The 71887-nt window shown below is 40.5% G+C and overlaps 3 protein-coding genes and 1 pseudogene across 6 annotated transcripts in view; 3 read left to right on the plus strand and 1 right to left on the minus strand.

Annotated features, from left to right (window-relative positions):
- Window positions 1-14973, minus strand: part of DNAJB11 (DnaJ heat shock protein family (Hsp40) member B11) — a 15257-nt gene extending 284 nt beyond the window's left edge. Inside the window, exons 1-9 of the mRNA XM_061193300.1 lie at window positions 14703-14973; window positions 11862-12018; window positions 7996-8093; window positions 6081-6213; window positions 3780-3922; window positions 2863-2945; window positions 2132-2189; window positions 886-997; window positions 273-432 (exon numbers count right to left, since the gene is read on the minus strand). Coding sequence (XP_061049283.1) covers window positions 273-432; window positions 886-997; window positions 2132-2189; window positions 2863-2945; window positions 3780-3922; window positions 6081-6213; window positions 7996-8093; window positions 11862-12018; window positions 14703-14770 — 1012 coding nt within the window. The 5' untranslated portion in view covers window positions 14771-14973. The remainder of the gene's footprint in view (window positions 1-272; window positions 433-885; window positions 998-2131; window positions 2190-2862; window positions 2946-3779; window positions 3923-6080; window positions 6214-7995; window positions 8094-11861; window positions 12019-14702) is intronic.
- A 6356-nt stretch (window positions 14974-21329) lies between these two features.
- On the plus strand, window positions 21330-39011 carry TBCCD1 (TBCC domain containing 1). 4 transcript variants are annotated; one of them, XM_061193301.1, is made up of 7 exons: window positions 21330-21393; window positions 23675-24053; window positions 28228-28383; window positions 31374-31740; window positions 33543-33729; window positions 33872-34369; window positions 38882-39011. In XM_061193301.1, the coding sequence occupies exons 2-7, from the start codon at window positions 23718-23720 to the stop codon at window positions 39009-39011; spliced, it is 1674 nt and encodes a 557-aa protein (XP_061049284.1). In that variant the 5' UTR covers window positions 21330-21393; window positions 23675-23717. The 4 variants fall into 4 exon arrangements, with proteins under 4 accessions (XP_061049284.1, XP_061049288.1, XP_061049286.1 ...); XM_061193305.1 differs by having other exon boundaries at window positions 21340-21393; window positions 23960-24053; XM_061193303.1 differs by lacking the exon at window positions 21330-21393 and adding an exon at window positions 21548-21626.
- A 6-nt stretch (window positions 39012-39017) lies between these two features.
- On the plus strand, window positions 39018-49277 carry CRYGS (crystallin gamma S). The gene is made up of 5 exons (XM_061193306.1): window positions 39018-39032; window positions 41411-41470; window positions 43618-43684; window positions 48289-48531; window positions 48928-49277. The coding sequence occupies exons 2-5, from the start codon at window positions 41433-41435 to the stop codon at window positions 49198-49200; spliced, it is 621 nt and encodes a 206-aa protein (XP_061049289.1). The 5' UTR covers window positions 39018-39032; window positions 41411-41432; the 3' UTR covers window positions 49201-49277.
- A 13712-nt stretch (window positions 49278-62989) lies between these two features.
- Window positions 62990-71432, plus strand: LOC133092998 (mitochondrial assembly of ribosomal large subunit protein 1-like; annotated as a pseudogene).
- Window positions 71433-71887: the final 455 nt, after the last annotated feature.

Here is a 71887-nt window from a genome sequence, read left to right on the forward strand (position 1 = left end):
CTTGTCTTTGTGTCTCAGGCACACATACCACACATACATCCCACAAAATCCGATAAGAGGCAATCGAAACGGACAGAAAGCTCTTTGGCTGTCTTCCATTCCTTCTTCTTTGTCCTCTTTCCAGTTTTGACCTCTCTCACCTTTTCCTTTTTACTTAGGACCCACTGACTGGGCCCTCTTCTCAATCAGTCATTGCAGACTTCACCCCTAAGCCTCTAATCCTTCTAATGTAGACCTCATCTTTCCTTGAACAGTAAACATTATACCCTCACCTTCTCTTGCTTCCTCTGATAACTGTTCTTTTGGAAAATCCACATCGAAAGTGATTATCAAAGAGCCCTTGATGTTGTTGTTGTCAAAGTTGGGGAGCCCTTCCCCTTTCTTCCATAGCTTGGCTCCCGGTCTGGTGATCTTATCCCGGGTAATATGTACCTGGAAAGCAAAAGGGGATGGACTGGAGCAGGACTGGTACTCTCGAAGCACAACACACAGCTTCCAGTGAGTACTGGTGCCCAGAGCTCACGTCACGGCTCAGAGCAGCAGGATGAGGGGGCAGGGGAAACATCATTAGGACAGTGCGAGCCAAAGGAAGAGATGGTTTTCGAAAAGAAAAAGAAAGACGAAACACGTAAAAAAGTAAGGCTTTTGCCAACGGAGACTGTAAAGACGAGACCGCCAAAGGCTGTGCAACCACCTCCGAGTAGCTGAGGGGTCCGTGGCGTTGTTACTGCTACACGTTCAGCAGCAGAGTTAAGAAAGATGACACAACAAAGCCTGAGCACTTAGTCCCCGTGGCTCCAAATGGCTGAAGTGGCTGAAGTAACCTCAACAGCAGCCATGTGAGGGCTTTAAAAGGACAGGAAGCGGGAGAACTGGTTTGCTTACCTTGTGACCATCCAAGTGAGCAATATCCATATCGAAGCCCACCAGAGACTCCACAAGGGAGACTGTCACGTTTGTGTATAAGTCATCTCCTCGCCTTTCAAATATTGGGTGCCTAGAACAGAACAAGGTAAAGATCATTAACTTCCAAAGTCTTTCTTCGGGAAGAGTTCAAAAAGTTTTTAGAAAAATCATGGAAAAGGATGAATGCCACTCTTTCAAGAAATAGGCATTTATTAGACACTCCTTCGTGTGTAGCATTAATCAAGACTGTAAAGTAGCCTAAGATTTATTAAACCCTAATCTTAAGGAGCTTACAATCAGCAGAAGTCAAAGCATGTAATTAAAATACAAGTAACTAGATTATGGAAAAGAGAGAAGGACAACTTCTGGCTGTGGGACTGGGGGAGAAGGGCATCAGGGACGGGTCCTGGGGGACTTCTAGAGCTGGGCTTGTAAGGCCCGATCAGCTCTGAAGCTGCAAATAAGGTGGGCGCAGGGGAGGGTGGGGATAGGGCAAGAGGGAATTCTGGCAAAGATAAGGACTTGAGAAGGTACCAGGTTTATTCAGGGAACAGCACATGTGCTAGTTTCTCTGGGAAGTGATGCAAAAGACAAGGTAGGTGAGGAATGTTGGGGAAAGATCACCGAGATTAAAGAGTGCTATGAGGGAAAAAAGTCCTTGGCACTGGGGGCCCATTTCTCCATATTTGGGTGGGAACCTCGTTTCAATGAATCCTTAGAAGCAGAAGTATCACTGGTTTCCAAAGTGGTAACAAGAGACAAGTGATAAACAAGAAAGCCTGAGTCCCAGGTAAAATTCTTATGTAAGTAGAACTGCATGTTGAAGAGAAGCCAACCAGAGAAGCTGCCCACCAGCTGCAAATTATGTCACAGAAGCTCCTTTCTATGGAAAAGTCTCCCATTCTTGGATGGGGCCGTATTTCCTCAGTTAAAATCTCTGGTCTCCTTGTCTGCCTCTCTTTCACAGCTCCTTACTCATAATATCGATGCTTTCCTCCCAACATCTTTTGGACTTGGAAGTCCTGAGTAAATAAATAAATGGACTCAATCCTAGGCTCCAACCCCAAATTTTCAGTATGGCTGTAGAGTTACACATTTAGGGTATTAAGGGCATGAAACAAAGGAAAAAGTCTGGAAGTGCCCTGGTGGCTACCCATATTTCTCTATCCTGACTCCTCTGAAAAGCAAGGGCTAAAGAGAAGGCCTCTAAACTGAGATTACTTACTTGACAACTTTGATTCGGAACCGTAAGTCTCCTGGTTCTCCATCCACATGAGGCTCACCTTGTCAGAAGAGAAGAGATTACAGCACACTGTAAGCCATGCAAGTCGAACGCTGCAAATCTATTTAGCAGTTGAGAGAATTTTCTAAAGCCACTACCTTAGGCTTTGACTGTCAAGCCTATCTGTGACAGCAGCGTGTCTACTTGGTTATATCAAGTCTCAGATTATTAGTGAGGATCACCTGGGTCTCAGACACAGCAATAAATAACTTGACCTATTTCCTAAACAAAGAATGATTCACTGGTCTCCTGAATCTGATGTTTTAAAGCTATTTTTCTTCTAGAGATTTAAATTTAACCCCAAAGTGAGGTCTGAGAGCATCATATTAATGCCAACTAGAGTTACATATCTTCTTTCATTGCTGAGTTAAAATTAATCCATTAAGTTCTGAACACTTAAACTTTGACCTAACTTAGGCTACTTGACAGTAACTTTTGGCCATGATAGTCAAAGGATAAACAGTAATACTACTGCTTAAGTGGACCAACCAGGATGCTTAAGGATGGTCATAAAAAGGCTTTCTGTGTCCTAAAACTGACTGAAGTGTGTTGGAAATGATATATGCATTTACTAGGTGGCCACGAGGTATGGGGTGAGGTGGGGGTGGGAGGTGTTCATGAGCAGGCAGAGAGCGGAAAGTTACAATAATAAAACATCAATATCAATATTTCACCTTCTCCAATAAAGGGGTACTCCATGCCATCTCTCACCCCAGGTTCAATTTCGACCTCCAGTGTTCGCTCTTCATTCACTAGTCTGAGACAAACAGCATTTAAAAGAAAAAAAAAATATATATATATATATATATATATATATAAACCAAACCCCGGATACAGATAATAAAGTTTTATCTACTCAATCAGACCTTTTTCTTGGAAGACTATCCTGTATCCCTAAATGACAAAACCACCTGATATCCATTTACACCTTCCACCTGCCAAAAGCCAGGGCAAAACTACACGTAACCATGCAACTGCTGACTCCAAAAAAGCCTGCAGGAGACTGATTGCCTTGAAGTGAGTGATCAGTAACAGAGAAAACTACTCGCACTTACATAAATGTGCACAGCATCATGTGAGGACAGCATCATGTTTATTAGAAAATCTAACAGGAGAGTTTATCCTATTTGATTTTTTTCACTGATCCCACAAATAACTGAGCTAGTTTTAATATATACAATTGAAGGTTCAACTAAATAGTTGTATTTATAACATAATCAGCAAATAGTACTTCTCTAATCTGAAATGTTAGCTGTACACATAAGATTGCTCTAAATATTCCAAGTAGGAAAAAGGAAACATTCCAAGTAGGAAAACGGAAAAATATCAACATTTTTGTTAAGTATATTCAGAAATAAAAGGCACTGCTTATTAGTTCATAACCATAAAAGGAGATATTCTGAATAGATACTTTCAGAAAAAATTAAACTGTACATTTCTTTGCTCTATCCTCTGGTAGAACATGAGGGAGAGAGAGAAGGATCGGGGAGAGGGAGGGAAAAAAATCTAGGTATGGACCACTGGCATTTTATTAGACAAATGAGATAATTAAAGTGTCCCTTAGCAGAGCAAAGAAGGTGCTTGCACTCACTTGACATTCGGGCACTCGTCGCAGACCACCTCCTGGGTCATCTGGAAGCGCCCGGGGCCCAGCTGGGTAGTCCGCATCTCCTGCCTGCAGTTGCACTTCCGTTTGCCAGGGGCCTGCCTTGCCACAGGTTTGTTTCTAACCACCTAGCAAGTACACACACAGGATCAGCTTCTCCCTTGTGTCCCACAGCCTTTGGTTTCCTCACCAGATAGGGGCTCTGCGCACCTGCCGGGGTTGGCACTTCCCCTTCTCTCCCAAGCCATCCCTCAGGGAGACCCACAGCTGAGAGAAGTCTTGGAGGAGTTACAAGTCAGCTCCCACATAGGAGCGGAGCAAATGGATCTTTAACTGACTCAAATTCTAAAGTTGGAGAAGAGAGAGGAGGGTAACAAAGAAGAGAACTGAAAGATAGTATGTATGGGATCACCTTTTCTAAGTCATGACGAAATACTACTGAGTTAAAGTAGTCCACAGAATTACTATCTCTTGAGAAATCTGAGCTGTGTAAAGCATAAGCCCTGAAGAACAACCACAGCCTTCAAAAGCTGGCATGTGGCTCCCACCCCAGGATTAGCCATGATTAACCTCATGAAAACACTTCCTTGTTTCAGGCAACTCAATCTGGCAGTGTTTTCCAGTGCTGTCTCGATTCAGATACTCTAACCCATAAGAAAAGACACAACGATCATCTCCTTGTAGCTGATTGCAATCAAACATTCTGATCCCTCTAAATCACTGGAAACTAAAATATATGAAGAAATGTACTCTTGATTTTGCCTGTTTAATTAGTCAAACACCTACTAATCACAGGGCACATGCTCATGCAGTGAGATGACATGAATGCTTGGAGAAAAATCCCTCGAAGCCTACGAACATATGCAAGCCCAGGTCAATGGAATAAATAACAATAACAGTAATTAGAGCCAACACTTTATAGCACTTAGTATGTGCCAAGCAAGGCCCTAATCACATATATTTATGAACTCATTTAATCCTCACAGCAGCTTTATGAGGTAGATGCTGCTATTATCTCCATTTTACAGAGGAAAGAATGAAAGCACAGAAAGGCTCAGTAATATGACCAAGGTCACATAACCAATGTATGGTAGAGCCAGGATTCTAAACCAGGCAGTCTAGCTCCAAACTCTGTGCTGTTAACCACTATGCTCTCTCAAGGTAATTTTTTCTTAAAAAGAACTTACCATGGGGGCATTTAAATAGCAAGGTCATATACATCCTTTACAATAATTAGATTAAAAAGGAATTTGTTTAGGAGCATGCTAACTGCAAAGAGTGATGTACATTATGTATTAGCAATGATGACAGACAACAGGTCTGCAAGGGAACATGGGAAATTAATCTTTTTACCTGGATATATGCACAAGACTTCCTAAAAGCACAGCTTGGAATTGAAAAAAACTGGAGGTAAGGGCTTCCCTGGTGGCGCAGTGGTTGAGAATCTGCCTGCTAATGCAGGGGACACGGGTTCGAGCTCTGGGCTGGGAAGATCCCACATGCCGCGGAGCAACTGGGCCCGTGAGCCACAACTACTGAGCCTGCGCGTCTGGAGCCTGTGCTCCGCAACAAGAGAGGCCGCGACAGTGAGAGGCCCGCGCACTGCGATGAAGAGTGGCCCCCGCTTGCCGCAACTAGAGAAAGCCCTCGCACAGAAACGAAGACCCAACACAATCAAAAATAAATATAAAAATAAATAAATAAGTAAAAGATTACTATTAAAAAAAAAAACAAAAAACTGGAGGTAACCTACATGCCTATTGACGCAACGTGGTCACAATGAATTTCTATTCAGCAGAATTATAGCTATAAGCAACAACATGGATGAATCCTGACAATATTAAGAGTGAGTAAAAAAGGCCAGTCTCAGAAGATAATGTATAGTATGATATCATTTTTACAAAGTCAAAAACAGTGAAAGTAAACAATATATTATTCAGGTATTCCTATATATGTAATAAAACAAACAAACACGAGTGGCAAGGGAACAATAAAGACAAAACTCAGGATATTAGACAGTTATCTGGGAAAGGAGGCAAGGGAATGGAATAGGGAAGTAGCATGTAGGTAGATGTAAGTCCTGGTATTGTTTTTTTTAGTTCTTGGGCTGAGTGATGAGTTCATGAAATAATAACAGCATATCATGAACCAAGGATTATGATTAATTCAATTCTATACACCTCCCCACCCCCGAAAAGACAGAGAAGGTACGCAGAAACCTCTTGGTTTTAGTCATAAGAACACATTCTGGAAGTCAATATGAATAGCTGTACAGTTTGGACTTACTTCTACAAAATTTCCTGCATATACTTCTTCCAAAGTGACTTCTAGATCTACAATAATATCACTTCCTCTTGGAATATTTCTGTCTTGCTGACGAGGGGTTCCTCCAAACATGAAACCAAAATCTCCAAAGAAGCTGTTGGTAAGTGTAAAATCATCAGGAAAAGAAATCAGAGTTCACCTCTTACAATTTTAGTTTTCTTCACATTGATAAAATATTGTGTCCCACCAGTGAGCAAAACTGACAGACATTTTAATACACTGGAGTCATACATCATACACAATTTTTAATTTATATAATGTCAACTATATTGCCCCTACCACAAAAAAATTTACTTTTTAATATTGTCCAGACACACAGTACAGTGTATACAGTATGCCAATGAATTCTTAATCAATGAAAAAATAATCTCTCTCAATACTGACAAATATCAGGATATAATGGAGATACTGAGAAAGGGTATGGTATATATAAATCCATGTATTGCCGAACCTAATGGTAATTTTGGACATTTGTAGTGTTCACCTTTACATGCTTTTTTAGAAACTAACTTTGGTGAAACAAGCTACTGCTTTGTACAAAAGTCTTGGATACATAATTAAACTAAAAAAGCATCAGCCTTAGTAAAACTCTGGATCTTACAGAAAAGGAAGTTCTGGTCTCATAAGACCAAAATTAATTTGTGTTAAGTAACAGAAGCGTCACTTTGAGATTACTATAAACAGTGACCTTTAATTGTATAGGAGTTCTAATCTTGATGTTAAGTTTTGGTTATTAAGAAGCCTCAGATGTTAGCATAGTGATGACAAACATACAACAACCCCAACCCCTCCAAAAAACAAAACCAAAACCCAATCTTGGTGAATGGATTCCCTGAATCTTAAATAAAAGCAGAGAGGGAGGATTTTGGTGGGGAAGGAACAAGGGCAGAGCCTTTTTTCTTTCTGGCATCCCTGGGTATCACTTCTAACTGCTAAGGGGTTCAAACAGGACACTTCCCTGGTAGGCTAAAGCAGCCAAATCAATACTGGGGAAGAGAAAGATTTCCTAATAATATTACTCGCACATCATCGTAAGTCCTGAAAATCTACTGTCACCCCCAAACACTAAATGAGGGAAGCTGTTGTAGCAACAGTGATTCTTACTTCTTTTGGGGAAGGGTTCACAAATCTGAAGAAATCTGAGAATCTGAAGAAAATTCTCTTTGAGAACCTGAAGAATCTGAAGAGAATCTGAAGAAAGCAATGCATCCTCTCCCCATAGAAATGCATATTCAAACATCTTTTTATTTATAACTTGACTTGAAACCCCAGATCAAGATCTCCTATTTCTGCATCATCAGGACATATGAAAATTCAAATGCTCAACAAAGAGGGGCTCAAAGAGCGGGAAGGAAAGATGTTTATTATTCCAGCCACTCAGCACTCCCAGAAAGCTGGGCCCAGCAAGGGATGAAGAGCCTCTAACCCAACTCCTTCCAACAATGCTGATTATCATAATCATCCCTCTCTTGTGGATAGGATGAAGAGTCAGCTTTGGGGATGAGAGTAGGAATTTCTCTCTCCGCTTACAAGAATCACTTTGCTCATTAAGTGGTTTGCAGATTCTAAGACAGCAAGGAGATCAAATGAACTGGTTTCCAACATATATCCCCCCCGACACAGTCAGGGTTGATTTAATTGATATGGTTGGCTAGATGGACATCCCTTTTAGTGCTACCTGTCTTTTCTGGACCTTTGTGAAAATAGAGGAGTATATTCCCACGGAAAGGATGATGAATGACCTCTTGGTCAAGGATCAGTTGAGTTGTACTCTTCATCGAAAGTTTCTGAACAAGGGAGCAAGGATAATTCTTTAATAATCACTAAGTGATCCATTCTCAGACACTAATACCCTGCAGATAGATAAATTACTTACTGTGAAAAAATGTCTCCATGGGAGCTCTGATGCCCATCTTTTAATCCTTCTTCACCATAAGTATCATATTGTTTCCGTTTCTCACTATCTGACAGAACCTGGGGTCAAAAGCCAGTGGAAGAAAAGATTATGAGTTGGTAATATTCAGGTAAGGTGAATTCACATTTATGTTTTTGTTTTTTTAAACTCTGATACTGTTTGTAAAATTTTAGTGGAATTCAGTTTTCATTATGTATGGTATTAAGGCATGTTTATGAAGTTATTTTCTTTATCAGACTAAATTCTTTGATCAGTGTTCATTTTGTAACTTTCCACAATGCTCAATTCATGTGTTTAATTTAAATTTATCAAAACTCACCTAGCCACATAAATATCATGTTGGAGATTAGCGACATGGCTATGAATGTGAGGGCAGTAACAGGAAAGAGGTGAGATGAATTCCTCAGGTTTACTTCCCATGCAGTTTGACTCCAGTGTTTAGGCTGTTAACCACTATGCTATATTCTCTCTCTAAACTATAAACTAGGACATGACTATGACAGATTGTCATTAGTCACAGAAGCAGTAAATTACAACAGCCATCAAGTTTGCTCAGCCCTACATGTCTATACCATAACCCCTGCACCCCACCACCACACACACATTAAGAGACTGGCAAGTCAAGGGAATCCAATGATAGGTCCAGAAAGCTCTACACTGCAATATTTTCATATTCCCTTTTCATTCTTTTGATACATGTAGAAATCCAACTGTGGAAGAATGCTGTCTGCCACATACAGCTCATAACCTCCTGAGTTTGAACTGCAAAGAGTGAAAAGGGACACTGCTCTGTGAAGGATGCTCAAGCTCAATTTCACAACTTGAAAAGACTTTCTGAAGTTTTAATGGTTTTAGAAAACTACATACTCAGTCATAGGTATATGCTTTCTCATTGGGACCATTCCATATATAGAACTAAAGACTGTAAAACAAAATAAGCTTCAATGTTCTTCAAAATTTGCCCTCCAAAAAAAAGCTTCCCATTTACTTAGAGCATTCTGAAATATATGCACACATATAACTTTGAAAATTGAATAACTTTATGTTATTTGATATTCTTAAATGTCTATTTAGATAGCAGACTGAAGGAGAAAGTTATTTCAAACCCATACTTGTGTTGGCTCAGGAAAAGTGAGGTTGGAAGTAGATGGGGCTTGTTGACTCAGCAAAAGAAAGGGAAGATCTGATTGGCATATGTAAATAGGACATACTTTTGGCTCAGGGCCTGAATGATGTGTAAGGTGCCACAGCAAAAATCTACTAACATTTAAGATACATTTAGAAGGATAAAAAGAAATTCAGTGTACAAGAGAGTGAGCATTCTTAAAAGCAAAGACACATGGGTTAGTCTAGAAGTGACCAGAGTACTCAACTAAAGCCACTGTGATAGACCAGGTGAGAAAAAAATAGTTTGGTAAATATCCTAAAAAAAAAGCCACTTTGGGGAAGTAGAAATGGGCAGAGTTAACTTTAAAAAACAGAACAAAACAAAACTCATTATTATGTGATCTGGATTTCCAACATTTTCACTTTCAAGTCTACTTCTCTGTTCCTGTCTTGGCAAAGAAATGAACCCCACATTTGGGTCCATAAGAAACACCATTTCAAAACCCCAAAACAAAGACTATTTTTTTAAGTCAGCTTCTTTTTGGACATAGGAGGCTTCTGTAATAACTACCCCCAAATTACCCTTAAAGTTACCTATTACCATTCACTTACTCCTCACTTTTCTTCTGTCTAAGGAATGCAACTTTATTCCATAGTCTTGGAAACTTTTATTATTAAAAGAAAAAAAGGAGTTTCTTAGTTGATTGGCCAACGAACCAGAGTCTCAACTAATTAAAATGCCAGTAGTAATCCCAGCTCAGTAGAGAAGACAGATTTGTATTCACAAAAGACTCTTCAACTTTACTGGGATTCTGATTTGTGAACACTAATTTATCTAAGGACCAAAGGCAGGCAATCAAGTGAATGATACAAAGAAAAAAGAAAATTTGAACTAGTGACCAGAAATGTTCTTAAGAGTTAAACTGCAATGTCATGAATGATCTATGTATAGCCTTGCCTAGGTCATAGCTAAAGAACATGGTAGAGTCTTTAAAGAGCATGGTAAATTCTTAGCAACAGTTTCCCCAGAAAATATTTTTGATTATTGGGTTCCTAGCAAGCAAGGGGAATACTCATGGGAAACACAGTGCGAAATATGGAATCCATATTATCAACAAGACAGAAAATGTTACATACAGTAATTTAGGAGGGTCCACCAACCCTCTCAAGTTTATTTGTGGGCCCGAGGTTAGGAATTTCGGTCCTACAGGTGTTGAGAGAAGAAAGGGAAACTCCATTAGTTCTAGGTTTCACCTGGGTATAAGTCACTATTTTGGTTCATTCACTTCTTTAACCTAGGAGGCCTTGGGATCCCTTCCTTCTGGGTTTTTTCCACTAAAATATTTTTCAGATTTGTTTTCAGTCTTCTCACTATACAGGGATTTAATTTGAATTCAGAAGTTGTAGCTCTCTGACTTTTGGAGTCAAATTATTTTTTTCTGTGCCCTTTTAGAAAATGTGAATAAATGGTGACTAGAATTGATAACACTGTATTGTATAACTGAAATTTGCTAAGAAAGCAGAGCTTAAATGTTCTCACCAAAACAATAAATATATGAGGTGATGGATTAACTAGATGGGCGAAATCCTTTCACAATGTATATGTGTACCAAGTAATCACAATATATACTTTAAATATCTTACAATTTTATTTGTCAATTACATCTCAATAAAGCTGAAAAGAAAAAGTATAACCACAGATCTCTTATTCTATTTCTAGGGGAAAGGTGAATTGCAACACACACAAAACAGCTAACTCCTAAATTAATACATATGAAAGATTATCAGTAACTTATTTGTAAAATTTTTTCACCATAGTGTTGAAAGGTTCTGTGTATAATGGTTTTTCAAATAGTAAAAAGATTATTAAACATTCAGTAAATGTTCCTCTGTGTTGTTAAAAATGAAAAAAAAAAAAAATGGTAATAAGAATATGCCCAGCTCTACTATATTTCATGGTGTCCTAATGAAGATTAAATGAGATGATACACATGAAAGTATTTTGACCTCTAGATTACAGGTTGCAAATTCAAACTACAGCTGTGTTTTCTTTGATCTGCACGTAAAAGAAAATTTTAAATTGAATTAGTTACCAACATTTTACAACCAGGAGAATTTACCAAAAAATCAGGATTTCCACTCCTCTTGAAAAATTAAATGATCTGGCCACACTGTTTGCAAATACAGTGTTTGCATCTGTATATGGCAAAAACTGGCTGGTGTTGAATAACAGCTGTTGCCTTGAAATGGGGCAAGAAGTCTTCAGCTTGTCACAGTCCTCTTCAATCCCTACTGATTCCTAACATGGAGGTAGAATATCCACTCTCCTGTTTTATCTTATACCTGCCCTGCATGTTATCTGCCTGGTCCACATGGGCACATGTGGATTTGCAATCCTCGTTTAGATTTTATTTCTGTTTCTGGCTCCAACTCCAAAACGGACTGATTGATCATCAATCTACTTATTAACCTACCGATCCTATTTTCTTTCATTCATCTTTTTCAACATTACTCTCCTTAATAAGACAAATACTAATATGAAAAGGGCAGGAAGTAGCACCTACTAACATTAATGTACAATATAGCATCAAGTGCTACGTTTATCTATTGTCAATTTTTTTTTTAAAAGTGACCTGAAAAATGGGAGTGTTACTCAGCGTTACATGGTTTTTTCTGTATCTGTAGGTTTTATTCATACTTTATCCTTTTTCCTGACTCACCTCATAAGCAGCACCCAGATCCTGGAATTTCTCCTGCGCTCGAGGATCATCAGGATTCCGGTCAGGATGAAGCTGCAGGGCTAGTTTCCTGTAGGCCTTTTTAATATCCTTTATAGAGGCACTGCGAGGCACCCCTAAGATCTTATAGAAATCTCGCCTGAAGTTGGGGGAGAGGGAGAAGATACTTCATTAAAGAGTTAATACATTACATTTTTAAAAGTGAAATTTTTTCCCTTTACATTTAGGTTTGTGTCTGAGCAAAGAGGTAGGAAAATGAAGGTACCCACGTGACACACGAAAAAGAATGACTAAAAAGAGAACACACCAGAATTTGTAATGAGTCTCATACTGAAGTAATCACAATGAGAGGCTATGTACTTTTTGAACAATACTAGAATTATTCAAAATACCTCTGGCATTCTTCTCTTAGAACTACTTTTAGTCAAGAATATCATTTTCTTATTTTATGGTCACACATCATTTTCAACCAAGAACTGTATAATCAAATTGACTCTCTTTTTTCTCCCCTATTACTGACTTCAAATGACTTTTGACTGCTTCCAAAGGTCAAATAATCTCAAAGGATGAATTTATTTGTGCAAAAAGATTATGTCAGAGATGTTCTTTACTCAAAAAGATTATGTCACAGAAATGTTCTAACAGTAGCACTCTTGGAATGTTAAAGATGAAGTGACTGAGGTTAACTTCAGAGGTTAACACAGGTTAAGTCAAAGCCCAAATAAGAAGCTTGAAGAGAGAGTAACACCCATTTGAATGTATGAGTTGTGAAGTTTTTTGCTGAGAGAGAAAATTTCAATTTTGCAGTCATTACTAGTAGTTACACTAGTTTGTCTAGGTCAAGTCTTAATTAGAGACAGCTGCTGGAACCCATATGCAGGCGCCTATAAGTCTCAGCAGCTGCATATATGTACATGGCATGAGCTAGGAGATAAAGTGGAGATCCACTGACCTCCTTGCCAGGAACTATGTTGGTACCAAATTAATTGTAAAGGGAATCTTTGCAGGAAGGGCCAATGGGAAGACAGAATAAGACTAACAAACTTTCAGGGCAGGGACCATAGCCAGCCCATAGAAGACACCAATAAATATTCGTTGAATGAAATGAATAAGTAAGCATGCTCACAAAAGTCTATTCCTTTTGCCAGAGTCACTTTAGCCAGCAGAAATTATTCTGAAAATGCATTCTCTCAACCAAAGGGATGGGAAAGTTGTTCACAGGGAGATGATGTAGTAATGATGGTAATTTTAAAATGCAGCGGGGAAAAATGCATTGGGGTATCAAGATCCACGTAATATATGACAGAACTTTTTAAAAAAATGTATTTCATAAGCTCTTAGTCACACTTCAGGAAAATCATTTAATCATTTTATGTATAAATTTTAAAAATTATCACTGACAAGGGGTTCCATGAGTATTATTTAGGTGCTTTATCGCCACACCCCAAAAATCTGCAAAAACTTGACATCTCTTGAGACAAGAACTAAATAAATCAAAAGGTTCACTAATGTTAATGACAAAAGAGCTAGCTATATAAAAAATGAGGCTTAGGATATACTTAATATAAAAATGGTTAAGTAACAGCTGAGAAAAATACAGGGAAAAGATGGCTGGCATAACTCAGCATCAACATGACGGTTCCCAAGAGGATCCTTTATGAAAAACTGAAGTTTATAGCTACAGTACTAACAGTATTTATCCTGACATCTTTTTTAAACAACTTAAGGTACCCATTGCTTTAAGTGCAAAAAGTACTAACAAAAACATGTTAAAAAACCCAATAAAGCATTACCTAGAAGAAGTTAATTTTTATTTTAGAAATTTAATATGTTTCACAAGAAAAAAAAAACCAACAAAGTTGAAGCATATATGCACAGGGAAAAAACTTTTAAGAGAATAACAAGTACTTAAAGTTTAAAGCTCTGCTAGGTAGTGCTTTCTCCATTCAGAGCAACCTATAAATTTGTCAAAAGCTAAGAATTTACTATTCCCCACATTCTAAAATGTGAGCCTGGCATATCATACCCTGTGGTCAGCAAGCCTATACGATAGTGGATCTTATTAAAGGCCAGAGAATCTCAAGAGTTCAGGTAGTCCTACTTCCTTCAAACAGGTGGCACATTATCATCCTCATATCATAGATGAGAATTGAAATGTTCCTTCAAGGTCACATAATTCGTAAGTGGGGTGGGTGGGGGTGGGTGGGCTAGAATCCCAGTCTACTACCTATTGGTGTAGTAGTGGAAATGTTTTTTCCCCCGCTCATAATACCATTCAGCTTCCTAAGAATGCTCCATGGAGAGACAGTGAGGCATGATGACAACTCAGGCTCAGTATCTCAAGAAGCTGAGAAGTACAAGGGCTCTCCCAAGGGTCTGCCTTGCTCCCTCAATCCAACTTCCTTCAGTCCCAGCATGGCTTCCCTAACCTGTCCTCCCCACTTCCTCACTTGGCCTGGCATCATAACCCACCCACTTTAATGTCAGCCCAATGGCTTGTTGCAGGCTCAACATTGGATCGTCCGCTTCTGCAGCTCAGCAGCCCCCTCACCCCACGTTGCTTTTGGCACTGCATCCAACCCTCACTTCTCTAGGCAAATCTAGCTCTAGGGCTTCTGGGTCTAAGCCCCTCACCCGTGTCACCCACTGCTCTCCTCTCCACCCCACAAGCCTGGCCCACGCTACCCATTCCTCCGCTCCACCGCCTCACCACAGCAACGCCCCTCTCCACTCCCCCAGTCTGAATGCCCCCTCCTCCCTCAAGCCTCCTCCCCAGCCAAGACTGACTTAAGGGCCCCGTGCCCGCGGATGCCAGTTCCTTACCCGGCGATCACGGCCCCGATGAGGTACAGCAGCAACAGGCAGAACGTGCCCAGGTTCTGCGGGGCCATGGTCTCTCTCTGCGGGCTCCTGACCCCCGCACTCTTCACAGCCTCCGCCGCCGCCGCGTCGGCTCGCCAGCCCACCCGGCCCTGAGACGCCGCCTCAGGCCGGTATCTCCGACTTAGTCAGGAGCGACAGCTAGCTCGCCCCCTCCTCTACCAGTCCACTTCCCGGGAGTCCCGAGTCCCGGCAAGAGAAGCACCCAGCGGGCCAGAGCCAATCGCTGCTCGGGACATCACACGCGGCCGGCGCCTCACAGCCAATCAGCGCAGTACACTTCACCTCCGAGGCGGTGAGGCCGGCCAGTTAGGCTTCGGAACTACAGCCGCAGCTCGCGGCCAATTAGAAGGGGAAACGTCAGAGAATCGTGCCGCCGCAGGAATCCGCTCAGCCCTGGCACCTGCGAGTCGCAGGAAATTACGTAAAGATTGGTGGTGGGGAAAGGGTTCCAAGAGCCGGCATCGCGGTACACAAAGTTTCCCTCCGCCCGCCTCCTTGGACTCTCCACCAATCACGGGGCTCCTCCTCCAGCACTGACCAATTGCGGGAGGGAGGTTTTATCTTGGTTACGAGTCTCGGAATTTCATTCATATAGAGCTAGGCGCTGTACGCCGGGGAGGAAGGACGCGGGCGAAATGGGCGGGGACAATGACTCCACGCCAACGGTACGGCTGATGCACAGCTTAGATCATATTTTATCTTCTAACAAACCCAGGAGAAAATTGTCTCGGTTTCGCAAAGAAGAGGCCTGATGAGGAGTGGCCCTGGAAGCAGACTTAGGTTTGGATTCAGCTTCCACCACTTCCTAGCGGTGAGAACATGCTCCCTCACCGCTCCCAGTCTGAGACTAAGCTGCTTTATCTACAAACCTGAGGCAAAGCATTTACTGGTAGTGTTGTGAAATTTTAGTAGGAGAAAATCTGTAAACCGTCTAGCACAGCGTCTGGCACATAGTAGGCACGCAAAGAATAATAAATATTACAGTTAAGAAGAGAGCGGATCCCCCCCCCCAATTTTTGCTCATTTCAGTAATTGAACCACCTAGTTGTTCACTACAAAACTTTAGGTGTCTTCCTTGATTCTCTCCTGTATCCCCTATCCAAATCTTTACCTTTAAACCATATCTTGAATCTGTCCACTATTCTACATCTCCACTACCTGTCCGGGCTAAGTCACATCATCTCCCACCTGGCAAGGGCTTCCTAACTGGTCTCCCTGCCTCCACTCGTAAAATCTTAGTATCTTTTTTTCACCCCGTCCCTTCCCCCTGCCATGATTTTTTACAAACATGTCAGATCATATAATTTGTCTGCTTAAAAGCCTCGAATGGCTTTTCATTGCACTTGCAATACGATCCCAAGTCTTTATACTAGCTGATAGAAACATTATTTCTCAATAAAGCTGGGGAAAAAGAACAAAAATCTTATATGATCTGTACCCTCACCTAGTATACTCCTTACCACGTTCCAATAAAAGTGGTTTCTTTTCTCTTTTTTGAATACGCCAAGCTCAAGCTGTTCTAGCTGTTCTCTGCCTGAAACGCTCTTTCCTCAGATCCTAACATGGGTGACTCCTTTTTACACTCAGATAACAGCTTAAATTCACCACCTCATAGAAGACTTCCCTGACCAACCAATCAAAATTAGCCCCTACTGAGTCTCTATTCTTACAGTGTGCTATTTTATTATTTCCATCCCTGCCCCCCCCCCCACTCACACACACTGGAATGCCACTTTCATGAAAGCATGAATCTGGACTGTTTTGTTCACAGCTGTCTAGAACAGCAACTTAGAACAGAGCTTGTGACAGAGACAAAGTCGCTTCGACTGTGATCTTCGTGTGCTGGCTTCTTATTCTTCAGGCCTCAGCTCAGATTCGGCACTCACCCCTTCCCCAAATTTCATAGCACTTACTAACATCTGAAATTATTCTATTTTATTTTCCTAATGTATTATCTATTCTCCCTATTAAAATATACACTCCAAGAAAGCAAGAACCTTATCTGTTTTGTTCACTGCTGTAATCCTAGTGCCTAGCACTGTGCCAGACACAGTACAGAGGTAAGAGGTAGATCAGGTTACTGCTTTCAGGAAGATGCCTACTAGGGGAGAGAGGCCACATAAAAGAGGAACTAAATTGCATTTTATAGTCTTATTTACCTTTGTATCTCCCACACCTAGAGAGGCCAAAAACGAACTAAGAAAGCAGGAAATGACCTTTCCTCTAAGATCAGGAACAAGACAAGGATGTCCACTCTCACCATTATTATTCAACATAGTTTTGGAAGTCCTAGCCATGGCAATCAGAGAAGAAAAATAAATAAAAGGAATACAAATTGGAAAAGAAGAAGTAAAACTGTCACTGTTTGCAGATGACATGATACTATACATAGAGAATCCTAAAGATGCTACCAGAAAACTACTAGAGCTAATCAATGAATTTGGTAAAGTTGCAGGATACAAAATTAATGCACAGAAATCTCTTGCATTCCTATACACTAAAGATGAAAAATCTGAAAGAGAAATTAAGGAAACACTCCCATTTACCATTGCAACAAAAAGAATAAAATACCTAGGAATAACCCTACCTAGGGAGACAAAAGACCTGTATGCAGAAAACTATAAGACACTGATGAAAGAAATTAAAGATGATACCAACAGATGGAGAGATATACCATGTTCTTGGATTGGAAGAATCAATATTGTGAAAATGACTATACTACCCAAAGCAATCTACAGATTCAATGCAATCCCTATCAAATTACCAATGGCATTTTTTATGGAACTAGAACAAAAAATCTTAAAATTTGTATGGAGACACAAAAGACCCCGAATAGCCAAAGCAGTCTTGAGGGAAAAAAACGGAGCTGGAGGAATCAGACTCCCTGATTTCAGACTATACTACAAAGCTACAGTAATCAAGACACTATGGTACTGGCACAAAAACAGAAACATAGATCAATGGAACAAGATAGAAAGCCCAGAGATAAACCCACGCACCTATGGTCAACTAATCTATGACAAAGGAGGCAAGGATATACAATGGAGAAAAGACAGTCTCTTCAATAAGTGGTGCTGGGAAAACTGGACAGCTACATGTAAAAGAATGAAATTAGAACACTTCCTAACACCATACACAAAAATAAACTCAAAATGGTTTAGAGACCTAAATGTAAGACCGGACACTATAAAACTCTTAGAGGAAAACATAGGAAGAACACTCTTTGACATAAATCACAGCAAGATCTTTTTTGATCCACCTCCTAGAGTAATGGAAATAAAAACAAAAATAAACAAATGGAACTTAATGAAACTTAAAAGCTTTTGCACAGCAAAGGAAACCATAAACAGGACGAAAAGACAACCCTCAGAATGGGAGAAAATATTTGCAAACGAATCAACGGACAAAGGATTAATCTCCAAAATATATAAACAGCTCATTCAGCTCAATATTAAAGAAACAAACACCCCAATCCAAAAATGGGCAGAAGACCTAAATAGACATTTCTCCAAAGAAGACATACAGACGGCCAAGAAGCACATGAAAAGATGCTCAACATCACTAATTATTAGAGAAATGCAAATCAAAACTACAATGAGGTATCACCTCACACCAATTAGAATGGGCATCATCAGAAAATCTACAAACAACAAATGCTGGAGAGGGTGTGGAGAAAAGGGAACCCTCTTGCACTGTTGGTGGGAATGTAAATTGATACAGCCACTATGGAGAACAATATGGAGGTTCCTTAAAAAACTAAAAATAGAATTACCATATGACCCAGCAATCCCACTACTGGGCATATACCCAGAGAAAACTGTAATTCAAAAAGACACATGCACCCGAATGTTCATTGCAGCACTATTTACAATAGCCAGGTCATGGAAGCAACCTAAATGCCCATCAACAGACGAATGGATAAAGAAGTTGTGGTACATATATACAATGGAATATTACTCAGCCATAAAAAGGAACGAAATTGAGTCATTTGTTGAGACGTGGATGAATCTAGAGACTGTCATACAGAGTGAAGTAAGTCAGAAAGAGAAAAACAAATATTGTATATTAACGCATGTATGTGGAACCTAGAAAAATGGTACAGATGAGCCGGTTTGCAGGGCAGAAGTTGAGACACAGATGTAGAGAACAGACATATGGACACCAAGGGGGGAAAACTGCGGTGGGGTGGGGATAGTGGTGTGCTGAATTGGGCGATTGGGATTGACATGTATACACTGATGTGTATAAAACTGATGACTAATAAGAACCTGCAGTATAAACAAACAAACAAAACAACTAATACTAAACTTTCATTGGGTTATTTGTATGGAAATATGTTAATATAAATGTTTCAGACATTACATGAAATTTCTAAAAATCTTATATGTTCTGGTATAATGTTATAAGTCATAATCCTAGTTATTACTTTAAAATGTATATCTCAGAAATAACTAATTTTCTTGTCAACTGCATTATTATGAACTTTCATCAAATCTTTAACCGTGGTCATTTTTAAGTCTTTTGTCATTTACAGACAGTTCTGGGTGTACTCTGATGCTTTTGTAAATATGTTCCTATAAAAGGGTTTCATCTTCAGGAAATTCATGGAAAAGACTGACAAGTACAGGTTTCTGGTACCTGACTGTACTGCTGAACTGAATGAATAAGCATTTTCAGAACTCTAATGAAAAACTGATGAGCTCATAAAAGTGCTAACAAAAGATCAAGATGAAAAAAAAAATTTTAATTACATGGGACTGAGTGAACTGATGAGGATGAGTATAATTTTTGTGACTTTCTGGTTGAATTTAAAAAAAGAAAAAATCCCACAAGAACTCAGAGGCAAAGAATATACAAATCAATTTTCACTGCAAAGTAAAGGAGCTGTTGCAGTGGAGGATTACTGGACTGAATGTCAATATTATGACATAGTATGAGTGTGTTTCATGTTTGGTAATTGCAATCATTGTTGCTTTTGTTGTGGTCATCCATGTACAATGCTTGGTGTCAGTCAGTCTATTTATCTCTTGTAAAAATAAAATACAGTGTGTGTGAAAACAAAAAACAAAAAAACAAAAAAACAAAAAAAAAAACAACCCAATCCAAAAATGGGCAGAAGACCTAAATAGACATCTTTCCAAAGAAGACATACAGATGGCCAAGAAGCACATGAAAAGCTGCTCAACATCACTAATTATTAGAGAAATGCAAATCAAAACTACAATGAGGTATCACCTCACACCAATTAGAATGGGCATCATCAGAAAATCTACAAACAACAAATGCTGGAGAGGGTGTGGAGAAAAGGGAACCCTCTTGCACTGTTGGTGGGAATGTAAATTGATACAGCCACTATGGAGAACAATATGGAGGTTCCTTAAAAAACTAAAAATAGAATTACCATATGACCCAGCAATCCCACTACTGGGCATATACCCAGAGAAAACCGTAATTCAAAAAGACACATGCACCCGAATGTTCATTGCAGCACTATTTACAATAGCCAGGTCATGGAAGCAACCTAAATGCCCATCGACAGATGAATGGATAAAGAAGATGTGGTACATATATACAATGGAATATTGCTCAGCCATAAAAAGGAACGAAATTGGGTCATTTGTTGAGACGTGAATGGATCTAGAGACTGTCATACAGAGTGAAGTAAGTCAGAAAGAGAAAAACAAATATCGTATATTAACGCATATATGTGGAATCTAGAAAAATGGTACAGGTGAACCGGTTTGCAGGGCAGAAATTGAGACACAGATGTAGAGAACAAACGTATGGACACCAAGGGGGGAAAGCTGCGGGGGGGTGCGGGTGGTGGTGTGATGAATTGGGCGATTGGGATTGACATGTATACACTGATGTGTATAAAATTGATGACTAATAAGAACCTGCTGTATAAAATAATAAATTAAATTAAATTAAAAAATTAAAAAAAAAAGAAAGCAGGAAATGAACAAAAATCATAAAATGGAGTTTTAGAGGAAGGAGTGATGTTCCTATGCTGGGTGAAATCCAAAAAAGCTTCCTGAAGGCGGTAACATGGAGGAAAAGCTAACAGTTAAGGAGCTAACCCTGGTGGCTCTCGCTTCAGACAGCCTGGGTTTGTGTCTTAGCTCGGTCTCTGTGTTACTTTCACCTCTCTAAGCCCTCATCAGTAAAACAAATGTACTTAACTTGGAGGGCTCTTAGGAAGACTGAGATAAGATACGTAAAGGTGCTTTCTTTAATCGGTGCCCAGCCCACAGTAAGCATTCTATAAATGTAAACTGTCATTATCATTATTGTTACTGATTAAAGCGTGCTGACCTTACCAGCAGCTAGTGGCTGACCACAGCTCTGTGGAGCAATGGAAAACTTCCTAATACCCTGAGTAGAAAGGCGCGACACCACAGAGCGGCCGAGTCTGGCTCCACATTCCAGCATCAAGAACTCTCAGCCTCAGCCAACTGTTTCCCAAACCGCGGAAGAAGTACCGGGTCGCTCTAGCAACGTTGTCCTCCAGCTCTCGGTGGTGCGAGGCCTTGCGCTTGCGCAGTGGGTGAGCGGCGGGCGCGGGCCGGTCTGGCGGGCGAGGCGCGGCTGCGCGCTGGGAGGTGCGGCCGGGTGGCCCCTATCTTCGCAGGTAACCGCGCGCGGGCCGGCGCCGGGGAAGGAGGGAGGAGCCCGTCACGCTTCGGGCTGGGGCTGGGGAGGCCGCCTTCGCGCTCGCCAGGTCTTGGGTCCTCTACGGACCCTATCAGCTGGGGCTTCTCGGTTCCCGAAGTGCGATCGGGGCGCGCTCGGGCGGCCCACCCAGAGTCCCATCCTGGACCGCGTCCTACCCCAGAGAGCGGACGAGGTGGCAGCGAAGCCTCGGTAGGACCGCCTTGGGCCTCACGCCGGTCTCCCTGCCTGAATAAGCCGGATCCCAGTGCATCCCAGGGGAGCTTTTGAAGAGGGAAGGAGCCCCAGTTTATGTTTACGAATTTAGCCCTCTCTAGTTTCGTGGTTAGAATAGAGGGTTCATCCCCAGGTTCTGGCTTTTGATTGCTAACTTTAGGGACAGGGGTCAGTACCTCACAGAGCAGCCTATTTTCATTTTGGAGCGGACTAAGATATTCCTCATAGAACTTTCATCGTCTGGTGTTACTCAGAGGGACGCTAAGCCATTCCCAATTTGGAAAACAGCTGCCATCTACCCTCTCACACCCTTCTTTTGGGTTTATGCTTCCATGATCCTACACCTGGTCCTTAGGTGGCCTTCCATTTAAGGCCAGTCATTCTGGTAATTCTCTTCTGGATTCACTCCTATTTTCCAGATTCTCCCAAAACTGGGTTCCTAAAATACATTTGTAAGTAACACAGTTCTCAAGTCAGACAGACTTGAATTCTAATCCAGGGCTCTGCCAACTCAAGTATGTGACTTTGGGTAAGTCCCTTAACTTTTCTAAGCCTCAGTTTTCTCATCTGGAAATGGGGATAATCATATGTATCTCCAGGTGGTTGTGCGGATGAAAGGTGAAGAACATGAAATACTTAGAATGCTACCTGGCACATAGTAAGCACTCAATTGATGTCAATTACTTTTTGAACAGAGAATTCCCAAAAGAAGCACAATTTTCTTAAAGTCAAATGCAAAACATAATAGCAATAAAACATTTTGATATAATCAAATTGATGGAACAATTTGATATAATCATTTTGGAAAGCAATGGTAATATATGTCAGGAGCTTCAGAAATCTCAGTTACTTCATTTCACAAATGCACATCTGAAAATTTTCTCTGGGAATTAATCATAATGCAGAAAATATGCAGAAAGATGGTAATTATAGCATTATTTATAAAAGTGAAAACATTTAAACATTTTTTAGTGGAAAATTTTAGCATACACAAAAGTAGAATAGGTAAGTGAACCCCCATGTATTCATCATCCAGCTTCAACAATGATCAATATTTTGCCTATCTTGTTTTTGTGAAAAATTTTAAACCTACAAAATGTCTGAAGATAGAACAGTTGAATAAACTGGGGTACATTTATTTAGAGTGCTATTAAGCTTTAAAAATAAGACAGAATTGTATTACAAAATAATACAGAATATATAGTATTATCACAACTATGACAATTCAAAAACTAATATCTAACCTGTGTAGAAAAAAAGACAGGAAGGAAGTACAGTAAAATATTAGCTAGTTTCCCTTTGGTGGTGGGACTGTGGATGATTTCCTCCCCTTATATTTTTAGATATTTAACAAATATTTCATAAAAATCATGTATTGTTGTTATAACAAACAATGAACAAACAAAATCTAAAAATATTGCATCTGAACTAAGGACAGTAGAATATGCCAGAGCAGGTTCACTGTTATAGAGACTAAAGATGCTTTGACTTTCCTTGATCTATTTGTGCAGCCTACATTTACCTGAGCATTCTTGTCTGCCACCCTGTGCTAGTGCTTCATATTGAGCTCATATGGTCAGCTAACACGTCCAGATCTTTAATCGGTCATCCTCTATGTGTAAGTGATTGGACTTTGAAATTTTATTCCCTTATTTTGACTAGTGTGTCCCCTCAGGATAGAGCAAGATTTCTGATGGTGATAGGATGGCTCTTTCCCATTTCTTCTTTTCTTTGTCCTGAGCAGGCATCTATCTCATACCTCATGCGTTTACACACTCTTCCTAGAACAACCACTTCGAACAACTCAAGTGAGATAGTTTTGTTTTATCACAATATTTTTCTTGCTCAAATAGATTATAATGAGATCTGACCAAAAATCTATTCTGCTTTTGTTTGATGAGCTAGATCCACTTTTTAAATTGACATAGTACATTTAAAAACAGTTAAGGGAAGGGTCACCTTACATGAAAATGTGTAAATGAGTTTTATTTCGAATTAGTTTGTGAAGAAACTTTGTTTCCTAGGTATGCAAAGAAGCCTTTTCACACAGATGTCCTTAGAGATAATATGGATCAGTCCGGAGTTCTCCTCTGGGTGAAAGCAGAACCCTTTATAGTGGGCGCCTTGCAGGTCCCCCCTCCATCCAAGTTCAGTCTTCACTATCTCAGGAAGATATCCACCTATGTGCGAACCCGGGCCACAGAGGGAGGTTACCCACGCCTGTCCTGGTCTACATGGAGGCACATTGCATGTGGAAAGCTGCAGTTGGCTAAGGATCTGGCATGGCTTTACTTTGAAATATTTGATAGTCTTGCAGTGAAGACACCGAAGGAGCGCCTGGAATGGTCTGAGATTCTGTCCAACTGCATGTCTGAGGATGAAGTCGAAAAGCAAAGAAATCAGGTATGGATTTATGTGTACATGTATGTGTGTTTAATTACTTAGGGAAATAAACTATTTAAAATTTTTGTACTAGCTGTACAGTGTGCAGTAAGGTTTTAATGACCACGTGATGCCAAAGCACCATTTAAGTTTTAGCAGTTCCAGTTTGGCAATATTTAGTGAATTAGTCCTTACTTAGCAATCCTTATTCACTTATTTTTAAAGCAGTAATGTTATAGAAGCCCTGTAATTGGAAGAGGGAAATATTTTCATTGACATTAAAACTGTTGAGGTACATGAGTGTTTATGAACTGCTGACATGTTACGGTCCGAGCACCTGACTCTTTTTAAGTGAGCGTCTGCTATATGCTGAGATTCAAAGATGATTCGAACAGCAGCTCTGACCTCATGGAGCTCATAGACTAGTAGGGGAAGCTGGTGTGTAAAAAAGTGCTATTTAATAGACGTTTCTCCAAAGAAGACATACAGATGGCTGACAGGCACATGAAAAGATGCTCAACATCGCTAATTATTAGAGAAGTGCAAATCAAAACCACACTGAACTCTACTCAGTACTCTGTAATGACCTATATGGGAAAAGAATCTAAAAAAGAGTGGATATATGTATATGTATAACTGATTCACTGTGTTGTACAGCAGAAACTAACACAACAGTGTAAATCAACTATGCTCCAATAAGAAAGAAACCCATATTGAGGTATTACCTCACACTGTTCAGAATGGCTATCATCAAAAAGTCTACAAATAATAAATGCTGGAGAGGGTGTAGAGAAGAGGTTACCCTCCTACACTGCTGGCGGGAATGTAAATTGGTGCAGCCACTATGGAAAACAGTATGGAGGTTCCTTAAAAAACTAAAAATAAAGCTACCATATGATCCTGCAATCCTACTCCTGGGCATATATCCAAAGAAAACTCTAATTTGAAAAGATGCATACACCCCAATGTTCACAGCAGCGTGTTTACAATAGCCAAGACATGGAAGCAACCTAAGTGTCCATTAACAGATGAATGGATAAAGAAGATGTGATATATTTTGATATATATATGTGATATATATATGTATATATATATAATGGAATATTACTCAGCCATAAAAAAGAATGAAATAATGCCATTTGCAGCAACATGGATGGACCTAAAGATTATCATACTAAGTGAAGTAAGACAGAGAAAGACAAATATTATATGATATCTCTTATATGTGGATCTAAAAAATAGTACAAATGAACTTATTTACAAAACCAAAACAGACTCACAGACATAGAAAACAAACTTGTGGTTACCAAAGGGGAAGAGGGGGAGTGATAATTTAGGAGTATGGGGTTAACAGATGCAAACTACCATATATAAAATAGATAAACAACAAGGATCTGCTGTATAGCACAGGGAACTATATTCAATATCTTGTAATACACTATAATGGAAAAGAATCAAAAGAAGAATATAGATATATTACATATGTATATATGTATAACCTAATCACTTTGCTGTACACCTGAAGCTAACACAAGATTGTAAATCGACTATAGTTTAAAAAGTGCTATTTAATAGTATGGAATGTACAATAAAAGTATGCATAAAGTACAGAAATAGAATAGAGAAGAGAATGATTAATTCTGGTGATAAGGAAAGACTTCACAGAGAAAGTATATTAATCAGGGTAGGCTATTACAGTAACAGGTGATCCCAGCATTTTAGTGGCTTGGTGCAATAACAGTTTATTTCTTATTCATGTAGCAGTCCAACATAGGGCATCTGGTTGGACGAGTCTCTAGGCTGCTGTCATCTAAGCAATGACTCAGGGATCTAGGCATCTTCTGTCTTTTGGAGCCACTGTTATACTAGGTTAAAAGCAAACAAAAATGAAATTTCAGTGGCTTACAGTAACTAAGGTTTATTTCTTGCTTATTTTACAGTTAGACTGCACCTTAGCTATGGCTCTTTTCCAGGCTGTGGCTCTATGTGTCTGCCCATTTGGAGACTCAGGCTGAAGAAACAGCTTCTGTGTAGGTCATGTCTATTCTTGGGATAGAAGGGAAGAGCAACAGAACAGGAGAAAAGTCTTGATGCCTCTTAAAACTTTTGCTCAGATGTGACATAAACTACAACTACTTTTGTTCTATTGGCCAAAAGCTTTGTCACATGTCCATGCCTGAAATTAATAAGATGGGAGGTAAACTACCTCACAGGAGGCAGGGAAATCCCATGGCCATGGGAAGGGCCGTGTAAGCCTCTTGGAGGATGAGGAAGTGAACAATTGCAAATAAAATACAGTTTGCCACAGCCATTCCCACTAGGGCCTGAGTCCTTCACTTCCATTTTTTGGGATAGTTTTCGGGAGGCTTAAAAGCGGTATATGTAAACCCACCCACATTCCATTGACTAACCCAATTATGCCATATGCAACTTCAAAGGAGGCTGGGAAATGCCATCTAATTGTGTGCTCAGGAAGGAAAGGCATTTCGTTAGCATCTAGCCAGTCTCTACCACATGGTATAATATCTAAACAAGGTTTTGGAGATTGAAAAAAAGTTTGGCAAGCAACCAGGAGGAGAAGGGCATTATAGTTTTCATTAATTAAACATTTATTGAGTGCCTACTATGTGCTAGGTACAGTAGTGGGTGCTGTATATACAGAGATGAATAAAACCTTCAAGAAGCTCCAATTTTTTTGAGTGCTTACTGTGTACTAGTTTCTATGCTAGTTACTAGGAATATAAAAATGAAAAAGAGAAAGATATTACAGTCTCATGGAGAGGCAGGTATATTAAGGAATAATGATAATATAACAAATAATTGTTAAATAGAAGTATGTATAAAATCAGGGAATTACGTTGAGTGAAAAAAGTCAATCCCAAGAGGTGACATACTATATGATCCCATTTATGTAACATTCTTGAAATGACAAAATTATGGAGATAGAGAACAGATAAGTGGTTAGGGGCTAAAGAAGGGGTGAGGTAGGGTGGGAAGTGGAGCCACTAGTATAATAGTGGCTCCAAAAGACAGAAGATGCCTAGATCCCTGAGTCATTGCTTAGATGACAGCAGCCTAGAGACTCATCCAACCAGATGCCCTGTGTTGGATTGCCACATGAATAAAAGACTATAAAAGGGCAACATGAAGGAACCTTGCGTGGATGAAAGTGTTCTGTACCCTGACTGTATCCGTGTCAATACCCTGGCTGTGCTGTTGTATGATAGTTTTACAAGATGGGAAACTGGATAAAAAGTACATGGGATCTCTCTGTTCTTGCAGCTGCATGTGAAACTGCAGTTACCTCAAAAAGTTTAATTAAGAAAGTAAAAATTTTTTTTAATATATAGATTCATGAGGTTCCACATTGACAGCTGATTGAATTGGTAGGTTTAGGTGATCCTGAGAATCCATATTTTTAAGTTCCCTAGGCATACTGATTTTTAGCCATGTTGGGAGTCAGGGTGAATACAGCTGTAGTCCCAGATGTATTACTTCACTTTTTTGCCTCTCTTGTATGTGTATGGGAATGGGTATATGAGGATAATCATGAGCTTCAAATCCTGAGCTTCAAACCACACCCTTCTTCAAATAAGAAATAACTTAACATCTGTCAGACCAGTAGTATTTTTCTTTTACGTCAAACATCCTTTTAAGAATTTGATGAGAACCTGAGGCCTACTCCCCCACAAAATGCATATGCACCAAAAAATTACGTACAATTTCAGGTGTTGCACTGATATCCTGAACTTTCTTGATAAGTTTGTGATCAGGTTAAACTAACCTCTGTGTCTTGATTAAATTTCCTTCTTCCTTTCTTTCATCTATTTGTTCATTCAGATTACTAAGTTTTTTTTTTTTAACTGTAATTTTAAACTTCTGAAATAATATACTTTAAAAAAGTATGTACTTCATCCTTTCCACTTCATCAGTTTTGGGAGAGAATGACTATGGCCATAGATGCTACATAGCTTTCTGAGAAAGTAAGTGACTCCAGTTTAATTAGTTTTAGAAACTCTTACATCTGGGTATCAGAGACATACATATCCAATGCTAGCAACATTTCCACATTTGTCTTCTTAGGATCAGCACACTGTTGTGAATTTCTTTTACTATGTCTACTTAGTTACTATATCTAATAGTGGTTGATGTTGTTTTAAGACATGTGTTCATCATTTATTTTCTTCTTGGACAGCTTTCAGTGGACACCCTACAGTTTCTGCTCTTCTTATATATACAACAGTTAAACAAGGTCTCCCTGAGGACATCTTTGATTGGAGAAGAGTGGCCTAGTCCCAGACACAGATCGCAGTCTCCTGACCTGACTGAAAAATCCAGTTGTCATAATAAGGTACTGTTTAAATTATGATCTCTTTCTCTGAAAGAGACAATTTGTGAGGGAGACAGTTTGCCTTCATTAAAAATTACTTTGAATTACTTATATAAGCCAGAGATTTGTTGGCTTGATTTGTTTTGTTTTTTCTTTCTTTTCCTAATTATAAAACAAAATCAATATGTGCAGTCTTAATCAAGATAGAGAACTGATTTCAGTTCCTTCAACGACACAAAAATCACTTAGATAATTTTCAGGCAAATCGTTCACTCTACTCTTACTAGCATTCCCATTTTTGCAAATGTTAATGAATTTGATTTCGCATGATTGTAGGCAACTCAGTTAACTTCTCTAGCTTGGCTTCTTTTCTGTAAATGGAGATGATAATGCTTATTTCTGAATGGCTGTGAGAATTCAGTAATATATAGCACGAGACTTGTTGTATCGTAAGCACCAGTATATGGTGACTTTAGTTTGTGCTCTTGCATGACCTCTCCCAGCAACTGATTGGACCAGGGATGGACACTTGACTAGCATAACCCATTCCTAGGTATGTATTTGAAATTGGTCTGATTTGAAATGATGATCTGGCCCAATCAGTACCCCAGGGATTGAAGAAATTACCCAGTTGGTGATAGGTATTTGCTGGTAGCTCATGTGGCATTGGGACCAGAATAGCTACCACATCTGTGAGTGACCTGGAGTTATGAGGGATTAGCAACTCTGAGAAAAAGAAGAGAATGGAACAAACATGCAGAGAGACCTGAGAGAGAACCAGGTTCAAGATGGCTTTCCAGTTCCAGTTCTGATGAGGTCTCCCTGTACTTCAGTTTGGGAGATGACTGTATGTCCCTACAATAGAATCTCCCTTCACTTGAATTATCTTGTATTCCCCGTTCCAGTGAAAGTTACCACCAGCCACCCATGCTCTCTCTATCACCACCCATACCTAGTTAGTTGTCAAGTCTTACTGATTCTGCCTTCAAAATAACTCTTTAAAATTTTGTCCTTTTTTTGGGAATTCCCTGGCGGTCCAGTGGTTGGGACTCGGTGCTCTCACTGCCGGGGGCCTGGGTTCGATCCCTGGTCAGGGAACTAAGATCCTGCAAGCCTCGAGGTGCAGCCAAAAAAAAATTATCCTTCTTCTTCCGCTATATAGGCCCTAATGTCATTTTTCTTTTTTTTTTTTTGCTTTGATTTCTATAATTAGATCCTACTTGGTCACCCTGCTTTTAATCTATAGCCCATCTACTACACTGGACTTTCTAAAATACAGATCCGTTGTATCCATCTCCTGTCAGAACTCCATCAGTGAATTCTCATTGTCATTGTTGTTTTCATCTTGTACTGTTTGGAGCCTTCTTAGGCCTACTTACCGTGGGGGAGGGAGATGCAGCAAGAGGGAGGAAGAGCAGGTGAGGCTGTGGACAGCTCTGCTTTGAAATGCTCTTTGGCGTCCAGATGAGAGTTTATTAAAGAGAAAAATGGTGTAGCTATTTACGAAATAGTTTATTTTGTCTCTGGCACACAAAATAAAGTCCAGATATCTTAGTATTTCATACAGAGCCTTTCGTGAATGGTCCCTGCCTACCATTTTACCTTTACCTGCCACTTCCCAGCATGCTCCCTACACCCACCTACACCCCACCCAGAACTTCCATTTCTCTGAACACAGCAGGTGATTTTACTCCTATGGGCCTTTGGTTGCCGTTCCCTAGGCCTAGAATGCTTTTTTCCCTGATCTGTTTGCATAACTACCGGCGTCGATCAAGAATCTATTCAAACAGCGCTCCACTAAGATTTGTTTTCCCCAAATGGAGTTCTTTGTTCTTTTCATGCTCATAGAACATCTTACAGATCTCTGCTATAGGTCTCATCCCATTGTGTTATAGTTATTTGTTTATATTGTCATTTCACTACATAGTTGCTGAATTCCTTGAGGACAGGAACTATGTCTTATTTAGTTTGCATAATTCATCACGTAACACTGGTCATATCACATATCTGTCAAATGAATAAGCCAAGTTATTGGTACGTCTGCCAACTCAAAGCTTATTCCCAAGGTTATAACTTCTCTTTTTTTAAAAATTTATTTATTTTATTTATATTTATTTTTGGCTGCGTTGGGTCTCGTCGCTGCGCGCAGGCTTTCTCTGGTTGCGGCGAGCGGGGCTACTCTTCATTGCTGTGCGTGGGCTTCTCATTGTGGTGGCTTCTCTTGTTGCAGAGCACAGGCTCTAGGCACACGGGCTTCAGTAGTTGCAGCACGCAGGCTCAGTAGTTGTGGCTCACGGGCTCTAGAGCGCAGGCTCAGTAGTTGTGGTGCACGGGCTTAGTTGCTTCACGGCATGTGGGATCTTCCCGGACCAGGGCTCGAACCCGTGTCCCCTGCATTGGCAGGCGGATTCTTAACCACTGCACCACCAGGGAAGCCCCCAAGGTTATAACTTCTCTTAAATCTGGTTACTGTAAGATCAGTTGCCTTGTTTTATTAGATTTTGAAATTCCTTCTGTAATTTGAGAAGGTAAATTAAAAAGAAACCTAGTGCTTCATGAAATGAATGTCTGAGGTGGTTATTTTTATGTTTGATCTGAAACTTTTAGACTATTTAATACTAGCGGTGTGACCTTGGACAAGTTTCTTAACCTTTTTGTATCTCCATTTCTTCATCTGTAGAATGGGCATGGTAATAGCATCTATCCTAAGACTGTTGCTAGTTTTAAATATGTTAAATTTTGTATAACAGTGCTTGGCACACACTGAGGGTTAGCTACTAGTATTACTTTTGAATTATCTAAGGTAGAGAGAGAATCTGTTTATACCTATTACGTGCACAGAAAATCTTTATAAGGTTTATATAGCCACTTTAAATGCTTTTGGGAGGATGAGGCAAAGTATAAATACAAAATAATTAAAATATAAAAGTCTCAGGTCTTACTGTTCTGTTGAAACAATGAGTTTCAATCTCATTGTTCTGTTAAAAGTGCTTTCTTTTGATATTTTTTAGAACTGGAATGATTACAGTCACCAAGCTTTTGTCTGTGATCATCTGTCAGATCTCCTTGAACTGCTTGTAGATCCAGAACAACTCACTGCATCATTTCATTCGACCCATAATAGTCTAGTCTCTCGAGAAGCTGTTGTAGCACTCAGCTTTCTTATTGAAGGTACAGTGAGTGGAGCCAGGAAGATATATCCACTTTATGAACTTGCACTGTGGCAACCACTGCATGCAGAAAGTGGCTTCTCAAAGACCTCTAAGGCCTTTTCTTTCTACAAGCTGGAAGCCTGGTTGAGAGCCTGTTTAACTGGGAATCCATTTGGTACATCTGCTTGCCTCAAGTCTGGGAAGAAATTGGCTTGGGCTCACCAAGGTATTTATTAATATTTTAATCTATATTAAATTGAATGACAGGTTAAGGAACCTAGTGTTTTCTGGTGTATTAACGATCACATGTCTTTTGTGGAAGACCTAAAAAATATTGCTACTATAAAACAGAAAAAGGGAACATCTCTTTTGTATATGACTTTTTCTCAAGGCTGCCACAGTCTGAGAGAGTTGATTTATTAGTCCAGGTTGTTTTGGTTGCAGTTAGTAGAAACTCCAACTTCGGTCGGTCCTTTTCTTTGCTCTGCTCTTCTCTTTTCTGACTCTTTTTCCCCTCTCACTCTCATATGCTCATTTGCTTGAAGCTTTCCTATTGTCTATGCACCTTACCAGAAACTGGCCATTCCATAGTTACAACCTCATAGAGTTGGTGTAAAGATGAGGTTCTTTTTTAGCTACACAGACACAAGCAGACTAGCTATTTCTAAATTGGAAATTTAAATAAATAGTAGAGAGAATTACGCTTTGGTTGCAAATGTATCTATTCCTGATAGTCCAGTGATGGCTAAAGGGATAGGTTCAGGTACTGTATGACTTCTTCGGGCCCAGGTATAAGTTTTAAGAGAAGAGGGGCCCAGATAGATGTTTAAAGAGAAGTAGGTACCTGTACTAAGGCCAAGCAAAATTAATGGGAAAACACTAGAATATACTTCCACAATCTCTGAGTTTCAAAGGTAAAGAAAAAATAGTTTCCGTGCAAATGTAAAAAAAAAAAATCAGTTTCGTATCAAATGTTTATAATTCTGAAAACCAGAAAATGGTTGAGCAACATCTACAGTGATCCAAGTATTTTATATGCAACCAAGCTATTGCTCTAGCGTGAGCTCAGATTCTCAGATATGTAAGGCTCCTACAAATATACAGGAGATACTACATAATTCTTGATGTTGGTAAAAGAATATAAGTAAGTTTTTAAATGTTGTTAGGGTAGGCACTGGAGGAAAAAGGACATCTGACCTTTTAGGATTATACAAAAACATGTTAGATAGTAGGATTACAAATAATTTTTATCTTGTTTTACTACTAGTATTTAAAATTTTTCTACAGTAGCCATATATTACTTTTCTAATAAAAGGAAAAAATAAGAATTGTTTTAAAAGAAGAATAGCATACTATGTGACCTCTCCACATTTGGCCAATTTTCTTTACAAGGGTATCCTGATGGTTTTCTGGGAAGTACAGTCTGAGAAGGCAATGATGTAATGGTGGGAATGTGTTAGGAGGTCAGCCTGCACAGATTTCTTGAGGGTGAGTTTGTGTTTAAGGCACCATGTTCGACAGGAAGATGTGCTCTCAGTTAGTAATGATCCTGGGAGTAAAGATGTGAACCCAAATACAATTCATGGAATGATGTGGTAAGTAACTTAGGAGGGGTTCAGAATTAGTATTCTGGCAATTTAAAGAGATTATTTAAGAGTTGGGATGATAAATTAAGGCTGGTTGGAGAAGATACTATTTGAGTTGGGCCAGCTCTGCCACTTACTAGCCATATGGCCTTAGGCGCATTACTTAAGTTAAAGGGTAGACATGAAAAAATCTTAGATCTATAGGCAATGTTGAATGGATTGTAGGTTTAACCTTTTTTTTAAAACAAAAAAATTTGAAATATTGCAAATATACAGAAAAGCACAGAGAATAATATAGCATACCCAACACCCAAATCTAACATTTTTTTAAACCTCACATGGGTCTAATTTTAGACATGTATACATGTAGACATGTGTAACCTCGTATGGTTGATTGTTTTTCTTTGAAACAATCTCATTTATTTATATTTTTCTTAAATAGTTGAAGGGACGACCAAAAGAGCTAAGATTGCTTGTAATACTCACGTGGCCCCTAGGATGCACCGCCTGGTGGTGATGAGCCAGGTTTACAAGCAGACATTGGCCAAGAGCTCAGATACTCTGGTGGGGGCACATGTAAAGATTCATCGTTGCAACGAGACTTTTGTATATCTGCTGTCTCCCTTACGGTAAGCAGTCTTCATAGTGTTTTGATGTTGTGACGTTTTCTTTGGACCAGGATTTGTCCTTTTATTTGCCATCAGAGAATAATATTGTAGTCAGATATTTTTTATCGTATTCTTATTCAGAGGAATTTACCTCATTTTTCAGATCTGTGACAATTGAGAAGTGCAGGAATAGCACCTTCATCCTGGGCCCTGTACAGACTGCTCTTCATCTCCACAGCTGTGACAATGTTAAAGTCATTGCTGTTTGCCATCGTCTGTCCATCTCTTCTACAACAGGTTGCATCTTTCACATTCTGACGCCTACACGCCCACTTATTCTCTCTGGGAACCAGAGAGTAACTTTTGCCCCCTTTCATACCCATTACCCAATGCTGGAGGACCACATGGCCAGGACTGGCCTTGCTACAGTGCCTAACTATTGGGATAATCCCATAATTGTGTGCAGAGAGAACAGCAGCACAAGTGTCTTCCGACTCTTAGCACCGTGTGAATTCTATGTGTTTATTATTCCCTTTGAAATGGAAGGGGACACAACAGAGATACCTGGGGGTCTTCCATCTGCATATCAGAAAGCACTGGGCCAAAGAGAGAAAAAGATACAGACCTGGCAGAAAACTGTGAAGGAGGCTCGTTTGACAAAGTGAGTGTTTTCTAAAAGTAGTAATTTGTCTTATGTAAAACTCCATGGGAAAGCAAATTAATCTGTACATGTTTATAATTGTGCTAAAGAAATCAAAAAGACATAGTGTATCTTTCACTAAAGTCAGTATTCCAGGCACAGTTTGGTTGGGGGATGGGAGCAAGTGGATACTCAAGTATTAGACTCCTTTCTTTTAAGTAGCTTAAGTTTAACTGGCAGATGTAAGACTTAAATGAATGAAAGATCATATATAAGGTCAATCATAAATGGATTGGTTTTAGTTTTTAATTTACCTCTCTGCACTATACTAGTGGTTCTCAAACTGCATTGTGCATCAGGATCATGCAAAGAGCTTGTTGAAAATACAGGTTTCCTGGCTCCACCACTCCACAGGCAGACTTGCAAGGGTGGACTCCTAATGCTGGTCCATGGACTAATGCCAGTTTTTGTCAGAGTTTTCCTAATCCATGGTAAAATGTGAAAAATAAATACAGTTTTAAAATAATGCTAAATTTAGTCAATTTAGAATACTGTCTTTTATTCTGAAATTACTTTTTACTTTGGGGGTACTAAAATATTTTATTTTTAATAACATGCTTGTGATAGTAGATGGTTATAGTTTATTATGTCCACCACAAAATTTTATTTCAAGGGTTTTGATCTCTGAACTCTGGAAGCCAGGGACACGCTATATATAAACCATATGTAAAGATTCAGAAAACATCAGTGTGGGTGGTCAGAGATTTATGGAGAAACTAGAATTTGTGTTGGACCTTGAAAAATGAGCAGAGTTTGGAGAAGAAGTGAGGGTTGGGCAGAATACTTTTAACAGCACTAGAGGAGCAGATGTGGAAGCAGAAGCAGACTTCAGGTATCCTGGAAATCAGTTGCTGAAACAAGATTCTGGATATGGATAATGATATTTAAACCTGGATGGGTAGATTGAGCCAGATTATGTAGAATCTTGAATATCAGGCAATAAAGGTTAGATTTAAGTGGAATTAAGTAATAGGAGCCATAAAAGGGTTTTGAACAATGGAATGAAAGCCATTTCATTTATTCAGGAACATTTATAGAATGCCTACAATATGCAAACCACTTTATTAGATGCTATGGCAGATTAAAAAATGTGATTGGCACATATGAAGATCCTCTGCTTAGATCTGAAAGAGGGAAGTCAGGGTGATATTACAATATTCTAGACTAAGAAACTGGACTAGAGTGGAGACGATGGGGGTGGAGACCAGAAATACTTTGACAGGAGGCTGGACTTGGTGCAAGATTTTGTAAAAAAGACAAGAAAATTAAAGATGACTTCAAAAATTGGAGCCCAGTTTAGAAACATTTGATCAGTTTTCTTCTGGACAGAATAACATGTACAACTTAAAAGTAGTGGATGTTCAGAATAAGTAATTATTGTCTATACAAGTATTTTGGTATTTAATTAAATTTTATTTGTTAGAGATATTAGGAGAGGAAACATAGTACTGAAAGATGGAGGGGTGCTTCTTCTACAGCATTGTCCATTTGGGAGCTGGAGCTAGTTTGAGAAAAGGGTATCAAGTTCTTTTGGAGAATATTTACATGAAATGTCCTATATTCTGATAATGTCTTGGTCCTTGAGACTTAGAAAAACTATTACTTTAATAATTGGATTCCATTTGCTTGGTATCAGTCTTTTTGTTTGTTGTTGTTTCTTCTGGTTGTCATTATCTTGGAAGATTAGCCATCCTAAAAATGTTTCTATTTCTGATGATCCAGAACTGTGATTTGATGTGTAAGTAAAAATGCTTATTTTAATTAGATGTCTTGGTTTTATTAGATGTTAAAATTAGTGTTGTTCTTTGGATAGCTGTGTCTATATTGTAGTGGAAAGTACTCTGACTCAGGAATTAGTACAGATCGTGCCACTTATTGTGTGACATTGAATGTGTCATCTGACCTGTCTAGCTCTTAGCTATATCATATATAAAGTATATTTTCTACCTGATGAGATTGATATAAAAGTTTAATAAGATAACTTATAGTAACGATGTGTGTGTAAGACACTGTAGTGGTGTGTGCTGTACCGTGTATAGTAATGTGAGTGTAAGGCACCCTGCTTAGTGATGAGTTTGTGAGACACATCTTCTGGGTGAGATTGTTTACCCACAATATCTGAGACCTGCCCTGTTAGAATTAGCTTCATTGTAAGAGAAATTGTTGAAAAAAGACTTGATCCAGCCATGGTATTTTCTGGATGCATTCTTGTGGCATATGGATTAAGGAAGCAGGTATATAATATATAATTACATAGTTGCATTTAGGTTCTTTAAAACAGTTGCTACCTGCCAAAAATATAAACATCAATAACAGTCACAACTCATGCTTTACCTGGGAATCCACTGTAGTAATACTGCTGTTATCTGTTACAAACATTCCACCTGGTTTGTATCTCATGGATTGAGCCACCAGGATACTAATACTACAGTCATTCTCAATTTAGCAGAATAGTGCTGATGACCATAATAATAGGTAATATGTATTGAGCACTTACTATGTGCCAAGTACTGTTCTAAGCACCTTCTATGTATTAACTCATTTATTCTTCCTAATAGTTCCCTATCACAGATGAGGAAACTGAGGAACCGAGAGATTTAAGTAATTTATCCGAAGTCACACAGGAGCCAGGATTCACACCTAGTCAGCCTGGTTCCAGAACCTGGGTTCTTAGTGTCGTTACTGTTTTCTGTGAACTATTGTCATATATAATATAATCATTATACCGATGTGATATAAAAATGGATCATTGGAAGAACGTTCTTTTAAAGCAATTCTGTTGTTTGGATGCTGCTAGTATTTAGATGGCTAGATTTTCTTACACATATGAAAAGCTTATACACATGTGTGGAATCTGGAATGTGGTAAGCATTTAATAAATATTGACTCTGAATCATAGCATATTCAAGTGATGAGATCCATGATAACACTAGAGACCAGCAAAAGCATGCAATTTAACTTTGGGAACATGGGAGGACAGAAGAATTATTGAATAATTTGAAAAGAAACTGCCAACACGATCCTTTTAAAGTGATTAGATGATGTCATTTCCCTGCTCTGTCCCCTCTAATGGGTCCCCATCATACTTGGAATAAAATATAAAACCTTCACAGTACCTACCAGGCCCTCTCTGCCTCGTTTTCTGCCATTCTTTTCCCATTCACTTCCCTCCCACCATACTACAGTGTTACTTAGTCATTGCCGTCCAGCCAAACACCACCAGGAACGTATCTGTAGAATAAAGTTGGATTTTATTACTCATTACAAGGAGGGAGAGAACTAGTTTCATCTCCATAAAAGCGTGTTTAAAAGAACTGGTAATTGTATTTTGGCTGTGCTAGGTGATTTGGGGGAGGGGTGTAGGAAGCAAGGTTTTGTTGTGGGTTGGATGCAATCTGGAAGTGAGGGTAATTCTATGATTTGGTATTGTAATAATTTTTATATTACAGAGGAGAGGAATAAAGGGGCTAAAACTATAATTGTAAAGAAACAGCAGTCACTCATTAGCCAGGAAAGGGTGATGCTCGGTCATTTTTGTGGTGTGGACCACAAAATGGTTTTGTTTTTTGTCTGGACCTGAGATATGATTATGGAATGAGTTTATTTTTGCCTTGATCTAGCATTGTCCCATAGTGGCCTTGTCTCCTGTTGGTGTGCTATGGGATTATTTACGTTCAACAGGAAGAGCAGCAGGCCAGATCCCAGCTACACCTAGGCCTAGCTGATGGTGCCAAGCTAGCTCCTGGCTGTCAGGAGCTTTTCTTCTCTTGCTTATCCTGAACATGTTAAATATTCTCTCACTTTAGAGCCTTTGCACTTTTTGTTTCCTCTGCCTGGAAAGTTCTCCAGATATTTATTTTGCTTAATCCATCACTGCATTCAGATCTCTGCTTACGTGTCATCTTAGGCTTCTGTCCATCCTTCTTCTAAATTAGCATTCCAAATACTCTTGATTTCCCTACTCTGCTCTATTTTTCTCCAAGGCACTTATAACTACTTAAGTTCATATACATATTTATTTTATTTATTACCTATCTCCCCTACTAGAATATTCAGTCCACAAGGAGCACAGACTACATAGGTCACAATGTGAATGGCGCCCTCTAGAATCATGCAGTGCAAACCTGCCCGGACAGAGGCCATTTCTCTTCTCTTTACACATTTATCCTCATCAGTCAGAACACTACCCAGCATCACTTGGTCCTCAGTAAATATCTGTTGAGTGAATAACCACAGTAGAACAAAATATATAATTACTGATAAGTTTTTACAAAGAGGGAATTGTATCTGACCAATCTTTTTTTTGGTGGTGGTGGTGATGATTCAGTGTATAGAACTGAACAGAGCAGTTATTCAGAGAGAACAAATGGATAACTAGAAATAATTTAACATTTATCCCATTAAAGTATTTTATAATCACTTGAAGTAAAAATAATATGAATTAGTATTGCTACATTCTTTTTGCAATTTTAGGGATCAAAGGAAGCAGTTCCAGGTACTTGTGGAAAACAAGTTTTATGAGTGGTTGATTAATACAGGACATCGTCAGCAGCTGGACAGTCTTGTGCCCCCTGCAGCAGGCTCCAAACAAGCAGCAGGATAAGACTTCCTCATCAAAACACTGGTAGGCATTTATAATGGAGAGCACTTAAAACAAATTACTTGGGGGAGATCTTACAAGCATACCAAAAAAACACACAGAATATTATGTTACCAACTATTGCTGATTTTTTCCACTGCTCCCACCAGCATATACAGATTTTTACATACCCATATATACTACATTTTATAGTGAGAAGGCCAAGCAAAATATTCAGGTGGAGCCTATAGAGTTACGGGCAAATATAATAGCCAAATTTGTCTTTTTTGTCTCTTGCCTGGCACAAGTTGTACCGTCCACAGCTGTTCTGTACTTCCCCATATATGGTTTTTAGTCTTACCCTTTCTGACACATTTTTCCTCTTTCCCATAATCCCACACATAAATCAATTAATAAATTAGCTAATCTTTGTTAATTGTACATATGGGCATTAATAAATTACCAGAATTAATCCAAATGAAGATTTGAATACTAAACTCTAGGAGACCTACAGATTCAATAGAAGAGAACATGGATACAGGCAAATTTATTGGAAGTTATTTAATCCAAATACATAGTATTCCTTTTTTTTTTAATAGAAATTAGCTTATTTTGCTATTTTAAAGTATCTTTAGAGACTAACAATAGAAAAACACAAAGGACATAAATAGGTAGTTCACAGAAAGATACAAACACAAAGATGCTCACTTTCACTTAAAATTAAAGAAATGTAAGGTACTATTTTTCATCTATCACACTGGCAAGGATCAAAAACATAGTATACAACACTGATAAGACATTTCACTTACCGCTGGGGAAAGTGTAAATTTGTGCAACCTTTTTGGAGGATAGTTTGACAAAATCAGAATTAAAAATGCACACATTCTTTGACTTTGCAATTTCACTTCTTAGATTTATCTTACAGATACATTCATGAATGTAAAGATCTGTTTAAAAGAGATGTTCAGAAACTAACACAACATTGTAAAACAACTATATTCCAATAAAAAATAAATAAGTACATACATACATACATATAAAAGAGATGTTCATTGCAGCATTGTTTGAAATAGCTGTGGGCTGGAAACCAGCCAAATGCTCCCCATTAGAGGGCAGGTGCCTAATAATGAACTGATTCATCCATGCCACAGAATGCGTCTTTGAAACGAATGAAGCACACCTGCATGTGCTGATCCTGAATGACCTCTAGGGGGTGACGGTGAAAGCTGGCAGGGGGCGTAAAATGTTGCCTCGTGTGTTTGAAAAAAGGAAAGGGATAATCACACATATTTTTATGCTGGTTATATGCCTTAAAAATTTCTGAAAGGATATAAAGAAATTGTTAGCAGTGTTTGTCTTTGAGGAATGAGACTGGGTGTCTAGGGTAGGAGAAAACTTACTCTTAATTTTTATTGAGATATTCACATACCATAAACTTCACTTTTTTAAAGTGAAGAATTCAGCAGCTTTGATTATATTCACAAGTTTGTACAATCATCACCATTTAACAAATCCAGAACATTTTCATCACCCTAAAAATAAAGCCCATATACATTGACCGTCACTCCCAATTCCTCCAACTCCCCATATCTCCTCTGCCGCCTGGTCCCTGGCAACCTCTAACCTACTGTTTGTCGCTTGAGTTGTCAGTTCTGGACATCTCATATAAATGGAATCATACAACATGTGGCTTTTGTGTCTGCCTTCTTTCACTTAGCATAATGTTTTCAAGGTTCATCTATGTTGTAGCATGTGTCAGTACGTCATTCCTTTTTATGGTTGGATACTATTCCATTGTACGAATATACCGCACTTTACTTGTTCATCAGTTGATGGACATTTGAGTTGCTTCCACTTGTTAGCTATTGTGAATAATGCTGCTATATGTACTTTCGTGTACAAATTTTTGTGTAGAGATGTTTTTATTTCTCTTCAGTATACTATGCGGAGGATTAGAATTGCAAGATCATATGTTTAACTTTTTGAGGAACCGCTGAACTGTTTTCCAAAGCTGCGTAAACTTATTCTTTATTGTTTATACATTGTTTACATTTTCAAAGTGTGTATTACTTTTTATAAAAAAAGAATTTTACAATATTTAGTTAATAAATACTGAGATTAAGAATTGGAAATCTGATGAAGATTATACAAAGGAAATGGGAACTATAAGAGGATAAAATCTTACTTTAGACTAACCCCACAGCCTGCTACTTTATGTCTATGTATGAATTTCTTTTCTTCTGTTATGAACTAATGTGACCCTCAGAAAAAAGGAATGTAATTAACTTTTAACTTCACATATTTTATCACTCTAAATTATCATCTGACCGAGTTATGTGATTTTATGAAAAGGATTTTTTCCTGTTTTTACACGAAGGTGATAGAAAGTTAGTTTTTTTGTTTTGTTTTGTTTTCATATTCAGGGCCCTGGAAACATGAGGATGAATGCAAGATGGTGCACATGTTGAAACTAAACTGGGAAGGTGCTCTTGCTGCTTAAGAGACTTTGGGGATTTTTCTTCCTATAGAAGACCTTTCCTTAAGTTTCCTTCCAATGTCATTTGCTACTGTTTACATTGAATTTTAGCTAAACTTCTATTATATAAACATATAGTTTATAGAACATCAGAAGGCTCATTTTGTGATGCTAAAATGAAAAAGTTGATGAAGGCATTGTATATATGTTAATATTAAAGTGATTGAGCATAGGTTTTATAGTTCTTTGTAACTATTTAAAAGGAAATTACTACTCCTTTTAGAAAAGAATTGGAATGAAAGTATGATTTTTGGAGTATAAATATAGCAGAAAAGATTTTATACAAAGATATTTTAGTCCTTAAAGTATGCAACAATGAAATTGTATAAAATCTTTATTTTTCATTTCACTTTCTGCTTCAAATTTTCAATAAACAAACTCTAAAAAGTAATCTTCTCCTTTCAATAAAAAGATAAAGCTTTACTTTTAATTTTAGAAAAGATTTCCAATGTCATTCTGTGATGTTATATCAAAATAAAGTTTACATTTGATGGGAAAGCTATGTTCTTTAAGATAAAGAAAACAGTTACCAGTTTAATGAATCTGATTGCTGATAAACATTGTTTCATATGCTCTTTGGCCATTTAATTAGTAATTATATCTAAAAGCGCTTGATCTCTTATTTCTAAAATGAAAATTAACCCTCAGAATGTGTTTTAATTATAATTGGAGTTTTTATTTTAAACTTGCTTGATGAAATTCAAGCAAGGAGAGCATTACCAAATAAAGAAACACTGGAATAATAGAAGTGTCTTTTTGGAAACTGCTATTGTTTAATGAAATTAATGGTATCAATTAGATACTTTCTTTAAAGTTTATAAAGTTCAGAAAACTAAGCATATAACTTAATACTTTGTAACTCAACAGTCTTCATATCAAGGCACATTTGTCATTTTCTGGCTGACCAAAATATATTTTAGGGGCATCCCATTTATAAAAATATTTGCTGGAGGCTTTGTTAAGGGGGAAGATGAGGAAGTTGGGCTTTTGAGAAGAATATATTTGACCAGGAAAATTAAAATGGAGAACAGTTGATTTGTTGTTTCTTTGAGTTTCAGTAAGATGTAATCTCATTCCTAAAATCAGAGGTATATTAAGCACCAAAAACTGTTCCCTACACAGGTTCCAATATGATATCATGGCAGAGAAATGCCACCTAGCAGGTGGCAAGTTAGGCTTATCTAAACCTTTACAAATTCAGGATTTCCACAGTAACTTTCTGTCTCTCGGGCTACACATTGTAGCACCCTTTCTTGTGGACTGGAACTCTTGGGTGTATGTGTGTGTTTTGAAAAAATTTCAGACTTAAAGAACAGTGGCAGGAATGTAAATTCCCACATGCCTTTGTCTAGATTCACCAATTGTTAACATTTTGCCACTTTCACTTTACCAACCCTCTATATAGTGTTACTATTTTATTTTTGCTCAACAATTTAAGGGTAGGTTGAAGACATCTGGGACCTTAACTCCTAAATACATTAGCATGTATTTCCTAAAACCAGACATTCTCTTACATAGTCATAGTACATATGATTAAATTCAGGAAGTTGTTTAACAATGGCACAGTAGTAGTACCTAATATATAGACTGTATTAAAATTTTCTAATTATCCCCAAAATGTCACTTGTGTTGACTTTTTTTCCAAACACAAGATCATGCATTGCCTTTAGTTGTCATGTCAGTTTTATTGCTTTGGAACATGTTTCACTTCTGTTCAGAATTAGAGGGTGGTTTTTTTGACTCATTTCCTGCAAGTTCTTTTGAAGAAAAAAAGACATGGGGGATTTCAAGGTGGCTGCTTGCTGGAAAACCAAACTGCCCAAGTAAGAGGAACTTTTTTGTTTTTAATTTTGAAAAATTTGGCTGGGTTTTGGTGTCTTGAGTCAGCAAAGTCTATACTGCAGCAAGGCTTGGTAAGCATTAAAGAGAGTACTGAAGCTTTCCTTTATTTCATAATCCTGATTGTTTTTCTAGAAACCATCAATAGCCTCTAAATGACTGACTCAATTTTTGGATCCTATTCTCTTGACTAAGCAAATGTTTGATTTGAAACCAACCCAGTATAAATGTCTCTGTGCCTCTAACTCTCTGTAGCTATTCCTGGATTTCAGCACTGGGGAAACCAATCTATGCACCAAAAATGTCTAAAGCTGGAACCAAGGTAAGTAAACGGTCATGCTGATTTCTAGCCTACCCACTTTTTCACCTAATGATACATTGAAAGAAACATGGAGGAAAGCTTTTGCTTCTTCACCTGGAGGTGAGTATGATAGTGGTTAGAAGGCTGGGATTGATTGAAGAAAAGATCAAGGAATGCTTATTTTATTTTCTGTTCTAACAGAATTACCAAATAATTTATTAAGGGTTTATCTTCATGTGTGGTACTTACTATGTTGAATACTGTACAGGTATGTAATGTGTAAATATCGTCATGATTTCTGCCTTCCAGCAACTAATCTCTGTATTTCCACAGGAATAAGACATGCAGATAAGAGGATTATGTGGAGTAGTATTCGATTAAAAATCTGTCTTGTGAAATTTAGCATCAACCATTAATATTCTAAATGGCCAAAACGGATGGACCAATCAAGTGAATTAAATCCTACATATCCCCTTCATTCAGCAGCTACTCTTATCCCTTTCCCCCCAAAAATTGCTTACTTAGTTTAAGAAAATTGTCTCTAAAATATGTGATTCACGATTGTTGGACTGGAAATTGATTCTCTTTGGGAATGAGGGAATATACCTTCATTCTCTTTCTAGTTCTTCACTGACTGTAGGTCTAAAGCAAAGCCTCTGGTGCCTGATTTTTTCACCTAATGTTTTACTGTGTAAATGTTCAAGCCCATTGAATCTTAAAAGAATAAGTAAGAGATGGTAAATGAATACTTGTATGTCCCTTACTTATATTCTCCAATTGTTTACGTTTTGCCATATCTGGTTTCTCTCTCTCTCTCTTTTTACTAAACCATTTGGAAATAAATAGCAGACTTCATTATACTTTTGCCTTAAGTTTTTAGGCATGTATATCTTAAAAACAAGGGCATTCCCTGTATAAACATCATATCATTATCAGGTCCCCCAAATTTATCAGAATATAATACCTAATATTTAGACTATATTCACATTTCCTCCAGTTGCTCCCAAAAATGTGCTTTATGTCTGGCTTTTCCCCTGATGTGGGATCCAGTCAAGGATCATGAATTTCATTTGGTTGTCAAGTTTCATTAACCTCTTTTTTTTAGCCTCTTTAATATAGACCAATCCCCCTAGTTTTTGTTGTTGTGAGACACTGACATTTTTCAAAGTCCAAACCCAGGTGTCTTACAAAAAGTCCTGACATCTGGACTTGTCTAATTGTTTTCTCATGTTTAGATGCATACTAACCACCTTGGCACAAAAACTACACAGGCAATGTCAGGCACTTCCCATTGCATTTTTTCAGGAGGCACCTGTTAACTTGTTGCATAATTGGTGAGCGCCTGATTTTTTTTCCCGTTTGGAAAATAGAACTAATAGTCGTATTTGCATCCAGAAGGTTTGGGGAGAAAAATGAGACAGTGTCTTTAGTGCTCTGAGGTTTTTGAAAAATATGCCATGAAAATCCCACTAAAAAGCATCTGAAGTCCTTAGAGGGCTATCCACGTGCCTGGAGGGAAGGTTGTTACAGAACAGCCCCACTTTCAATGATTTCCAGTGTAGGAATAATGTACTCTTTTATTTCTTGTAGCTGGTCTGTTCACTTAGTAAAAACTTTTGCTTGCTAAGCCAAAGGAGATAGTAATAGTAATTTATCTTTTACTTTTTTATTGCTTCTCCCTTTCTCATTGTCTTGCTAGCAGTTTAATCAGAGGAGTTATGGGCTGGGCAAAAGCAATGCATTTTACTAAGTTTGTTCTTGTTACCTGTGGAATAGTCAGGACATTTTCCCCTCTGCTGTATTGGATTAGTAGGCTATTTTTCAAAAAATAAACTTGACAATTAGAGTAATTTTGTAATAACTTCTAGGAAAATCTCCTGCACATTTCTTAGCCTTCTCTACAAAATTTTTTGTCCAAGAGTCCCAACCTCTCAGCTGACCGTAAAGTGTATTTCATGGTCTTCTACAAATGGAAATTGAGTAAAGGTGCAACATTCTCTGGGCCCTGAAACTTGGAAGGTCTGCTACTGAAAGAAGAGCTTGGCCCTGGAGCTCAGTAATGGTTCTGTGGCAATGCTAGTGCTTTGTTTCAACCTTGGGATGGTTGGCTGGTCTGCTGGAAAGGTGGACAGCAAGGAAAAAATCATATATATTTCCACTTTTCATATACTGAAGTCAGTCAGGTAAGTGTGCAGAGGGTAGTAAGTGTGAGAAACAATGAAGGAAGAAAGATGATATTAATTTCCCATGGCATATCCCTTGCAGAGCCTCGTTTTTGGTGAATAGTTGGCCAAAAACCAAAGGTAAATTTAATTAAGTTTAGAATCTATCCATTCTTAGAGAGTTTACCTTGATTTTCCTAAAGATCTTGCCACAGGTTTTGGGAAAAGCCCGTGAGATTCAGGATTGGTCTTGTTCCATTGCTAAGAGTAAATGGTATATTTTGAACAGAGCTAGCTGTGCAGGTAGGAAGACAACAGAGGGAGATGAAGTAAAATAAAATGAACAACGGATTACTAACCAGGAGTCTGCACTGCTGTCCACTGGTTTGCCTGCAACCAACTTGTAACTAGCTAATGACCTTAGGCAAGTCATTTAACTTCTTTATCTGTAACAGTTGTAGCAAAAGCTTATTGGAAATCATGAGGCAGCTATTAAAATTGCTCTATTGGCACTGTGCCATCATCGGACCCTCAGAACCACCCTATGCAGTGGATAATGTTACCCAGATTTAACTAGTGGTGCTACGATTTTGTTTTCTCATCTGTACCACGTATCTAAATCTGTGCTGTGCTAAAATGGGAAAGGGAGCGGGAAGAGATAGAGGTGACTGTGGGAAGGGAAGCAAGGAGGTGAAGTAGATGATTTAGGGGCAGGAAGGGTAAGCAGCCTTTTAGGGAACAGGAAAGGGAAGAGTTGAGAGAAATGGGAAGGGCAGGAAGGAGAAAGTTTACAGTGGAAGGAAAAGCTATTAGTAGGTTGCTATGTAGAAAGACTCACCTGCGTAGAAAAGAATGAGGCCCAGCTGCGAATTATTTTTAGTGTCTTCCTTCATTCCCTGCATCTAATTAGTCACCAAATCCTCATTTCTTGTGACTGTCCTCATCGTCATTCACATTGCAGTTGCCTTTGGCTGGTCCTCAGCATCTCTCACCTCCGCCCATAGCAATCGGCTATTTCTAGGTACAAACCATTACATTACATTTCCCACACCATCACCAGAGGGATTCTAGCATGGCTCTTGGGTCACTTCTGGCTTTATTTCCTAACACTTCACCACATGCTCAATCGGCACCAGGCTTAATGAACTACTTGTCCCTATAGTGGGCCATGTCCTTCCACTCCTTTATTCCATTAAACGAGCTGTCCTTTTTGCTCTGCCTCTGGAAGACCCCCTGCTTATCCTTCAATCCTTGCCTCAAAGATGCTCTCCTCAAAAATCCTCTCCAGACTCTAACTGGCTCTGTCTGCTTCTTTCATCTGAAATGGCTGACATGGTTTTTCTCCTTCTAAACCGATAAAGCAAATTAGCCACAAGGTGGCGGCACAACACCAGGGAATTAACTGCTCAAATCAATGACACCTGTGATTTCAGTTTAAATTATAACCTGGCATTGATCTTGGATGTGGAATTATAGAGCAAGAAGGGACAGACTCTGTGGTCCATTTGGTCTAGTGGTTTTCAGAAACTGCATCATGAAGCCCTGGGACTTCCTGGGAACTCTGTTGCCTGCTTCAAACAGAAAAGTTTTATTTTACAGCCAGGGCTTAAAATCTAGTCCAGTCCTTTCATTTGACAGATGGGAAGCTGGAGCCCTGAGAGATGGCTTGACTAAAATAGTAGGGCTGATCGTAGAGATGCAGCTTTAGAGCCCAGGCGTAGTATTTCCTGTTTCTCAGGGCTGCATATTTCCCAGTGCCATCACAGGCTTCAGAGGTTTACCCCAAAGATTGTGATGCAACTTGGTAAGAGTTTGAAGCAAAGGACATTCTTGCCTTGTCATTTTGTTACTTTGCAACTACTTTGTTGGCAACAAAATAATTATACAGAACATATGATATATTTTCATGTCTGTATGTTCTATATCCATCTAAAATAAGCTCTAAAGCTAAGGTCTGTGTTTTCTTTTTCTCTATATATCGCTTCCATATCACCTAGAATGGATTTCCGTACTTGGAACTCACTCATCTTCATCTAGCATTTGTTGGAGGGTTTGTCAAGTGTAGGGTATAGGGGTCCATAGCTGAAATAAGGCTTGGTCCTTGCCCTTGGAAGAAGTCTAGTAGGTGTCGGTGGGAGAGACAGATACAAAAGTGGAAAATTTATTACATAAGTACAGTGAGAAAGAAGCCATGAGCTTGAGTCTGAAAATGCTGGCTTACAGTAGAGCATTCTTTTGTTTTGCTTCATTTTAAGCCCTCAGAAAGTGCTCATTCCTGTTGTTAACAACTCAAGTTGTCTGCCAGAAGGCAAATGTCATGAGGTATGGTAGAACTAGATATTTTCCTCAAAATGGAGGAGAAAGGAAATTCTAAAGTGGGGAATATGTTCTTAATTTTCATTTTCCTATGAACACAGCCACTTAACCCCTCAGTTTTTCCACTTTGTTTGCCCTGTGCTCCAGATTACTTTCTTTGAAGACAAAAACTTTCAAGGCCGCCACTATGACAGCGATTGCGACTGTGCGGATTTCCACATGTACTTGAGTCGCTGCAACTCCATTAGAGTGGAAGGAGGCACCTGGGCTGTGTATGAAAGGCCCAACTTTGCTGGGTACATGTACGTCCTACCCCGGGGCGAGTACTCTGAGTACCAGCACTGGATGGGCCTCAGTGACCGCCTCAGCTCCTGCAGGGCTGTCCGCCTGGTGAGTCTGCAGAGGGTGCGCATGCTCTCTCTCTTTCTGTCTCTTACCCCCTCCCCCGCCATTTTCCTTTTACGTGAAAGAGTTTTCTTAAGATTTTCCCACCTCTTAATGGGTGGTTGTCTCTTGTTGACTGCTGAGGCTTCAATAAAATCTTAGATCAGTTCATCACAAGACTACATGACTTATTTCCATAGTACTTTCTCTACCTCTTGTATATTTTAAGGAATTGTTTTCCTTATTGAACGTCAGCTGTTTCAGTCAGTGCACAGTGGGGATGGGCGTTCAGATCATCTCACTTTCAAGATGGTGGGTCCCAAACCTCACTGTTCTCTGAGTTCCTGGCCTGCTGTTGATTTCGCTAATGTTTGCTGTTCATTTCCCCCTTTGTCTTTTTAGTCTAGTGGAGGCCAGTATAAGATTCAGATCTTTGAGAAAGGGGATTTTAATGGTCAGATGTATGAAACCACTGAAGATTGCCCTTCCATCATGGAGCAGTTTCACATGCGAGAGGTCCACTCCTGTAAGGTGCTGGAGGGTGCGTGGATCTTCTACGAGCTGCCCAACTACCGTGGCAGGCAGTACCTCCTGGACAAGAAGGAGTACCGGAAGCCCATCGACTGGGATGCGGCTTCCCCAGCTATCCAGTCTTTCCGCCGCATTGTAGAGTGATGATACGGATGCAGCCATAAGCTTCTTCTTGGGGCCAAATGCTGCCTGGCCTTGTCGTCCAAATAAGCATCATAAATAAAAACAATTGGCATGCATTCCACTGTTTACTATAACGCCTCTCCTTAAACACTTGTAGGCACCGGTAAAGTAGTGCCCACCACAGCGGGCAGTTACACAAAGCAACTCATCCTTCAGGTTATGTCTTTGTGCCAGACGAAATGGGACTGGATTAAAAGGTTAGAAAATCGTACTGCCATGTGGTGGTTCTTGTTGCTTAAGGTCTGTATTAATGGTGCACTAGGAGGATGCGGAATTCGCGTCTCCTCACAACTAGGGCACCTATCAGGCACCGGTGGGGGACCACGGACACCGAAGGGGATGGGAGGAACCCCCAGCAACCGGGTGGGATGTGGGGCAGAGTGAGGGGGGAGGAGTAGTGGAGGCAGGACGGGACTGGTGCCACTGGGGCGGCTAGGGGAGGGAAAAAGATCCCACGCCCAATGGGGGAAATTGGGGGACCACTGGGAGGGCAGAGGATCAAAAGGGAGCGTGGCCAGGTTTCCCCTGTCCACTTGGGCCCCCAGGAACCTGTTGAGATCCCGGGCCTGATCCTCTGCCCACCTAGGCCCCCTCCAGCCGTGCGGGTCCTGAGGGAGTGGGAGGGAGGCAAAGGGGAGCAAAAGTAAGGCCGGACCTCCGGGACCGGCACCCCTGAGGAATGGCCGGGGGAGGGGAAGAGTTCCTGCACCCAGCGGGACCCACCCACAGTTAGGGGGCCAGCGGGACGGGGCAGACCCTGGGGGAGACGGTGGGGGAGGGGCACGGAGGAACGGAAGGGAACGGGGCCAGCGCTTTCCCTGTCCACTTAGGCACCGGGAAGCCTGCTGGGCTCCTGGGCCTAATCCTCTGTCCTCAGAGCCTCCCTCCTGCCTCGCAGAACCCAAGACCTGCCCCACACCCCCACCCAGGGCCCCACTTCTACACTCGGGGTCCCTCCAACGCGCAGGGCCTATACCCCACCCACACACCCTCACTCAGCACCCTACCTCCAAACTCCAGAACTCCACATTCCAGAGGCCCTCCTTTCCAGAGGCCCTCCTTTCCACGCGCAGCCTCTCCCCTTCTGCGCAGGTCCTGAGCAGAGGCCCCGCCCCATGCTCAAACGTCACTGCCCCACCCGCCTAGGTCCCACCCCACCCTAAACCCCGCCCCTGCCTAAGTTCCACCCCCGTCTAAACTCTGCCCCCATAGCCAAGGGTTGGTTTTTTTTTTCTTTTTTTCCTCTTTTAGATTGGGGTTCTGTTTTACCGTGTTGATTCATTGTTGTTGATTCACTTACATTTTGATTTTTTCTAATAAATCTTTTATTTTTCTAATTTTATTTTATTCTTTATACTTTGTTATTGTTCTGCTCCTTTTGGCTTGTTCCCTGCCCCTCCCTTTTTTTTTCTTTTTCCTGTTGTGGTTTTATTCTACCTTGTTGCAGTTGTTTCAAATATATTTTTATTTTTCCTAATATATTTTTTTATCTTTCTAATTTTATATTGTTTTTTATTCTTTGTTATTGTACTGCTCCTTTTTTTCTTTTTCGCCAAGCCATGTGGCTTGCAGGGTCTGGCCCAAGCTCCTGTGGTGGGAGCTCCGAGTCCAAACCACTGGACTAACAGAGAACCTCAGACTCCAAGGAATATTAATCAGAGTGAGGTCTCCCAGAGGTCCTCGTCTCGGCACCAAGACCTGGCTCTATCCAACTGCCTGCAAACTCCAGTGCTGGATGCCTCAGGCCAAACAACCAGTAAGACAGGAATACAGCCCCACTCATCAAAAAAAAAAAAAAAAAAAATGAAACGACAAAAAAATATGTTACAGACGAAGGAGCAAGGTAAAAATCTACAAGACCAAATAAATGAAGATGAAATAGGCAAACTACCTGAATAAGAATTCAGCGTAATGATAGTAAAGATGATCCAAAATCTCAGAAACAGAATGGAGAAAATACAAGAAACATTTAACAAGGATCTAGAAGAATTAAAGAGCAAACAAACAGTGATGAACAACACAATAACCGAAATTAAATACTCTAGAAGGAATCAGTGGCAGAATAACTGAGGCAGAAGAATGGATAAGTGAGCTGGAAGATAAAATGGTGGAAATAACTGCCAGGGAGCAGAATAAAGAAAAAAGAATGAAAAGACTTGAGGACAGTCTCAGAGACCTCCGAAACAACATTAAATGCACCAACATTCGAATTATAGGGGTCCCAGAAGAAGAAGAGAAAAAGAAAGGGTCTGAGAAAATATTTGAAGAGATTATAGTCGAAAACTTCCCTAACATGGAAAAGGAAATAGTCAATCAAGTCCAGGAAGCGCAGAGAGTCCCATACAGGATAAACCCAAAGAGAAACATGCTGAGACACATATTAATCAAACTATCAAAAATTAAATACAAAGAAAAAATATTAAAAGCAGCAAGGGAAAAGCAACAAATAACATACAAGGGAATCCCCATAAGGTTAACAGCTGATCTTTCAGCAGAAACTCTGCAAGCCAGAAGGGTGTGGCAGGATATATTTAAAGTGATGAAAGGGAAAAACCTACAACCAAGATTACTCTACCCAGCAAGGATCTCTTTCAGATTTGATGGAGAAATCAAAAGCTTTACAGACAAGCAAAAGCTACGAGAATTCAGCACCACCAAACTAGCTTTACAACAAATGCTAAAGGAACTTCTCCAAGCAGGAAACACAAGAGAAGAAAAAGACCCACAAAAACAAACCCAAATCAATCAAGGAAATGGTAATAGGAACATACATATCGATAATCATCTTGAATGTAAATGGATTAAATGCTCCAACCAGAAGACACAGACTGGCTGAATGGATACAAAAAAAAGACCCTTATATAAGCTGTCTACAAGAAACCCACTTCAGACCTAAGGACATACAGATTGAAAGTGAGGGGATGGAATAAAATATTCCATGCAAATGGAAATCAAAAGAAAGCTGGAGTAGCAATTCTCATATCAGACAAAATAGACTTTAAAATAAATACTGTTACAAGAGATAAGGAAGGACACTACATAATGATCAAGGGATCAATCCAAGAAGAAAACATAACAGTTATAAATATATATGCACCCAACATAGGAGCACCTCAATACATAAGGCAAATGCTAACAGACATAAAAGGAGAAATTGACAGTAACACAATAATAGTGGGGGACATTAACACCCCACTTACACCAATAGACAGATCATCCAGACAGAAAATAAATAAGGAAACACAAGCTTTAAATGACACAACAGACCAGATAGACCTAATTGATATCTTTAGGACATTCCACCCAAAAGTGGAAGAATACACTTTCTTCTCAAGCGCACACAGAACGTTCTCCAGAATAGATCACATCTTGGGTCACAAATCAAACCTTGGAAAATTTAAGAAAGTTGAAATCATATCAAGCATCTTTTCCGACCACAAAGCTATGAGATTAGAAATCAATTACAGGAAAAAAAAAACAGTAAAAAACACAAATACACGGAGGCTAAACAGTGTGCTGCTAAATAACCAAGAGATCACTGAAGAAGTCAAAGAGGAGATCAAAAATACCTAGAAATAAATGACAACGAAAACATGATGATCCAAAACCTATGTGACGCAGCAAAAGCAGTTCTAAGAGGGAAGTTCATAGCAATTCAAGCTCACCTCAAGAAACAAGAAAAATCTCAAATAAACAATCTAACCTTATGCCTAAAGCAACTAGAAGAAGAAGAACAAAGAAAACCCAAAATTAGTAGAAGGAAAGAAATCATAAAGATCAGAGCAGAAACAAATGAAATAGAAACAAAGAAAACAATAGCAAAGATCAATAAAACTAAAACCTGGTTCTTTGAGAAGATAAATAAAATTGATAAACCTTTAGCCAGACTCATCAATAAAAAAAGGGAGAGGACTCAAATCAAAATTAGAAATGAAAAAGGAGAGATTACAACTGACACCACAGAAATACAAAAGATCCTAAGAGACTAGTACAAGCAACTCTATGCCAATAAAATGGACAACCTGGAAGAACTGGACAAATTCTTGGAAAAGTACAACCTTCTCAGACTGAGCCAGGAAGAATTAGAAAATATAAACAGACCAATCACAAGCACTGAAATTGAGACTGTGAATAAAAATCTTCCAACAAACAAAAGCCCAGGACCAGATGGCTTCACAGGCAAATTCTATCAAACATTTAGAGAAGAGCTAACACCTATCCTTCTCAAACTCTTCCAAAATATAGCAGAGGGAGGAACACTCCCAAACTCATTCTACGAGACCACCGTCACCCTGATACCAAAACCAGACAAAGATGTCAAAAAGAAAGAAAACTACAGGCCAATATCACTGATGAGCATAGATGCAAAAATCCTCAGCAAACTACTAGCAAACAGAATCCAACAGCACATTAAAAGGATCATACACCATGATCAAGTGGGGTTTATCCCAGGAATTCAAGGATTCTTTAATATATGCAAATCAATTAATGTGATACACCATATTAACAAATTGAAGAATAAAAACCATATGATCATCTCAATAGATGCAGAAAAAGCTTTCGACAAAATTCAACACCCATTTATGATAAAAACCCTCTACAAAGTAGGCATAGAGGAAACTTACCTCAACATAATAAAGGGCATAAATGACAAACCCACAGCCAACATCGTTCTCAATGGTGCAAAACTGAAACCATACCCTCTAAGATCAGGAACAAGACAAGGTTGTCCACACTCACCACTTTTATTCAACAGAGTTTTGGAAGTTTTAGCCACAGCAATCAGAGAAGGAAAAGAAATAAAAGGAATCCAAATCAGAAAAGAAGTAAAGCTGTCACTGTTTGCAGATGACATGATACTATACATGGAGAATCCTAAAGATGCTACCAGAAAACTACTAGAGCTCATCAATGAATTTGGTAAAGTAGCAGGATACAAAATTAATGCACAGAAATCTCTTGCATTCCTATACACTAATGATGAAAAATCTGAAAGAGAAATTAAGGAAACACTCCCATTTACCATTGCAACAAAGAGAATAAAATACCTAGGAATAAACCTACCTAAGGAGACAAAAGACCTGTATGTAGAAAACTATAAGACACTGATGAAAGAAATTAAAGATGATACAAACAGATGGAGAGATATACCATGTTCTTGGATTGGAAGAATCAGCATTGTGAAAATGACTATACTACCCAAAGCAATCTACAGATTCAATGCAATCCCTATCAAACTACCAATGGCATTTTTCACAGAACTAGAACCAAAAATTTCACAATTTGTATGGAAACACAAAAGACCCCGAATAGCCAAAGCAATCTTGAGAAAGAAAAACATAGCTGGAGGAATCAGGCTCCCTGACTTCAGACTATACTACAAAGCTACAGTAATCAAGACACTATGGTACTGGCACAAAAACAGAAATATAGATCCATGGAACAGGATAGAAAGCCCAGAGATAAACCCATGCACATATGGTCACCTTATTTTTGATAAAGGAGGCAAGAATATACAATGGAGAAAAGACAGCCTCTTCAATAAGTGGTGCTGGGAAAACTGGACAGCTACATGTAAAAGAATGAAATTAGAACACTCCCTAACACCATACACAAAAATAAACTCAAAATGCATTAAAGACCTAAATGTAAGGCCAGATATTATAAAACTCTTAGAGGAAAACATAGGCAGAACACTCTATGACATAAATCACAGCAAGATCCTTTTTGACACACCTCCTAGAGTAAGGGAAATAAAAACAAAAATAAACAAATGGGACCTAATGAAACTTAAAAGCTTTTGCACAGCAAAGGAAACCATAAACAAGACAAAAAGACAACCCTCAGAATGGGAGAAAATATTTGCAAATGAAGCAACTGACAAAGGATTAATCTCCAAAATATACAAGCAACTCATGCAGCTCAATATCAAAAAAACAAACAACCCAATAAAAAAATGGGCAGAAGACCTAAATAGACATTCCTCCAAAGAAGACATACAGATTGCCAACAAACACATGAAAGGATGCTCCACATCACTAATCACTAGAGAAATGCAAATCAAAACCACAATGAGGTATCACCTCACACCGGTCAGAATGGCCATCATCAAAAAATCAACAAACAATAGATGCTGGAGAGGGTGTGGAGAAAAGGGAACCCTCATACACTGTTGGTGGGAATGTAAATTGATACAGCCACTATGGAGAAAAGTATGGAGCTTCCTTAAAAAACTAAAAATAGAACTACCACGTGACCCAGCAATCCCACTACTGGGAATATACCCTGAGAAAACCATAACTCAAAAAGATACATGTACCACAGTGTTCATTGCAGCACTATTTACAATAGCCAGGACATGGAAGCAACCTAAGCGTCCATCGACAGATGAATGGATAAAGAAGATGTAGCTCATATATACAGTGGAATATTAGCCATAAAAAGGAATGAAATTGAGTTATTTGTAGTGAGGTGGATGGACCTAGAGTCTGTCATACAGAGTGAAGTAAGTCATAAAGAGAAAAACAAATACCATATGCTAACGCATGTATATGGAATTTTAAAAAGTGGTACTGATGAACCTAGTGGCTGGGCAGGAATAAAGACGCAGACGTAGAGAATGGACTTGAGGGCACAGGGGGGATGTGGAAGCTGGGATGAAGTGAGAGAGTAGCATTGACTTATATACACTACCAAATGTAAAATGGATGGCTAGTGGGAAGCAGCAGCATAGCACAGGGAGATCAGCTTGGTGCTTTGTGACGACCTAGAGGGATGGGATAGGGAGGGTGGGAGGGAGACTTAAGAGAGTTGGGATATGGGGATATATGTATACATATAGCTGATTCACTTTGTTGTACAGCAGAAACTAACACAACATTGTAAAGCATTTATACTCCAATAAAGATGTGAAAAAAAAAAAGATTCACAGATTACAGATTCTGTAAGAGCCACACAGTCTATCTAAGCCAGTGCATGTAACTCTTTTTTTAAAGCAGCAGAACCTTTCATCAAACAAAATTTTATGCTCTAATAAGCATAAGAAAGAACTTAGGGTTAGGAAAATGCAAATTAAACCACCTTGACATACCACTACACACTCACCAACAGCTAAACCTGACTGACAGTACCAAGTGTTGACAAGAATGTGAAGCAACTGGAACTCTTGTGCATTCCTGAAGGGAAGGAAAAATGGTGCAGCCACTGTGGAAAACAGTCTGATGGTTTCTTATAAAGCTAAACATACGCTTACCATATGTAGTAGGCAGAATTTTAAGATGGTCCCATGACCTTTGCTCCCAGATGTTACTCCTGTGATTAGGTTACATTATATGGCAAAAGGGAGATTGTTAGGGTGGGTCCAATCTAATTACACCAGTCCTTTAAAAGCAGAGTTTTCTCTGGCTGGTAGCAGAAGAAGAACCAGAGAGACTGGAAGTGTGAAAAGGACTCAACATGCATTGCTGGTTTGAAGATGCAAGGGCTGTGTGAGAAAGAATGTGGGCAACGTTAAAGATCTGAAAGAGCCCCACCCCGCCCCCCTGCAACGGGAGGAAGAAGTGGATTCTTTCCCAGCTCTCCCAAATAAGCACTCAGCCTGACCAATACCTTGATTTCAGCCTTGTGAAACCCTAAGTAAAGAATCTGGTTGAGCCCACCCAGACTTCTGACATAGAGAATTGTCAGGTAATAAATGGATGTTGTGTTAGGCCATTACATTTGTGATATGTAGTTACACAGCAGTAGAAAACTAATATGTCATTTGACCCAGAAATCCCACTCCTAGGTATTTACCCAAGAGAAATAAAAATGGATATTCACACAAAGACTTGTCCTTCAGTCTTTATTCATGATAGCCACAAATCTGGAAGTCCCAAATATCTATCAGTAGGTGAATGGATCAACAAATTGTGGTATAGCCACATAATGGGCTACTACTCACCAGTAAAAAGAAATGAAGTACTGATAACACATAGCAGTATAAATGAATCTCAAAAGCATTAAGCTAAGGGAAAGAAGAGAGACACATAAGACCACATACTGTATGATTTCATTTATATGGAATTCTAGAAATGGTAAAACTATAGTGCCAGAAAGTAGATCAGTGTTTGCCAAGGGTCAGGGATGGAGAGAGGGGACTGACTACACAGGGGCACAAGGGAACTTTTTGTGGTGATGGAAATCTATACCGTGATTGTGGTGGTATTTACAAAACTGTATATGTTTGTCAAAACTCGTCTAGTTGTACACTTAAAATCAGTGAATTTTATTGCATGTAAGTTATATCTCAATAAAACTGATTTTTAAAATGTAAAAAACAAAGGTCTGTATTAATTCAACAGGTACAATAATCATAGCTGCCATTTATCGTGTGCCTTCATTATCCCATTTTCTCTTCACAACAGCCCTATAAGAGAGGGGGTCTATCTGCTTTTTACAGATGAGGGAACTGAGGTCTAGAGAAGTTCAAAACTTGCCCAAGTTTACCAGCTGGTAAATGGAGAAACCTGGATTTGGTCCAGGATATTTATGTTTCCAAAGTCCTTGTCCTTTTTAGTTCCAACTCGTTCATTCAACACATATTGGCTGGGGATCTGTGTGCATAATTTAAGAATAAGACCCTGAGAAATTTAAAAGGTAGGAAGGACAGGTCCCTTTGAAGTTCTGCTTGAGGAGACAGAACACCTATCAAGAACAGCCAGTAAGAATAGGGTTACTACTGGAAAATAACAGAGCCACGAGCCACCGGAATTCCCTTGTTTAAGATCCAGAGACTCCTAGATCTCTTACTTCTCAACCTAAGTTCAGTTCCTCTAAAACAAAAGGACATATTAAACAATTTGTCCCTACTCTACAATAGTTGACATGGAGTTTTATTAAGTTTTACTTACTTTGAGTGACCCCTGAGATCTTACCTATTGAATCTTAATGAAGCATGATGAAGGAAACAGTATCGCTAGGAATATTCTGTGAGCATCCAAGTGAACCTGGGGATATGCTGAATTCACCTGTCCTTAAAAGAGACGGCAAAGCTCGTCTCCTAGGAGCTGTCCCCAGAAGGACAAGTTAGGATGGCTGGGGACACGGCCTTTGTGTGTACTCTAGTCTACACTCTAATGTGTGGTAGATACTTTCCCTCAAGTATTTTTATGCATTTTGTTAACTTCCCCTACCTTTTGCCATTTTGTCTGTTTTGAGTGAGGGGCTTTGAGAAAATTGAGTGAAAATAAGGGAAGGACCCACGATGAACCAGGGCAGAGGAATGGGAGGCCGTTCGCTGAGCTGCAGAGGGCTCTAGTCCCTGTCACCCTACCTGAAGCTAACTTTTCTGATCTCCAAAACGAGCGAGTTGAACCAAATGCTCACTCAAATCCCGTCAAACATCAACATTCGGATTCTCTGGAGGCTGAAGGACTAGCTGATGACCAAGGGCTACTGACACTCATTTTTAGAGGCACAGTTTCTAGAATTGGCTCAGAGATACCGCTCCTCCTTTTCTCCCAGGAAACTGAGGCAGTGAGTTAGGGCCAGTCTCTCCTCCTGTATCAACTGCTGCCACGTTCCAATCCATGGTAAGTCAGCCACCGTCTGTTCAAAACAACCAGAAAAGCAGTTCTGGCAGCAGGGTAGGAAAACAAGTGTCAGTATGACTAACCACAGCTTCAGAGAAGCAGAAGATGGCTTTTGACAGATAAAACTGAATTATAATTTTGAGATATTAGATGCCTTTTTGTTCATGCCCTGATCCAGAAAGAGATTGCAACATTTCTCCCCAGCTGTAGAGACATCAGTCAACTTGCACTTAAAAGGAATTTTACTAGCAATTGATATTAGAGGTCAGGAACACATTATGTCCTTATCTAGCAATCAGTCCCAGTTCTGGTACGATATTCTGCCATTAGAGCAAGAAGCCAGCGTTCTCCCATCAAGCACACCCAGAAGAGCACCGGGGGTGTTACTTAGAATTATTAACTTCCTCTACCTTTTATTGTTTTGTCGCTCTGAAATGGGGGGTTTCAAGAAAATTGGGCAAAAGCATTCTTAGACCATTTTAGCTCTGCTTCCATCCTGAACATTCCTCTGAGACAAGTCTCTGGTTATTTCCCAAAGGTGGAGCCCACTTCCTCAATGTCAGGGACTCCCATTTAAAGTTACCAGGGTAGGGTTGCCAGATTAAATACAGGACAGTATTAGTAAGTCTCAAGTGTTGGGATACAAATACAGTATAAGTATATCCTAAGTATTGCAGGGCATACTTATACTAAGAAAGTATTTGTCTGAAATTCAAATTAAACTGTACATCCTGTATTTTATTTGCTAAATCAGTCAACCCCATACATGACGGGTAAGGCAAGTTACACATGAGTGACATGGGGCTAAATGGGAGTGCTGCAGGCCGTGGCACTGGGATACATGTCCCACAGGGCATTTACATACAATTTTTAAAAAACACTTTTGTGCTTTTTGTGAGGCAACAAAACATGTCTGCAGCTTGATTTGGCCTGTGGACCACCCATTTCCAATCTTGGCTTGTTGGAGAGCTCTCAATATCAGAAAATGTTCCTTACACCCAGTCAAAATCCACTCCCTGTAACTGTCAGTCCTCCCTAGTTCTGCTTTCCATCTAGTTCTTCATTCCCAAGATAACCCTTTAGATATCTGAAGATCCCTCCCTGTTTGCCTCCATGTTCTCATTTCTAGGCTGAACAATTCCCAGTCCTTCCATTATTTCTCTCTGGACATGGTTGGCTCCCAGTCTCCTCACCACACTTGAGCCTCTCTTCTGTGCTGATCGCAGACTGGCTTTTCCCCGCTGTCTTGGCTACAGTCTGATCAGTGCAGACTACATCTGGAGGGTCGTGTTAGTCCTTTCACCCTCCTTTCTCAGATCTATACTGTTCCTGACCAAGCTCAGCTCTCCTTGTGCCCTCCTACCAGCCCTGATATGAGCCTGATCACACTTCCCTAAGAACTGGCATTTCAGCTCAAGGGCTAGAGAGTTCCTTTCCCCACTGAAGAGTTAGAAATGCGTTCAAATCCTGACACTTTCACGTGTTAGAGAAGTCACATAATCTAATATGTATAATGTCAATTTCCTTATTTGTAAAATATAACACTTTGTGGGCATTAAAATGAGATAATATATGAAAAATACAGAGCATATATTATTTGTAGTAGTTATATTCTATGAATATAGAATCCTATGTGAACCCTAAACAGCAAATACAGTACTGAACTAGTTTTTCCTAAAGGAAATATAGGGCTGGGTTCCTGTGAGCCTCTGGTCACAACATTCTTGTCAACTAATCAATACATAACCTTTTGTTGATGTGTATTTCTGTTTAGAGACACCTTATTTAATATACATTGTTGAGATTCATTAACCTTGAACTCATAGCTAACTCATACCTGAAGGAAGACTATATAACACACATTTTCTCGACTATATAACACACATTTTCTCTGTAAGGCACATCGCAGCCTTCTTGTGCTTGGGAACACTGGACAGCACTTTAGCACTGCCTTTGTGGGTTATTTGATACAGTGAAATCATGAACCAAAAGGAAAATAATGCAGAAAACATAGCACTAAACACTGCTAAAAGGACTCTTGTTTACAGTATGAGAGCTGAAACAAGAAGGCAGAGCGTTTATTCTACCTCAACTGGGAAAGTGCACACTGGGCGACAAATTTTTTGCTGCTGTGCTCATGTCCAGGAATGACCTCAAAAGCACCATGAGCAGTGATGTGGGAATTACAAATAAATTTTAGTGAGTGGGCGAATTCACAAATACAGAATCTGTGAATGACGAAGATCCACTGCACTTCCCACCGTGGCCAACATGCTGGTACCATCTCCTAGACCTTAAGTACCTCTGTTACCAAGTTGCTCTGCTTTCTGGTTTTTGTTATTTACTTGTTTAGCTTTTTCATACCTCTTTCTAATGCCCCAGTTGTTTTCAGAAAAGCATCACGGCATTTTTGGCAGATGCTTCATAGTCGGGCAGAAATACATCAGAATCACCCAGCCCATCCTGCTGCCTTGAAAAAGAGCCGCCTTCCACGGGAGGCTGGTTTCCCTTAGTTCTCCCATCTGCCTCCCTCCTGGTTCTGGCTCCCACCATTCCAGGGCCAGCAGGGTCGCCCCGAGACCTCACACACACACACACACACCCTGTTTTCTCACTTCCTCTCAGTCTCTCTTATTTGGGGTCGCTTAGGCAACAGAGGGCAGTGACTCCACCAAGCTTTCTTTTCAGCCCTTTGCCTGATTAGCCTTTGGTACATCTGGAGAGAAGGATCCCTTCTATGCAGGGGAAACCACTCTGCCCGCAGGCACCTCCCACCTCTGCCTCTTCACTCAAGCCTCAAACTTCAAAATCAGGGAATTGTATACCTGGAGGGGCTGGGGGCCTTCCCATACACTGTAACAATGGGGTGAGATGGGCTTACTAACCCCAGTTTACAGACAAGGAACTCGGGCTCAGAGAGGCTGAACAACTTGTCCAAGGTCGCTGGTTCCAAAGTTCTGGTTCTTTCCACCGTACCATGCAGCTTCTGCTTCTCAACCTTCACGACACAGAACCAGGATACCTTGTCAGTCATAACATGAGCTATTTCTTTTTAAATAGCTTTATTGAGATATAATCCACATACCATACAATTCACCCGTTTAAAATGTACAGCTCAATGGTTTTTAGTATATTCACAGATATGTGCAACCATCTCCACAGTCAGTTTTAGAGCATTTTTGTCACCTCAGAAAGAAACCTTGCATCCTTTAGGAATCACTGCTATTGTCCCTCAGCCCTGAGTGATCACCAGTCTACTTTCTGTATCTATGTATTTGCCTATTCTGGACATTTTACGTAAAAAATATCATATAATATGTGGTCTTTTGTGACTGGCTTCTTCCACTTAACCAAATGTTTTCAAGATTCAGCCATGTTGTAGCATGTACCCGTGCTTCATTCCTTTTTATGGCCAAATAATATTCCATTGTGTGGATATTCCACGTTTTGTTTATCCATTCACCAGTTGATGAACATTTGAACAGTATTGCTATAAACGTTGGTGTGCAAGTTATTATGTGGACACATAGTTTCATTTCTCTTGAGTACATACCTAGCAGTGCAATTGCTGGGAGCATTTCTTCTCAAATGCTGGAAGCCTGTGGGGACTTGAAGCCACACAGACCTTGGTCCAGTTCTAACTCTGCTACTTTCTAGCTGTAGGATTTCAGGCAAACACACCTCCCTCTTAGTCTTAGCCTCCTCATATGTAAGATAGAGATAATTACACCCACTTCCCAGTAGTTTTGCTGGCACTAGATGAGATAGTAAGGGGGAAATTCTTTGTCCAGGGAACGACCCAAAGGAGCAGGTACTCAATAAAGGCAGCTATTCTACAATCTCTCCAAATATGGAATCCCTGCAGAAGGAAGCTTAAGAGGAGCCACTGATGCTGAAAAGGTTGGGAACAGTGGGCTGGTGGTCTCTTCAGCCCCTCCCCACTTTAATGGCCAGTGACTTACGTGTCTGTGAGTGGCTATGAGATGGTGTCTGGGGAGCAGGTGGGGTCGGGGCCGCAGGAGAGCAGAGAGCTCCGTGCCTCAGAGGGGGAGGGGAGCAGCTACTTGCACAGAAAAGGGAACGTGATCTCTCTCACTTCATTTCTGCCAGGCCTTGTGCTGCCCCCTCGCCTTATCTTATCTCTGCTAAACGATCGCATTTCCTTTCACTTGGGCGAAATGGGTTCCCGTTTCCCCGGCGTCCACGTGGCCCTTTGTGAGTCAGCAGCCGCCAGGGCTCAGCACCCTGGTTGAGTGGTTCCGGAATTGATGAGCTCCGAGGGAAAGGCTGCCAGCACTTTGTCCCCTGGGAGCGCGGTGGGCAGAGATTTGTTCCCATTGTTCCCGCCCCGCCTCCCTGAATAGGCCGCATTAGCCGGCGCGCTGACTGGGGCCGGACAAGGGGGTCCCGGCTGCGGTGCTGACCTCGGCGCTTCCCAGCACACCCGCATGCTATGCCGAGCTCACGGAGAAGCCGATGACCCTGGCTTGGCGGGTCCTGCAGGATCCAGCACTCAGGACAGCGAGAGAAATCTTTAGATTGTGTTCCGGTGAGCGGGGGAGGCGAAGGGGGCTTCCCGCAGGTTGGTTATAAACTAGAAACAAAAGTTATCTCGACCACTAACAAGCTCTGGGGGCCTCCTCTAAAGGCCAGGGGTCCTTGCACTGGGGAGTGAGCTGCTTTTCACACCACGCTGGCTGTGTCTCACAGCCGTTCGCAGCAGCTGCTATAGGCGCTATGTAGGTAGGTGCTAGTCCAGAGTTTACAGGGCTCTTTCACATGCCATTCCACACGTGCCCCTAACCACGGTTATGTGAGAAAAAGAAGACAGTTATTGTTATTCCCATTTTACATATGAATAAACTGAGTCCCTGAAGGGCTGTGTGACTGTGGGGGTCATTACAGACTTCTTGGGCTCCCACAGTCAACAGCAGCCCTTTGGTGTGACAGGTTCATGCCAAAAGTCTCTCCCATGATATGACAATTTTGAAAAAGTCCTTTCTTTCATTTTTATCACACGTAGAACGCATACTTTCAGAGTAGGTGGCTCCTGTGATTTCATGTAATGTTAGTGAAATCCAAGTGAGCATGGGAGTGCTGGGCTGGGGAGGAATGTGCGAGTGTCTGTGAGTGTGCATCAGAAAGACAAATAGAAGCGCTTTCTGTTTATCCATTGTTTTGTGTTATCTTCTTCCTTTCTGCTCTCCATTTTTCTGGTTTCTAGTTGGGCCCTGCCACAAAAGAACGACACATCTGGCAGGTCTGTCAAGCAAAACGGAGGTTTGATGGCTTATCCTTCAGGTATACTCCCTTTTAAGCAACTCCAATTCATGAAAAGTTTCAAATGTGCAAAACAAATAAATCAGGAAGAATATAAACTTTAAAGTGACTACCTATGGGAGTCTTTAAAAAATTCACATTTAAAATTTCAGCAAAAATTCAATGCTCACAGAACGCTTACTATCAAAGAATTTGTGTAAGTGAGAATCTATTGGGTGGTAGAAGTTGAGGTACCCAGACTTATCAAAGGAGATGCTCTCAGCCATGACAGTCTCGTGCTATTCCTACACCCTGGAAAGAGGACCCTTTCCCTGCCTCGGGCCCCGTGCTTAGGAGGATTCTACATATCACAAACTCCAAAATATAGAATGTTTTCTATCTTTCTGTCTAAATCTCTGTCTCCCACTGTCTCTATCTCTGTCCATCTGTCTTCCTCTGGTTTGATAACCAATTGAATGAAGGGGAATTACAGGAGAGGGTCACTTGGGCTGAAATGGACCCCCTAGACCAAGGAAGAGGGAGAAAACCACAGCCTCTGTCCTGGGAAACCAGAGAAAGAGGGTCTGATTAATTTACTTATTTGGGGGTTAGCTTCATTAAATTCACCCTTTTTAAAAGTATTTGGTTTGATGAGTTTTGACAAATGTATGCAGCTGTGAAACCACCGACACAAGACAGTACACTTTCATCACCCAGTCAAATTCCCTTATGTCCCGTTGCAGCTAATCCCCTCTGCCCTTCCTGCTCTGGCAACCACTGATCTGTCTTCTCTCCCCATAGCTCCTCTTTTCTAGGATGTCATAAAGGTGGGACCATGCAGTATGCAGCCTTCTGTGCCAGGCTTATCTTACTTAACCTAAAATGCTTTTGAGATACATCTAAGTTGTTGCATATAGTAGTTTTTTTCTTTTAATTACTGAGTGGTGTTCTATTGTATGGATGTACCAGATTTTGTTTTACCGTTTACCAGTTGAAGGAAATTGGGTTGCTTCCAGAAGACCTGCTTTGTTGACAGTCACTTCAAATCACCCAGAGTAGGTGTATAGCCAGAGACGTTTCCACAAGATAACTATGCCCTTCCCCTTCTCTCTACTCGGGTGATGTAGTTTGGGGAGGTGCTTAGAATTGCCTGGAAATCCTGAGTCGGCAAAATGACACGCAGGGAGGGGAATCTGCTTGCCTCAGCTCCCTGGGAGACCTTGATTGTGTCCATCCATTTCTGTCCCGAGGGTCTAGTCACCAGTTGGGAGTCCTGGGCCCAGGTCCAGCTTCTGCCCCATCCTGGCTCACAGGCTCACAGGTGGCCGGGCTGACCCAGGGAAGAGCTCACCGCCTTTAGCCTCTGGGATGCAAGGGTGGTGCTTGGGAATAGGTTGCGAGGCCCGGCTAGGAAAGCAGGCCCATTGGGGGAATAGCTTTGCTTAGAGTTTCTACATGTTTAGCCAGCTGGTGTATGGGGTGTATGGGCCTCCGTTTGCTCTCTTGCTCCAGGCCTGCTCCTGCTGGTAGCTGGGGAGGCCGGCTGGGAGCCTCTTCCCACACTCCCGCAAGCAAATGGCACCGGTGGCCCTCTAGCGGTTCAGAGGAATAAATTCTGTGTCTAAAAGCACCTGCTCTGCCCCCAGAGTGTAGCTTGTGTGCTGGGAGGATCTTACCTCATTGTTCCATCTGGTCCCCTGACTGACGGCAGCTGTCAGGCCAGGAGAAAACAACCCGTGCTTGGCAGTCCTCCCCGGCGTCCCCAATCCGCTCCCTCTCCAACCCCCTCACAGTAGCTGTTTCCTCCTCTCCACCTTGCGCCCTACCACACGCCCCAGCCTCTCCAGATACCTCCACCTCCTACTCAGTGGGGAAAAGAAAGACCACAGGGCCAGGTTTGCTCGGCCTCCTCCCTGCTCCCTGCACGTTTCTTCCTGTCTCTACCTCAGGGGCCCCTGACATTTTGTTCTGGGTCCTCTTCCCTCTTGACTCTCCGACGGATTCACCTTCCCCTCTCTCTCCACATAAATGACTCCCACATTGACTCCCTGCAGATCCACAGGCCCCAGCCACCGTCGTGTCCTCACCTCCTCCCATCTCCACGCGGTCACAAAATCCTGTCCAGTTTACCTTCTGTGGATTCCTTGAAGCCTCCCTTTCTGCCAGCGCCCCCCCCCGCCCCCCGTGCCTCTGCTCGTGTCCTCAGCGTATCCTCCCCCAGGCCTCCAGCCTTCTCTCACTCTTCACCAATCCAGAAGCCTTCCTGTGTGCAGAGTGTTCTTTCTAAAACACAGCTGTGATGGTGTCACTTCCTTGATTTAAACCCTTCTAGTTCATTTCTCAGGTTCGGAGTGTTCTGAACAAAATCCAGATTTCCCAGACCATGACATACGTCCCTGCTGAGGCAGCACCCTGTGTCTCGGGCCTGGGGGTGCAGTTGTGCAGCGTGTGCACGGAGCCATCCAGCCAAGAGGGGGGTCCCCACACGCAGGTGGAGAAGGGGGCATGGGGAGGCCCCAGGCTCACAGGCCTCAGCTCCCTCCGTCCCCCAACTCCCTCACCCCCAACTCTAATCCCCTGCACTCACGGTGAATCGCTGATAATTCTTCAAAGGCAGCAGGCTGTCTCCTGCCAGGAGTAATCCTCCCTACCTTTTTTCCCCGTGAGTCTCCTCCTCATCCTTGCTATCAGCTCAGATGTCTCCTGGGGGGAAGTTGGGGGGAGGAGAGGGTCTCCTCTGACGACATCACCTCTTCCCATAAGGCTACACACTCTCTTCCGAGCTCCCGCAACTCTCCATGCTTGCCACTACCCCAGTCCTCGGTATCCTCAGTCGTCATTGTCTCTCCACGTTTCTCTTCCTCTTTAGACCGTGAACTCCTTGAGGTCAAAGGCTATGTCTTGTCCAGGGCAGATGTTTGTGGTTACATGGACGTTTATTGTGCACCTACTAAGCCTGTTCCATCATTGCAGCAGTCCTCAGCCAGAAATGCTAAATGAGAAGTTATAGGTGAGGAAGCTAAAGCTCAGAGGGATGAAGTAACTGGCCCAGTATCACAGAGACACCAGTGACAGAGCCCAGATTCAAACCCGGGCTGCCCATTCTCTTTCTGCTCCACCCACTTCCTTACCAGGCAAGATACCATAGCTTCCAGTTTTGAGCCACAGACAGGGGCCATGAGCCTCCACCTGTGCTGATTCCAGCTGCTACTTTAACTCAGCACTAACCTGTCACTGCTGCTGGCAATGCCCTCTCGCAAAGGGAAGCCCCAGCCAGGCAGCCAGGCAGAGCTGGGTTCTTCAAATGTTTTCATCAGCTCTGTGGAGTTGTGGGCTGGCTTGTTTCTGGTGGACAGAGTTTTTTTTTTTCCTGCCGTTGTATAAACACTGGTGTAGACTTTCCTGTTTCTAAACAAAAAATGGTTGATATTTTAATAAACTTAAATATGATTTTAAAAATCATCTAAAGCGATGATAGCATGAGATGAAAAGCCCCCGGGGCGCGATTAGCAATTTGGCATTTCCATTTCCGATGGGAATATTAATGGCATTCTAGAAGCAGTGTCATTATGATTAAGACATTGCAACTGTAGAAACTTAGAAGTGTGAACTGCAGTATAGGAATAAATGCCAGTATCCCACCAGGGCCAGTTGTGTATGTCAGTTTCATTGGCTCCCCCTTCACAACTAAAGTTCTAACCTCATTGCAAGGAACACCAAGAGGTTTCCTAAGATCAAAGACTAACTGAGCTGCTGGGGATGCTAGAGCATCTAGTCCATTACACTGCCTTGCAGAAGAGGAAACTGTGGGCCAGAGAGCATGCATGCCTTGCCCAAGGTCACCAAGTTCATCAGGGGCACAGCCAGGAGTAGGATCCAGGTCTTTCTCCCCAGACCAGCACTCTCTGTCTTATACCATGCTGCCCCTATGTGCCGTCTCTGAGCTGCAGTTTTCCCCTCTGTAAAATGATGCCTTAGTCAGTTTGGGCTGCTGTAACAAATTACCTTAGACTGGGTAGCCTAAACAGCAAACATTTATTTCTCACAGTTCTGGAGGCTGGGAAGTCCAAGGTCAAGGCATGGGCAGATTTGGTTTCTGGTGAGAGCCCGCTTCCTGGGATGCAGACGGCCATCTTTTTGTGTCCTCACAGGCAGAGAGCAGAAAGGAAGTCTCTGTTCCTGTTCCTGAGGGCTCTGCCCTCACAACCTAATTTTTTGTTTATTTATTTATCTATGTATTTATTTATATTTATTTTGGCTGCACTGGGTCTTAGTTGCGGCACACGGGATCATCGTTGCGGCATGTGGGATCTTTTTTTAGTTGCGGCATGCGGGATCTTTTTTTTAGTTGCGGAATGCGGGATCTTTTTTTAGTTGCGGCATGTGGGCTTCTTAGATGCCGCATGCGAACTCTTAGTTGCGGCATGCGGGATCTAGTTCCCCGACCAGGGATTGAACCCGGGCCCCCTGCATTGGGAGCACAGAGTCTTACCCACTGGACCACTAGGGAAGTCCCCTGACAGATAATTTTAATAATATCTTAAGCCTTGACCCAATTGAAATCTGAGTAATTTGTATATGCCATAGGTAATTAAACGTTTGTAGGTTTTAACAAGACTTTGTATAACTCTTGGAAAAAGAGCCTGGTGTCTTTGGAGACACACTGATGTGAAACTTTTTCTTTTTTTCAGTTATATATATATTTTCAGATTATTTTCCATTATAGGTTATTATAAGATATTGAATATAGTTCCCTGTGCTATACAGTAAATCCTTATTGCTTCTCTATATTATGGATAGTAGTTTGTATCTGTTAATCCCATACTCCTAATTTATCTCTCCCCCCTTTCTTTCCCCTTTGGTAACCATAAGTTTGTTTTCTATGTCTGTCAGTCTGTTCCTGTTTTGTGTATAGATTCATTTGTATTACTTTTTAGACTCCACATATTAGTGATATCATATAATATTTGTCTTTCTCTGCCCGACTTACTTCACTAAGTATAGTATTCTCTAGGTTCATCCATGTTGCTGCAAATGGCAATATTTCATTCCTTTTTATGCCAGAGTAATGTTCCACTGTATATATGTACCACATCTTCTTTATCCATTCTGTTGATGGACATCTAAGTTGCTTCCGTGTCTTGGCTATTGTAAATAGTGCTGCTATGAACATTGGAGTGCATGTATCTTTTCAAATTAGAGTTTCTGTCTTTCCCAGATATAAACCCAGGAGTGGGATTGCTGGATCATATGGTAGCACTATTTTTAGTTTTTTAAGGAGCCTCCATATTATTTTCCATAGTGGCCGCACCAATTTACATTCCCACCAACAGTGTAGGAGGGTTCCCTTTTCTCCACACCCTCTCTAGCATCTGTTATTTGTAGGCTTTTTGATGATGGCCATTCTGACCTGTGTGAGGTGATACCTCATTGTCATTTGATTTGCATTTCTCTAATAATTAGTGATGTTGAGTATCTTTTCATGTGCCTGTTGGCCATCTGTATGCCTTCTTTGGAGAAATGTCTATTTAGGTCTTCTGCCCATTTTTTGATTGGGTTGTTTGTTTTTTTGATATTGAATCTTCATAGCCTAATTATGTCCTAAAGGTCCCACCTCCGAATGCCACCACACTGGGGATTAAGCGTCAATATATGAATTTGCAGAGGGCACACAAATGTTCAGTCCATAGCAAATGGAAATTTAAAATAATTCTTAGATTTCAGGTTGTGAGGATTAAATGGGATAGTGTATGTGAGTTACTTTGTAAATTGCAGGTGTAACACAAATGCTGGGAGGCAGTGGAGAGGAAAAGCATGCGTTTTAGAGACCGGCCTGGTTGGAATCCTTGCTTCCCACCTGCTTCTTTAAGCCCCAATTCCTATAAAATAGGATGATACCATCTCCTGCATAAAGCTGTTATGAGATTTAAATGAGATATTTCATGTAAATTTATACTTCTCTGTCAAAATATTAACTACTAAATTCTCTGTCAAAGATAAAGAATATTAATTCTCTGTCTTTCATATGCTGCCCACCTTTTGAAGGGAGCACTGAAATTAGGCATTTGGGAATATTGCTAGAAATAGAAGAATGGTGGTTTTAACAGGAATTGGCCCAAATTAAACACATAGAGACTTTCCTTATCCAAGAGTGCCTACCATTTCCAAGGTGTCAGTGAAACCAGCTTAGTGGAGAACAGGCAGAAATGACTTCCCATGAGGTTGACAAGATGTCAAGGGCTGGCTGTCAAAACGAAGGCCTGTTGCTTCAGTGTTCAAAGGACTTGGCTGTGCTATTTACGGGAGCCTTATTTGCTTATGTAAGGAAACCCTCAAGGCTGCCATATTTACAGCCAGAGCAGATTAGCCCCTCAGGGCTGCCGTGTGAAGGGGAAGGGACTGCTAACCCTCTAGTTAGCTTTTCTCCTCCGCTGTAATGGAGGATGGTATCAGTAAGAGATGCTCGACCAGATTTCACATTTTTTCCAACTTGTTTTTGGGCCCACGGTGTCCTGCTTTCCTGTTCTTACCTCTTTTTTTTTTTTTTTAACTTTTTAAGGTGGTGCACCTGTGCAAAAGCTGCACACAGTACAGAATGGGGTTCCGTCTCCTCTCAGCCCTCCTCCACCCTGACACCCCACCCTCCCTACCAACGGGCAACCACCAATGCCGTATTCTCATCTCTCTCTTCAGGGATGCTTTTCATTCTGTTCTATTTATTCAATTAAGAAATACTCATTGAGGCCTTTTCCCCGGGAGCGTGGCCCGCGGCGGCTGCGGTCAGTGGGGCGGCTTCCGGTGGGACCGCCGCTCGGCAGGGTCTGCCCGCGCCCCCCACCACCACCGTGTGCGCGGCCTGGAGGACGGGCGGAGGGGACTGCCGGCGAGGGGCGCCCGAGTCAGGCACCGCAGATCATACTGGTCCCAAGTGTGACATCAATATGCTGGTTTCACTTCTGAGGCAAGAAAATGGCAAGAGACATCTGTGTCATTAAGGTTCCTCCAGAAATGAAATACACAGATTACTGTGTAATTGGTAGTGGAACTTCCCCTCCACACTTACATGCCATGGCCTACTACATTGTGAAAATGTACAAACACCTGAAATGCAAAAGTGAGCCTCATGTTAACATCGAAGGGAAGGACACTGATGACTGGCTCTGTGTGGACTTTGGCAGCATGGTGATTCATTTGATGCTTCCAGAAACCAGAGAAACCTATGAATTAGAGAAATTATGGACCCTACGTTCTTATGATGACCAGTTAGCTCAGATAGCACCTGAGACCTTACCTGAAGACTTCATCCTTGAAATAGAAGATGACATTTCATCTCTGGCTCCTGTGGAGTTTAAATGGGAATAAAATGATATGAACTGCTTTAGTCAAAAAAAAAGAAAAAGAAAAAGAAAAAAGAAATCCTCGTTGAGTGCCTGTTCTAGGTATTGGGGATAGAGCAGTGACTAAAAAAGAAGTCGAAAATTCTGTCCTTAAAGAGCTTACGTTCAGATGGTACTTCCATTTACCTTTGTATGCACATTCTATGCTTTTACACCATGTCCACCCCTGCTTCAGTACATCAATCATTGTCTGTTTTACACACTTTTCTGTGCCTTGCTTTTTTCACTTAATCCTGCTTCTAGGAGGTTAATAATAAAGGCCACGTTTAAATCTAGCCCAGAGGCCTTTTTGTTTGGATCAGCCTTGGCCAGAAGAAAGGTAAAGCCCGCAAATGACTCCTGGCCAGACAGGTAGGAAGGAAGGGCTGGCACTGCAGTCTTTTGGGGGACAGCCTTGGTAACCAGGTCCAGATTCCCACA

Source organism: Eubalaena glacialis, chromosome 6 (assembly GCF_028564815.1).
Source record: "Eubalaena glacialis isolate mEubGla1 chromosome 6, mEubGla1.1.hap2.+ XY, whole genome shotgun sequence".
Classification (NCBI taxonomy): domain Eukaryota; kingdom Metazoa; phylum Chordata; class Mammalia; order Artiodactyla; family Balaenidae; genus Eubalaena; species Eubalaena glacialis.

What these genes read in the sequence shown, in the direction of transcription:
- TBCCD1 (XM_061193301.1), top strand. Translation starts at nt 23,718, where the DNA reads ATGGATCAGTCCGGAGTTCTCCTCTGGGTGAAAGCAGAACCCTTTATA. An exon ending in TCGAAAAGCAAAGAAATCAG is followed by an intron (nt 24,054 to 28,227) that starts GTATGGATTTAT and finishes CTTCTTGGACAG; the next exon opens with CTTTCAGTGGACACCCTACA. An exon ending in AATCCAGTTGTCATAATAAG is followed by an intron (nt 28,384 to 31,373) that starts GTACTGTTTAAA and finishes GATATTTTTTAG; the next exon opens with AACTGGAATGATTACAGTCA.
- CRYGS (XM_061193306.1), top strand. Translation starts at nt 41,433, where the DNA reads ATGCAAGATGGTGCACATGTTGAAACTAAACTGGGAAG. An exon ending in GTTGAAACTAAACTGGGAAG is followed by an intron (nt 41,471 to 43,617) that starts GTGCTCTTGCTG and finishes AACTCTCTGTAG; the next exon opens with CTATTCCTGGATTTCAGCAC. An exon ending in CCTGCAGGGCTGTCCGCCTG is followed by an intron (nt 48,532 to 48,927) that starts GTGAGTCTGCAG and finishes TTGTCTTTTTAG; the next exon opens with TCTAGTGGAGGCCAGTATAA.